Here is a 69,357-nt window from a genome sequence, read left to right on the forward strand (position 1 = left end):
CAACGTACGGCGTCAATGAAACCTTTCCCTCAATAAAAACATTTGCAAGGATGCTTTGAATGACTGAGAGCATAGGATACCTTTAACGTCACGCTGCTGACAAAATGTCCTTTTAGTGCAGCAACTCCTGTCACCAATACCTGTGAGTACAAGCAGCAAAGGGCGCTGGGTTGCTTTGAATGCAGTTTGAGCACGGATCTGAGGTCTCCATGGAAAGGCCTTGCAGAGCACATCATGTCCTGCACCAGGCAGAGCACCGTGCATCTCTCATCTCTCCAAGCTTCGGGGCTTTGAAGCTGCACAGTGTTTCTTGAGAGCTTGTCCCCCAGAACTCCAGGGCACAGTGAGCTGTTCCCCGGCAATGCAGAACTTGCAGAGTGTCAAACACAACAAAGAAAGAAGAAAAGAAGAGGCAAAGGTCGTGGTTATGCACAGAAGCGTACAGGCATGGTTCAGAAGAAGGACACCTGCACATGTCAACTAAACAAAGTATTTACATCTCACAGTTACAGGATTTGGGGGTCCTGATGGACGAGAGACTTAACATGAGCCAGCAGTGCGCTCTGGCAGCTCGAAAGGCAAATGGGATCCTGGGCTCCATCAGGAGAGGGGTGGCCAGCAGGGACAGGGAGGTGATTGTCCCTCTCTACTCGGCTCTTGTGAGGCCCCATCTGGAGTACTGTGTCCAGGTGTGGAGCCCTCAGTACAAGAAAGACATTGAGATTTTGGAAAGGGTCCAGAGGAGGGCGACTAAGATGATCAGGGGGCTGGAGCACCTCCCCTATGAGGACAGGCTGAGGGAGTTGGGCTTGTTCAGCCTGGAGAAGAGAAGGCTGCGGGATGACCTCATTGCAGCCTATCAATACCTGAAGGGAACCTACACCCAGGAGGGGAGTAAACTCTTCAAAAGGGCTGACAACAGCAGGACTAGGGGAAATGGATCCAAGTTGAAGGAGGGAAGATTTAGGTTGGATGTTAGGGGGAAGTTCTTTACTAGGAGAGTGGTTAGGCCCTGGAACGGGCTGCCCAGGGAGGTTGTGGATGCCCCGTCCTTGGACGTGTTTAAGGCCAGGTTGGACGGGGTCCTGGGCAACCTGATCTGAATGTGTATGTTTGGTGGCCCTGCTAGGCAGGGGGGTTGGAACTACATGATCCTTGGGGTCCCTTCCAACCCGGGTGATTCTGTGATTCTGTGATTTTGAACGCCAGAAGCAGACAGCACAGTATTTTGAAAGTCAAAATCAGCCTCCTTGCCCTGCTCTCACCTCTCAGCCAAACAGAGAAGTAGAACACACAACTCTGTTTCTTTGCTCGTGGCAGCCGTGAAGCTTGTGTTTTAGTGACACACAGAAGTGCATCTCCAGCTGTCGTGCGTCTCACTGACCACAAGCTCAGCTGTGAACTGTTCCTCAGCCTGACACCACAAGCAGAAAATAAATGTACATTAACTTATCCACATGTGCCAATCTGGGTGCGAGGAATAAAATCCTATCAGGCCATGGGCAAAGCAGGGAGGACAGAGGCAGGAAGCAGGAAGGAGTTCAACTCCAGCTCTCCCACACAAAAAACTGGGAGAGCTGAGTCAGCACCACGGGAGGAGTTACGACACAGCTTGGGAGCTTACAGAGAGACCTGAGATTGCCAAAGGACGGCGCCAGGTAACTCTCACCAGTCCTGTGCAGGGCTCTGACGGATGCTTGGGATGCTGACTTCCACTTCCTCTGTCATTTGTAGAAACAAAAAGGCTCATTTTGTCTGGGTAACGCTTCTGTGGTTCCATGGTTATGACTGAAAAAAAAAAAGCAGCATGCAACTCTATAACATTTACCTCTCTGCTGTTCTTGTCAGCACAACATCTAAGATGAGCATTGCAGGTCCCTGCACCTGATTGAAAAGTCATCCAAGCTGATGTTCCACACAGCTTCATCTCAGTGCCAAAAAGAAACACACAGTATCCCTTGCGCTGGTAATTCTCTCAGGGCAAGAGCCTCCACTCTCACAGCAACAGCCAAGAGCTGAAAGGCTGAAAAAGCCTCCAGTCCCTGTGCATGTGGCTGTCTGCAAAGACAACAGCTGCCTGCTCTTCAGGAGGGTGATGCTCACCCAGCAAATGCTCAGCAGCAGATGCTGCTTCCTTACGCTCAGAACTGTTACAAGTGTGTGCAGCCCTTGGCACTACCTTTCCAATCAAGGCTAACATGTATCTAAACCATTCCTTCTGTGTCAGTATCTGGATCCGCAGTTAGGGCTTGAGCTCTAGACGTCAGCACAGTGTGCACCTGGAAGACATGTCTCAAAGCTGAGAAGAGTCAACTCTTTGACTTGGGCACAACTCGCCAACCATGAGCCATGTCTTGCCAACTTGGCTCATCTGACCACGTGGGAGGTCAGTTCCAGTACACCATTCATGAGCACAGACACGAAGGAAACCAATAAGCTCCACATTAGAAGGCCTTAGGTAGGAAGAGACCCACAGCGAAAGCCCCCTGTGCCAGCCCTTAAATGGGCTTCATCCCTTCATCTTCTGGTGTCCAGGCTCCAACATTTCCTGCAGCTGCAGGTCAGGGCCCAGCATGGCACAGACCCCACTGATATGGATGTTGTGGTTGTATTCCCACATCAACCTGGGACCACACAACCTGAGATATGGGGCAAAGCCCATGGCTGCCCCATGGCCCTACTCACAATGGTGGCGTTGCCATCATGGGCCAAAGCCATGGCAGCAGTGCAGTTCTCTGTGGGTCAGCACAGTGCTGTTCTCCTGGCCAACCCCACCCAACCCCCTATTCCCACTCACCCCACAACTCCACCTCTGTGGGCTCCCTGCTCTCCACCTCACAGCCATACAACCGCTCCACATCTGGGGCCCCCACCACCATGCTGGGGGAACACACACATGTGGGGCTGACCCATAGCCCCAGGGATTCAGGATCACAAATGGGGCAGGAGATCTGTACAGTGCCTCCAGCAGTGCCAGCACCCATGCCCAAAGCTGTGGGTCCCACTGAGCTCCAGGACATGACGTGGGGTTGAATGAATGTTGAAGATCCCCATGGGGAGGACAACACTTGGGGGGTACAGTGGGGTCATCGTGGGGCAGTGACAGCCTTATAGCACCCCACAGTGCCCCACAGCACCTCATTCATCCCAAGAACTACTCCAGTGTCTCCATGTCTCCCCCACAACCTCCATGCTGCAACTCCCCTCACCCCCCTAGCACCGTGCCCATGAGGACCACTGTGACGAGGGCCACACCTTGGGGCCACCACTTCCTTCCACCCCACAGCAGAAGGGGATGTAGGGTGGGTGCTGTGGGGTGCTAAGGGGGCCACAAAAGTGGGGCACAGGGATCGGCGGGACTTGTCTGTAGGGAACCATGGGAGTCTGTGGGGACTGTGGGGGACCATTGTTGTGTCTGTATGAGACTTTGGGGTCTGTGGGGAACCTCAGTGAGCACAAAATGGCACAGGGACCATAGTGGAGCACGGGATCATAGGGGACATGGGAGTCAGTAGGGGAAATGAGGGACGTGGGGGTCTATAGAGGATTGTGGAGGACCATGGGGGTCCAAAAGGGGATGCAAGGTATGCAGGGCACCATGGAAGGTATTTGGGTTCACAGAGAATCTTGGGCCCCGTGGAGGGCTGTTGCGACCAAGCTGTGGGGTCTGTGGGGGGCACAGGGACCCAGGGGCCCATAGAGGGCACTGTCATGCACACCACTGCAACTGCAGTTGTGCAGCACATCACTCTGCTGTCTCTGCTCTGTGCCCCTCATTGCTATGGTAGAAGTCCTCCAGGCTTAAACATGCACACACTGGGGGTCTTGGAAGGGGTGACTCTTTTGCTACGTGTGGTCCTGATGGGCCCACAATGGTGGTTGGAGCTGAGTGTTTCTCACTGAGGGGCACTTGTGTGACTTTGAGTACAGGGGTTGACCCACAGATGCGCTGCAGAACCCAGGGGGGCTCCAGGTATCTGATGGGGTAGACTGGAATACACTGCAGGTTCCTAGGGGCCCAGGGGTATGTGTCAGTACTAAAATGTCTGCTTCCCTATCTGCTAGAAATGTCTTTGAGGGCAGACTGCGATCCACACACATGGGCCATCGCAGCTCATCCATTGATAAACCACCCTTGGCAGACATTCATTTCACTTTTTTTTTTTGCCTCACGGCTGTATGGGAGCTGTGAGGTCACGACCTGAAGCAGTGACTGAGCACCTGCCGAGGGCTGCAGCTCTACGGGCACAGCTGGGAGCAGCTTACTTGCACGTCTGCAGCGTGATGCCGCCAGCAGCGCTTGCGCAGTGCGGTGCCGAGTGTGGCGCGCGCGTAGAGCCGAGCCGATACCGGCACATGCGCAGTTCTGTGCCGGGACTGGCGCTGGAGTGAAGCAGTGCCCTGATTCGCGCATGAGTATTGCTTTCCTGAGACTTCTGGTCCCGGGTTGCTGTGGAGTCGGTGCTGCTGCACGCCAGTACCGCAACAGCGAATCCCCGAGCTGCTCACGTTTCGCTGTCGCTGCGAGGGCTTTTACGCAGCTGGGGGACGGTGCGGGGCTGGGGCTGGAAGGGGCGTTCGCTAATTCACCGGGGTGGCGAGCAAATTGCGTGGCACGAGGCGCTGTGGAGCAGCTGTGAGCCCAACCGCTCTGTTCCTTGGTGGGTTTGGGCATAAAACGGCGGAAATAAATGAGGGGCATCCTGGATTGGAAGGGGGAGAAGATTGCTGAGCCGGCGGTCCGAGAATCAGCTGCTTGCCCGTATCTGTAGTGGTGTTTCGAAAAAATTGCTATTGTTAAGTTGATGGGCGCATGTTCGCTATTAGCTGGAGGACTGATCACCATAGAGAGTGGCGGATTAGCTGGGCAGAGCGGTTAAAACGCCACTTCCGCATTTGTACGCACATGCGTTGTGCTGCTGGCAGGACTCGGCGGCAGACAGCGGCAGTTCCGCGCATTGGCCACGAGGTGGCAGCAGAGACCGCGGAAAGAACTTTTCCGACGGGACTGGGGGAGCGGCGGCGCAGTGCCTGGCGATCCGGTGTGTGTGCTGTGAGGACGGGAGAGGAACACGAAGTTCGAAGTGGAGGGGTTGTGGGGGGAAAGACGAAGAAGAAAGAGGGAAACTGCTCCAAACCCAGGAGAGCTGTGCCAAGTGCATATAAATAGCTGTAAAAAAGGAGTTGTTTTTTTTTTTCTTTTTTCTTTTTGCCAGCGTCTGTTGCATTGTTTCTAAATGTTCGAATACCAAAATGCAACTGCCCAGCAAATTTAATGATAACGGAATTAGAGCCCATTGGCAGAAAGCGCTGGGCCGTGTTAATGTTTGCTCAGCCTCTGTCTTGTTTATACTTCCACGTATTTTTCTTCAAAAGCCTTTCTTTCACTGCGGGTTTCATTTTTGGCTTTTTGTTCTTTTCATGCCATAAAATGGGAAGTTTTCGGTTCTAGCAAGTCTAAGCAGCCAGATCTAGCACAAAGCTGCAGCTTTGAGTTCTGTGTGGACCATGACAGTGTTCCTACAAAGATTAACAAAAACTGCAGTTCTCCCCCTAAGTTTACAGATGGAAAAAATTAATTCACCTGCCTACAAAGAATTGATGTGTCACAGCTGCCATTGGCAAGATGGCCTGAGAGTTGTGTGGGTGCATCTGGCTGTGAGAGGAATGTCTCTGTGGAAGGACAGCTTGTTCCCCCCTCTGATGGGGGCAGCTTCTCAGCTGCCCTACCCTGGTCTTCCTGCAGCTGGACAGATCGCCCTGAAGGGCACGGGGTACGCAGACCCTCCCCGGCCAGCTGCAGCAGTCGGTCCTGCCAGCACTCCCTTTCCCCCTGGCCATTCGCATTTTGCAGGCTGGAGCCCTGTGTGGCAGAGGAGGAGAGAGCTGCAGGCAGAAGGAAAACAGGGTGCTGGGATTCCTGCAGCTCGCTGCCAGCTGTCTTCTCTGACATTCTGGGGGTGGGCAGGAGACTGTGGGAGCACCCTCAAGGCTCTGGGCAGGAGGGAAGGAAGCAAAGATGCAGCTGCAGGCAGCGGGCTCTGAGCTGGAGCAGTGCAGCCGGGCACTGTACAGCTCCCAGTCTGGGCACACAGAGCAAATTTGTCCAGCTGAGGGCTGCAGGGCTGTCCTTATCAAACACTCCCCCATCCCACAGGTCTGCAGCGACTGCACCAGTTGCTCGAGCTCTTCCCACTGCAGGAGCTCAGAACTGACAAGAACCCTGACCCAAGCAGGTAATGGCAACATATGCACACAGATACACACCCGATACAGAATCTGGCACTTGACAGTCCTCCCAGAGCTTCTTGCTGCTTTTTAGGCTGCTCTACAGCTATTCTGTCCATTCCCCTTCATTCCCCTATGTCTTACCTCCTTTCTTTGCCCATTCCTTTTTCAGGATTTCTCCTTGCTTTCCTCACTTCCTTCCCCATGCCTTCTCCCTGCAATGGCCCCATGTTCTGCTGATCTTCTCAGCTGACGATCCTTAAACTACACTTTTCAAAGACATGGGATCAGACCACATACAATCACTGATTTTAAAACAGCCAAAGAAGTACAGTATGGATAACAAACTCCTACCTGCTGGAAGACCAATATCAGCTCCTCATCCTGGAGCATCACCATTGCCCCCAGGTTGGGCTGGTGCTGCTCATCTGCCCCGCAGTGCTGCTCAAATGGCACCGGCACCTCCTGGCACGGCCTGCCACCTCCCTGTGTCACATCTACATGTCACCTCATCTCACCTCTGTAGTTCTGACCCCACACATCAAATCCATGTTCCCCCATGTCCTCACACATCCCTGTGTCCCCACATGCCCTCTCATGTCCCCTCAAGTCCCCCCATGTCCTCTGCCCCACTTTGCTCCTTGCTGATGTCACTGTGGGGTTGAGGACGGGGACAGGGATGCCTGTGGGATGCGTGGAGTCCTGGGACGAGTTGATGGCCATGCGCAGTGGGGTGATGGTGCCCTCGGTGCACAGCTGTGACATTGTGGGGGGGGGGGAAATAGTGCCCTGCAAGTGGGGGTCATTGCCCCCAAAATGGGGCTCGTGCCCCACGCACGTGGGCAAGTTGTACGGGCAGTGCTTTCTGGAGATGATCTGTCTTTTCTCTCCATCTGCAGCGACTTCAGCAATCCCGCGTTGAGCCGCAGCAGCAATGGGGCACTGCAGCACGTCAGCGATCTCTGGCTCGAGGAGCGCAGGGCTGCACGAAGGATGCACTGCAGCCTCCCTGTTTCTGTGGGGTTTGTGTTGCTGTTGGAGCCCAAAGGCCACATGCTGCCATAAAGGCAGGTGCCAGGTTCACCCACTGAGGACACCAAACCCTCCAATAACGTCACAGTGGCCTTTAATTGCTGTGTGAGGAGATGACGCGCATTTCACCCTGGGGAGCCGTAAGCTGAGCCCGGCAGCTGGGCAGCCAGCACTCGCTCCATTGACGCCGCTCATCTCAGCCCTTGTGCTGCACGTGCAGCTTCTCAGCACCTCACTGTATCAGTATTGAAGCCTGTGCTCCCCTATCTATTAGAAATGTCACCAATGGCCATTGGGGACAGACTGGAATCAAAATACGTGGGCCATCCTAGCTTGCCCATCAGTAAAGCTCCCCTTGCCAGACAGGCAGACCCAATTGGCTGCTGGTGTTGGTTTTTTTTTCTTCATGCCTTTATGGGAACTTTGATATCACAGCCTGAAGCAGTGATGGAGCACCTGGCGAGGGGTGCAGCCCTGCAAGCACAGGTGGAAGCAATGCAGCTGTGGGAGAAGATGGGGCTGAGCCTGGCTCCAGCCCTCCCTCACCTCATCTGAAAGCTGGCAGCCCCACAGGCAGTGTCTCTTCCCAGTGACCCCCTCCCAGGGGTTGTTGGGGGGCTCTGGTTCTTGGAAGGAGGTAAGCAATTCGTTCTTTATTGTAGGGTTTTGATCTTTTCCTTTCTGCGGGGATCCTAAGCTGGTTTATAGCAGCTCTATCTGCTTTGCCTGTCTTTATGGTGCCCTTCAATTGTTTTCTGGGGGAAGTGAAGGGGGTATCTCCCTTTCTCTGAACTGGTAAGGCAGGGACTGATGTTTGTTCCTTTCTTTTGCTCTTATCTCATTTCTGGAAAGCACCAATCAGACCTGAGGTAACGCTGGTTGGCTGTGCATTGCAACTCTGGAAATGTCTGGAGCTGATGCTCTTTTCCATAAAGGGATTCTGTGTTCTCCAGATCTTCTTTGCAGCTCTTTTTGAACTCAGTATTTCTCAGGAAGTCTCTGTTCCCTCTTTGGTGATTCTTACTGCATAATCTCCAACCTGAGGCTCCAAACTTGGTTTGTCTGCTACCACATTGTCCCAACCCATTTAATGACATGTACCCTCTGTGTCCCCTTCCACTGTGTCCTTGCATCCACCTGTGTCTTTGTGTCCTCCCTGTGTCTTCTCCCCATGTCCCCTCTTGTCTCCTGTGCTACGTATTAATTCCACCCGTGCTGAGTGTTGTTTAAGGGCACGTATTTAAATTACATTTTGTGTCTCTTTGAATCTCGTTCTGTTTTGCAGCTCGATGGGATTTAAGGGTTTCTGGGGCTCCTCCAGTTAGTGGTTTAAGCTCTGTGAAATCTTTGGAGCAGGCAATGGAGCCCCTCATGAGCCCCCTGTTCATGCATCACTTGTATGCAGGTGGGTTTTGTGATGGCTGTTGGAAGCTCTCTTACAGATGGAGTGGGGGTCACAAGGGGCTCCCTGGGCTCTGTTCTTCCAGCGCAGTAAGCGATGTGACTGGTGATAGAGTGTGGTGCATCCATCAGGCTGGGACCTGAGCTTAAGAAAATCTCTGGGCCCCAGAGGCCCTTTTCTTCATCCTCACTTAGTGCAATGCAGGCTCCACTACTCGAGCACACTGAACACAAGTGTTCTGTTCCTGTTTTGTCTGCTTCTCTCCTCGATCTCCCTTATGAATTTGTAACAGATGCCAGGGCATGGAGCTCAGAGCATGCTGTGGCTGACCACCCTGGGGTCCTATGTTTTTTTCTGTTTCTTGCAGATCTTGCTTTGTATTTATAGGAAATGTATTTAGAGGAAAGATTTCCCTCTTCTGGACCACTTTGTCAGGATCAGCCCAGATCTCCATCCCAACTGTCAGGGTTAGGGTTAGGGTTAGGTCTTAGTTTCCTAATCTGTATGATACCCAGTGCCCCCCTTCCTTCCACCCCCTGACTCCCGTTAAATAGCTAGCTCTGCAGCTACAGGATCCAGCAGTGTGATGAAGCAAGGCCTCTGGTCTGCTGAATACTGGGACTGCCATGGACAGGCTCTGTGCTGATGTGGATCTTCCTGGTTGGACTGCTTGCTGAGTGTCTCCAGAGCTGTTGAGCACTCAGGCTTCCCTGCCTGCCCTGATTGCTCACCAGGCCATCGACGTCCTTTGTGTCGCCGTTCCTCATGGCATTGGCTGTCACACCATAGACTCCTTAGAGTCGGAAGGGACCATTTGTGATGATCTAGTCCGACTCCCCACAGGGAACAGGGATGTTCACAGCTAGATCGGAGCCCGATCCAACCTCACCTTGGAAGGGACAGGGCATCCAGCACATCTCTGGGCAACCTGTTCCACTGCCTCACCACCCTTACTATAGAAGATATTTTCCTCATATCTAACCTAATTTTTCCCTTGTTCTTTCCTTTTGCTCCCCTTTAGATATTGAAAGGCTGTTACCAGGTCGCCTTGGAGCCTTCACTTCTCCGGGCTGAACAGCCCCAGCTCTCAGCCTGTCCTTGGAGGAGAGCTGTTTGATCCCTTGGTTCTGTTTTTTTTTTTTTTTTTTTTTTTTTGTGGCCATCCTCTGATGTGATCCAACAGGTCCATGTCTCTTCTGCACTGAGGACTCTACATTCTGACACAATCTCTAGATGTGGGATTGTGCAGAATATGGACTCAGATAAGGGAAGCCTCTTTTCTTCACAGGTCCTACAGGAGCTGATGAGAACTTCAGAAATAAAGTGGGAGCTCCATACTCCATGGCACCCTCCTTCTTCAGGGAAAGTAGAATGAATCAATCAGATGCTGAAGAAGCACTTGTGAAAATTGGTTTCAGTGACCAAATTACCATGGACAAAGTGTTTACCTGTAGCCCTTGTCAGAACACGAACCACTCACAGAAAAGGCTTAGGAGTATCACCGTACGAAGTGCTGTTTGGGTGGCCGTACTTGGGAATGGTGAGATGCCCGCTCTTGAAACCAAGGATAAGTTTCTCCAGAACTGTGTACTCAGGTTGTCTGCTGCTCTGTTACCCCTTAAGGAATGTGGACTGTTGGCTCAAACTCCACCTCTGGAATTTCCAGTGCACTCATCCCGTGTTGGAGGCTGGTCCTAATATGCACCTGGAAGGAATCAAGGCTTCAGCCTGAGTGGGATGGAATGGACCATTTCAGGTACTGCAGTGGGTGTCGTCTACCTTGACTTCAGCAATGTTTTGTTACAGTCTCCTGTGACATCCTGGTAATGAAGCTGAGAAAGTGTGGGATAGATGAGTGGATGATGAGGTGGGCTGAGAACTGGTTTACTGGCTGAGCTCAGTGGTGGTGATGGGCAGCACAGAGTGCGGCTGGAGAGCTGTGAGCGGCGGTGCTCCCGGGGGTTGGTGCTGGGTCTGGTTGTGAAGGGGAGATTGTGTTGTTGCTGTAGAAGCTTTGAGTATTTTCTGTATGTAGTACTGGCTTTACTGAACTTACAGCCCTCTTGTGAAAGAGCCGTTTGCCTTCTACTAAGAAAGTTGCTGAGCAGAGTTAAAAAGTTAAAGATTCGGGGTGTTCTGATTGGGGTGGAATTGAGCCAGGCACAAAATAAGGCAAATATGCAGGGTGGAGAGAGAGAGGGAGCTCGGCACAGGACAGAACAAATGTGCTCACTCTTGGAAATATGGCCCTCGTATCTCCATGGAGAAGTACAAAACATACCAAAAAGAGCAGGTTGGTAATGGACCTTATATGGAACTACATCATAGCAACAGTGTCGGGGAGATTGTGAGCCTAGACGCTCAACCAGTGAGTGCCAGGAGAGTATTGCCTGCGTTGGGTTCAGAGTACAGAACAGGATGAATTTCTCTGATCGATGTGCAATTTTTCCCTTATTAACAGGGAGCATGTGCCTGTTACTGCAATAATGAATAAACTTTGCTGCTATCACTAAGATCCTTGCCTAAGCTGAAATTGGTGACTTTGAGTGTTTCTCACAAGGTCTTGTTCAATATCTTTGTCAATGACCTTGATGAGGGGATATGTTCACCCTTAGTAAGTGCACTGATGAGACAAAGCTGGGAGAGAAGTGGTTGGCACGCCAAAAGGCTGTGCTGCCATTCAGAAAGATCTGGACAGGATGGAGAGCTGGGCAGAAACATACCAGGTGAGGTGGAACAAAAGCAAGTGTAGAGTCTTGCACCTGGGAAGGAATAACTGCAAATATCAGTAAGCTTAGGATGTGACCGGCTGGAGAGGAGCTCTGCAGAGAAGGACCTGGGGATGCTGGTGGACAACAGATTGGCTGTGAGCCGGCAGTGTGTCCTGCTGGCCAAGAAGACCAATGGCATCCTGGGGTGCTTTAAAAGGAGCGTGGCCAGCAGAGCAAGGGAGGTGATCCCCCCCTCTCTGCTCTGCCCTGGTCAGGCCTCACCTGCAGTACTGCATCCAGTTCTGGGCTCCCTTCCTGGTACAGAAATAACAGGGATCTCCTGGAGAGAGTCCAACAGAAGGCCAGGAAGGTGATAAAGGGCCTGGAGCATCTCCTCAGTATGGAATGGCTGGGGAACCTGGGTCTGTTCAGCCTTGAGGAAAGAAGACTGAGAGCAGATCTGATTAATGCTTACGTATTTGTTAAGTGTGGGAGTCCAAAGGACATGGCCAACCTCTTGTCAGCGATCTGTGGGGACAGGAGAAGGGGAAATGGCCACAAACTGGAGCACAGGAAGTTCTGCATCAAAATGCAAAGGATCTTCTTCACGGCGAGGATGATGGAGCGCTGGAACAGGCTGCCCAGGGAGGCTGTGGCTTCTCCTTGTCTGGAGATATTCCAGAACCGCCTGGATGCCCACCAGCGCAGCCTGCTGTAGGGAGCCCGTTTTGCAGGGACTTGAGACTCAATGATCACTGGGGGTCCCCTGCAACCCCAATTCTGTGGTTCTGTAATTTTAATCTTTGCTTCTTGCAGCGATGCAGTGTTTCAGAAGGGAGAAAAGCACGGCAGGCGTAAACTGGATTTCTGTGGTTGGTAAAGCTGTGCTGAGAAGTGGGCTGACACTTGGACCTGGAAATGTGTCTGCAGACTCTGCACCCAGAAGAATGACTTTTCCCTGCAGGTTGGGATTGTCTAAGGTAGGTCACTGCTAGGTGAGCTTCTGCTTTAAACCATCAAGTTGTACAAATGAGGAAACTTCAAAAGCAAGATTGCCAATTCTTTTTTACATAGGTGATTTTTTCACGAGGAAAGATTTGAAATGCTGTTTGCTAATGGAAGATGGAGAGAGGAAAATCAAGTGAAAGGCATGCTGTGCATAGCCAGCACATACCATCTGCACCGCTCTCCCCCTGCGCAAAGGAGGAGCAGCTCAGCAAGCCTGGCCTGAGCCATGGAAGGGAGCACACAAACATCTGGACCAACCCCAATGGAGCTGCTTCTGCAGGTTGGTTGTCTTCCGCTGTGTGTCAGCAGCTGGCTGAGAGAACTGGGATTATTTAGCCTGGAGAAGAGGAGGCTCAGGGCAGACCTCATCCCTCTCTACAGTGAGCTGAAGAGAGATTATGTCGAGGTGGGGGTCGTCCTCTTCTCCCATGTAAGTAGCGATAGGACTGGGGGGAACGGCCTCAAGTTGCACAGGGGGAGATTGAGGCTGGATGTTAAGAAACGCTTCTCCAAGGAGTGCCCAGGGAGGTGATGGAGTTACTGTCCCTGCAGGTGTTCAAGAAACGTTAGATGTGGCAGTGAGGGACGTGGCTTAGTGGGGAATATTGGTGGTAGGTGGACGGTTGGACTGGATGATCTTGGAGATCTTTTGCAAGCTTGCTAATTCTATGATTCTGTGAAAGGCATCTGCTGGGCGAGTGCTTTGATGGGTGAGCATCCGGCTGCTGGACAGCAGGCAGCTGTTGTCTGTGCAGACAGCCACATCCATGGGGAGTGGAGGCTTTTTCACCTTAGCCTTGTCTTTCATGTCTCACGTGCAGTAAGTCCTGTTGTTACACACAGCATCTTGGGGGCAACCTTGATTTCTGCAGCCCCGAGCTTTGTGGCACGAGAGCTCTCGGCCATGCTTCTCCCTGTGATGTGTGACCGTACGGAAGGCCTCGCAGAAGCCTGGGTAGGTGATGGCAGTCGCTCCTCCTTTCCCCAGCGATGCTGGAAATAGCGTGGAACGGGACGCGGGGACATCCCAGCCGTGGGTTCCTCTCAGCAGGACTGAGCGGCTGTTCTGATCCTCGTGTTTGAACTTGAGGGAATCTGATGCTGAGTAGAGAAATGAGGGGCTTGTTCATAAAGAAGAAAAGACTGTGTCGCATCTTGTGGTGCAGGATGTTCTCCGAACTGCTGCTAACAGTGCCCAGGATGCTCCCTTTTTGATGGGGAGAGGTTTAGCAGGGATTTCTTAAATGAAAATAGTTTGTCGTGTAATTTCCTTTTCATCGACCTTTCATGCTACTTCTTGATAAGTTATCTTTGGATTATGAATCAATATTTATTATTGAAGAGAACTGAAGAGAATACGTACGCACCCTGCACCTTCATCTGCACCGAGAATCTTCTGAACATCTTTGCACTGTTTCTTCTTGGCCCTGAGATGAAGCTGTGTGCAATATGGGCTTGGATGCATTTTCAGTCCGGTGCAGGACACGTAACCCTCATCTGAGTTGTCGTGCTGACAAGAACAACAGAGTAGCAAATTTTTCAGGGTTGCGTGCTTTACTTTACTTTTTTTTTTTTTTTTTTTTTTTTTCCCCCTCCAGTCATAACCATGGAACCACAGAAGTGTTACCCAGGCAGAAGGAGCCTTTGTCACCTGGACTTCCTACCAACGACACAGGCAGTGGAAGTCAGCATCCCAAGCATCCATGAAACCCCTGCACAGGACTGGTGAGAGTTACCCTGGCGCCGTCCTTTGGCAATCTCAGGTCTCTCTGTAAGCTCCCAAGCTGTGTCGTAACTCCTCCCGTGGTGCTGACTCAGCTCTCCCAGTCTTTTGTGTGGGAGAGCTGGAGTTGAACTCCTTCCTGCTTCCTGCCTCTGTCCTCCCTGCTTTGCCCATGGCCCACTGAGCCTCCATCCTTGTTAGGTGTCTTGAATTACTGAGTTGCTTAAGGATTGGGTGGACCAATTGAATTCTTAGCGATGTCTCTAGGTCCAGGTGTGCACAAAAGCACACTCTGATGCAGTCAGTGTAATGATGAGCACATGCCTTGTTTCCTTTAGCCCGTATTTTTAGTTCAGGAGAACAGATTTCTGGAATGATGTTCAGCTTAGCACCACAATCCCCTTGCCGCCCCCCATTCCAGTCACTCACGAGGGCTTGAGATCCACAGGGAGGAAGTATTGCTGATAATTACAATCCATGGTTTTAAAACTGATTTAATCTATGGTGTATGATATGAATAGTCGTGGTGAATGATGTGGTAAGGCATCCCAGCAATTTTCAACAGGAATTCTTCAAGGCAGCTTTTCAAGGTTTCTTTGAGAACTCTCCAAGTCTCCAGGAATTTTAAGCGCCAAGGTTTCTTAGCCTTCCAAATGGCAGTGTTTCTATCTAAGCTGGCAGCCTTTAAGCCCAAACCCAAACCGAAGCTTGCTCATCTCAGTGGAGGTACCTTAGCTATATTCTAATGGTGTGTGCAAAATAAGTTTCATGTTCACGAGTCCTTTCTGACTCACTACGTGTTTGATTGCACAGGAAGAAAAGCTTGATGTCTGTGCCAAGGGAGACGTACACCGCACTTGCGCTGCCTGGACGATGTGGAAACTGGAAATTCTGGGGTGTGCTGAAGCATGCCCTCTCAGGTCAGTCTAAGCATATATAGAGTAGACCTGTCCAACAAAACAGGGAATAGACAGTTAAACCCATTCTGTTGGGAAATACTCTGTCCTTCTAAGTACCTTTAGAACGTGAGTTTCTTCAATTAATTACTCAACTCATTTGCTTTTCCTGAATGATCCTAAGTTCTTTTCTCAGGCTACATCTGCCCTCTGCTCAGTCCAAGGAGAATCCCTGCCTGCAGATGCAATGACACAGCATGGCTCACAACCTCATTTGTCATTGCTTACTCTTATGGTAGCTGCCATCCATGTCCACCCTGCGTATTCTTAGAGCTCTTCTGGAGTCCATGGGGCAGACTTATGGTTGAACTGAAGGGAATTTCTTCATATTGCTCTAGCTCCAGATGATTATCCCTAGTATCATTATATTAAAAAAAAAAAAAAAAAAAAAAAAAAAGGCGTTTTGAAGTAGTGTGATATATATTCTGTGCCTCAGAATGTGGCACGTGTGGCATGAGAGAGTTTTGAGGCCACGAGGACTGCTCAGACAGCATGAGAACTGTAAGGGCAGAGAGCTATAGGTGATGCAGCGCTGTTTGTGGCACCCGCAGGAAGCGGTAGCTGGAACAAAATATGGCCAGAAGAGTGATCAGATTGTGTTTGGTAAGGAACTATTTCATTAGTTGTAGAAGTTTGACAAAATGTATATTCAGGATGATGATCAGCGTGCCAGGTGCTGGGACCATGCCGAAAGAGAAATGGTGTGAAAACGTCGGTGCAATTTGCAATATATCCCCTTCCACAAAGCCCTCAGATCCATGCTGCAACTGCATCCAAAGCAACCCAGAGCCCTGTGCTTATTGTACCCGGAGCTATCGGTGCCAGGAGTTGCTGCTGTGTTTGCGAGGACGTTGTGTCAGCAGTGTGCCGTCAGTGGGGTTGTTTGATGACAATGAAACAGCTGAATGTTGTACCTCAAGACTAAGAAAAAAGATGGTAGTCGAGACTGTGTGTCTAGGTATAGATAGCTTGATAGAGATCTATAGGAGTCCAGTGTGGATTGTACATAGGCCCTGCGCTGCAAGGTACACTGTTGGGAAGCAATGTCCATCTGCCCAAGGGCAGGAAGGCCCTGCAGAGGGACGGCCTGAGGCCAGTCGTACCAGGCTGCACAGCTGAGGCCAGTCGTAGGAGGCAGCACAGGAGCAAGCGCTGGGTCCTGCGCTGTGGTCATGACAACCGCATGGCAGCTTCTGCAGGATTGGGCTGAGGTAGAATTCGAACCGCCCGCTGATTCTAGAATGTTGGGTGCTGTGTTGGAATCTTCTGGTCCTGTGACATGGTCTTGCCTCCCCACCCTGTTGTCATGGCGGAGCAGCCTGGTGGCCCTTAGTGATGTCACAAGCGGCTGGAATGAGGGGAGGAGCAGTGCGTGCTGCGTCCCTTCATTGGAGCGCTTGAGCTCTGCGTGAGTAGCTCGCTTGTTGCCCTTGTGCAGCGACTGAGTGCCTTCGTTTTCACCCCTTGTGTCTTGCGCAGCATCTTGTAGGTAAGCTGAGACAGGGCGTGGGATAGAGGGGTGGGCAGTGAGCTGTTGAGAACTGCTGGCTGGTGGAGCTCCTAGCAGCTCATACTGCTTACTCTTGTCCATCAGACGTAACTTTCAGCCAGTACCTGCATTCCCAAGCGATCCACAAAGATGGCATTTGTCCCATGGTTTTTCCCTTGTCATCTTTGCTCCATTGTGCAAGCTCACAGACCTGTTCCTTCTCTCTCCTCTACCCGCTCCCTTGGTGCAGCTTTTGCTCGTGGAAGAACAGAGCAAAGTGACAAGAAACAGCTGCGAGTTCAAGGAATTGTCTACCTTGTTCTGATCTCCTGCCAGGTACGTGCCACGCTTTGTCCCCCCACGTGGTTGACCAGCACTGTGTCGCACCATGTTTGGTAACACAGCCTCACCCAGCTTTGATGGGACACTGGTCCCGTGTGGGCTTTTTCCCTTCCCCTGCATCTCCGCCCTCAGAAGGATGCTGTGTGTGGTGCTGTGACCAGCTGGTCTGAAGGAAACCAATCCCTTAGGCAAAGAGTCCTAGGCCCAGTTTGTGCCGAGCTGCAGAGCGTGACCCAAGGTCACAAGCACGCACGCTTGGGCTGTGTGAGTGTGCGCGGCAGCTGTAGGGAGCACAGCAGAGATGCAATCAAGGAAATGTCCTTGATGTGCGGGGCTGCAGCAGGTGCCGGTGGTGAGGCTGCTGGGAGCCGTGGCCGGGGAGCAGATGCACCTGCAGCAATGATTCCTCTCACTGCCCTGCTGCTGCGCTGTCAGAGCGCCCTGGGTGAATGCATCTGCTGCTTTGTGCCAGTCCCCATCTGCTAGCAGAGGGACAGCTGCTTGGTCAATTGCTGCCTAATGGGCTGTCCCATTTGAACGGAGTGAACAGAGTGGTTGCTTCTAGAGCACCTGCCTGTGCCAGAGGATAGCCAAGGGTAGTTCTCCGGTAGTCTCTCAATACTGTGGTGTGTGAAGAGAGAAAATATGAGCGTGTTTCTCTTCAGTTCCAGCTTGTCGTGCCTGCTGTGATGGGCGTCGCGTGCAGCGAGATCAGCTGTGGGCCTGACATGACATGGATGGAGGTAGAGTACGGAGCTCTGATTGGTCTTTGTTCCCTGATTTGAGCCAGCAGAGTGAGCTGCAGATGTGCTCTCCTGCTTTTCAAGAGAGAGCGAATCCTTGCGGCTCTGCAGTTGTGCTGTCCTGCTTTTCAAGAGAGAGCGAATCCTTGCGGCTCTATCAGTGTCACTGAAAAGCTGCCTTAAAGGCTTTCTTTCCTTGCTGCGGGCATGTTCTTAGCCTTGCCGTTCCTTCTTGTGTGCCCATGATAAGGACCGAGTGCATTTCCTGCAGCTTTTTCTGCTGACGTGCTCCTCAGCCCTGAAATCCTCCTCGTTTGCCCTCAGCTCCTCACCATGGCCTGTGCTCTCTGTTTCAGGCTGAGAACAACGGGAAGCCCCTGCTGGTCCGTGAGGAGTCATCTCTTAATATCCCAGCTATTGCTGCTGCCCACGTTATTAAGAGATACGTTGCCCAGGCACCGGGTGAACTCTCCTTGGAGGTAAGCAGTTAAGGGTGTTCCTTGTTGTCCTGTACAGAAGAGTATAACATGTGAAGCTATCAGGAATATTCTCAGACAGCTTCAGAGTGTTTGGTGAGGTGAAGCCCAGCAGATGCGGTTCCAGATTAGACTTGCACTGGGTTGGATGCAGGGAGGAGTTCAGCCATCTCTAAACTATGGCTCTATTTGGCATTGGAATCTTGTGATCAAAGAGCTACTGCCCAGTGTGGTAGCCTGGTCTCTGAGCAATGGCAGAGCAGTGTATGGAGTGTGCAGACCTGTTCAGGATCTGTTCCGCTGACTTATGCCTGCGGTTTAATTGGAGCTCTCCCTTTGGCAAAGAGCCTGCTGCTTTTGAGAACCATTTCATACTGAACAGCTGAATTCTGTGTGTTGTGTATTGCAGTGACTCTTCTACCTCCACGTTCGGTTGTACGACTGCAAATGCCTGAAGAGCTGCACTGGTGCAATGGCTCTCAAGCTTGACGATATTGGGCAGTGCAGAAGAATGCAGTCATTTGAGCTGCGCTTTCCTCCCAGCCGTGCTGAAGCTGGGATTGACGTTGCAATCTCTTGCAGGTGGGAGACCTCGTGTGCGTCATCGATATGCCGCCTCAGGAGCTGAGCCCCCGCTGGAGAGGCAAGCACGGCTTTCAGGTAGGCACAAGCTTCAGACATGAGAGCGCAACTTGGGTCGAGGCAGGAATCTCAGCTTAGAGCTGCCCTGCCTGCACAGCATGGCTCCTCATGGAAAATGGTTTCCCAGTGTTGGTGTCAGAGGACTTTCGCTTTTGCTGTGGGCTTGGGCCAGAGCTGAAAGTTGGTCTTTGTAGGAAACTGCCTCCTCAATTAACTTAGAAAGAAGAGCCTTCACAGCATGCATCAGGTCACGGCCACTGAACCGCACCTTTGGAAATGCAGCAGCTAGGACACGTGTTTCAGTGTCTCTGAGCACTTGTGCTTGCACCGATGCAGAAGGTGAAGTCAGTGTCTTTTATGAAGTCGCTGCCTGTCAGCCGAGATGAGGCAGGGTAACAGAGCCTCTGTGTGCTTGCTGCTGCTGCTGGCTGCAGAAGGCTGGGTAGCTCAGAGCTGGAGATGGCAGCTGCATCTCAGTCAGCAAGCAGAAAGTTCATAGGCTGTGCTAACTCAGATCTAGCTGCATCCATCTATAATATATAGCTTCTGTATGAATTCTTTCCCTTCGGGCACACTTGATATTTAGGGGTGCAGAGCATACTTGTCCTTTCCCCGCTCCATACACAGTTTTATGGATATTTGCCTGCCAATTTGGAATAATTATTAATTTTAAGCAGGCCATTTTTTTGTTGGATTGTCTTACGGAGCATCCGGCAGGCACGTTATGAGGAAAATGTGATGTTTGAACAGTTCAGGCCTGAGAAACGCTGCCTTCAGTATCACACCTCTCTTCTTCTTCTTGTTACAGGTTGGATTTTTCCCTGGTGAGTGTGTGGAGCTCATTAATGGAAAAATCCCGGAGAGTCTCATCAATTCAGTGCCAAAGCCAGGTACGGATGATACCTTTGGTGGTGCAGGGAAGCAAAATGGAGTCTTTTTTGGGTGTGTTGCGTGTTTAATACCTCCCTTATCCTTCCCACGTTATCCTCTGTGCTGATGATCCTTCATGCATAGCACGGGGCGTATGGCTGGTGTTTGTAGGCAGTGAGAATGAGGGAAGGCAAGGGTAGTTCTCCTTCAAGTCAGTACGAGGCTGAGAACAGCCAGCGTCCCTGGTGGACAGATAGAGGTCTGGTTGTGCTAGTGCTTCTGTGCTTGATCAGAACGTGGCTTTTCAAGAGGGTCCTTAATGCCCAGGTTGAGCAAGCTAAGCAAGAGGAGTGCATTAAACTCCATCAGAACGTGCAGAGATTTGGCCCAGTCCTCCTGTGTTTATGACTGGAGCTGGGGAAATCCTAGAATCCTTGTAGAATGGCTTGGCATGGAAGGGAGCTCAAGGATCATCAAGCTCCAAGCCCCCTGCCTCAAGCTGGGCTGCCAACCAAGCTCCACATTTAATGTGGGACTGGACCAGGCTGCCCAGGGCCCCATCCAGTCTGGCCTTGGACTCCTCCAGGGTTGGGGAAAATCCATTTTGGTACGCACTTGCTCATCATGTTCTTCCCGTTTTGAGGTGCTCTGTAGAATGTGTTGTGCTCGGCCTCGTCCAACGGAGCCAAACCTGAGATGAACTGGTTTCTTCCTTTTGTTGTGCAGTGCCAAAGAAGCGCGGCAAGCTCCTCACCTTCCTTCGTTCCGTGGTGAAGGCCCGGCCAAAGCAACGGAAAGAGCGGGAGGTGGAGAAGGAGAGGGTGTTCGGCCGTGACCTGGGAGAGCATCTTCTCCACTCTGGTCGTGATGGTAAGGGACAGCCCATTCCTGAGAGCCTCCCTGTTTGGGAACCTAAAGCTGAAAGGGAGATGGTATCTAGCAAGGGGCAGGTTGATACCAATGGAGAAACGGGGAATGGGAGTTGACGACTGAAAGATCAACTGAGTAGGTGATGGCTGCAAGGGAAATGCTCCTAAGGGACAAGCACATTTGTATTTGCTTAAAGCAAAGCCTGTAAGCCAATCCCCTGGTAGCCTGAAAAGAAAGGAAGCCTTTTGGCCAAAGAGAGTGTCCTGCCTCAGTTTCCCAGCTCCTTCCGGGCGTGAGATTTTCCACCTCCATTCCCGTGGGAGCTGTGATGGGACTTGCAATGTCTGCGGCTTCCCCGGAATTACTTTCTCCAGGCTGATTCCTAGGTCCTGGCATTTCTGGAACGCAAGGAACACATCTCTGTCCAGTTTCCTCAGCAGCTCCTGCAGAGGTGTCTCTGACAGCTTTCCCCTTCAATGAAGAACACAGCAGTAGCCTGGCTGGGCTTAGTGGATGGGATGTGGCGGGAGCTTAGCCTGAGCCAGGACTTGAATGAGGAGCTCCAGTAACCGCCGGCACGTGTTCTTTAGTCCCCCAGGTCCTCCAGAGCTGCGCCGAGTTCATCGAGCAGCATGGCGTGGTGCAGGGGATATACCGCCTGTCCGGCGTGGCGTCCAACGTCCAGAGACTGCGGTAAGAGTGCTGCGACTGACAGACACAGCTGCCAGCAGGGGCACGTGCCCTGTTGCGGGCGTTCAGAGGCCTGTGGGCCATGCCTTAGCACCAAGAGAAGGTCTCCTTTGGGAACATCCCATCCAGCACGGCTGACGTGGTGCTGGTGGCCGAGTGGTTGTGTTCTCCTGTACATCAGGAAGCCCTTCCAACTCTTGATTGCATTGGGTGTGGCTTTTGACTTGCTTTCCTCTTTCTCAACCATTTTCGTGTCCTTCTCTGCAGCCAGGAATTTGAGTCTGAGCAGGTTCCTGAGCTAACGGTCCGCGACGTTCACAGCGCGAGCTCCCTCTGCAAAATGTACTTCAGGGAGCTCCCGACCCCCCTGCTGACCAACCAGCTGTACGACAAGTTCTCGGTAAGCACAAGGCAACGCCTTTCCTTTCCCTCTTCCCTGGGCCTCTTGGGAGATGGCTGCAGCAGTGCCCCAGCTCTGAGGCCCTTCTTCTGTTAGCGCCACGGGGTTTACTCGCATGTCTTTGCCACATCCTGCATCGTGCTGATGCCACTTCTGGTGGCCCCAGGAGGTGGTTATTTCCATATTCACAATGCTTAAGAGAATTCCTGTGTTGTTTGTTTGTTTGTTTGTTTTTTGCTATTCCCAACTATTTCTGGAACGGGAAGGGAATTAATAGCCAAGGGTACTTGGAGATGAATGCCCCCTGCGAGGAGCTGAGCTGCCCAACCAGGCTGTAAACCGGCCCGGTGCTTGGACTCCTTGGCCGTGGTGGCACCAGCTGCGTGCCGCTATGTTCGCCAGTTGCCTCTGGGGAAGCCTAAAATCTTTCTCAGTGCTGACCAGCAGCGCGCTGTGCCCATGGTTCCCAACCCTGCGGCAGGTATCTCGCCTAATTTGTGTCTCAATCCCTTTCTGCCCTTTTCCAGGATGCTGTTGGTGCCACTACGGAGGAGGAGCGGCTGGTCAGAATGCGGGACGTCATCCAGCAGCTGCCCGCTCCTCACTACAGGTCAGTGCTGCCCTCAGCCTGCAGAGCTCAGCCCTGCTGCACTTCAGAGGGCAAAGTGCAATTCCAGGCTTTGTCTCACGTGAGCAACGGGATGCCTGGGTGTGCTGAAACACTGCATGGGGTTAATTGATGGGGTCAGTTCCTGGGCACGGGGCACGCTTGGTGCAGCTGATGGCTGTGGCTGTGCTGTGCTGGTGCTGGGTTCTGCAGCGTGGCACTTGGTCAAGTTGGATCTACTTCATCTTCAGCATCAGTAGCACTAATAACAACTAGTGTGAATTGAGGTTTGCTTTGTGAGTCGCAGCACGGGATGCTGGCTGGTGCTGAACATTTGCCTCTCTTGTTTCCCAGGACCTTGGCGTATCTGATGAGACACTTGGCCTGTCTGGCTGGGCACTGCTCCACCACAAACATGCATGCGAAGAACTTAGCGATTGTGTGGGCTCCAAACCTCTTAAGGTAAACTTCTTTTTCCGTTTCAACAGAACGCTTACATCTGTTCTCCAGTAGAATAAAGCAGTCCTCCCTTCTTCTGCACCACATGTGCTCTTCTCCTGTAAAATCTGCAGTGAGTGGCTGACAGCAGAGCAGGAGCCTGGACTGTTCTCCAACCCCACGTGGGCACAATTTCTAGCTGAGCATTGCTGCTCTCTTGTTTAGATGGGACTGGTGTGTCCTTGATCAGCCAGGAGAACTTCTTCAGTGGCATCACTGATTGCCCACTGCGGAAGTCTCCAGAGAACAAATGTGACAGCTTTGGGCTGCAGTAATTCAGACCTGGGGAAGCGATCTTGGCTGAATGACTTCTAAAACCTGCCTTTTCTACAGATCACAGCAGAGCGAGTCTGCCTGCGCCAGTGGGAGAGCTGCCTGCACGGAACTGCAGACGCAGTCGGCAGTGGTGGAATTCATCATTGACCACACAGACGTCCTCTTCTGCTCCACATCTGGACCTGACATGGCAGGTGGAGCAGGTGAGTGTCTTCCTCCATTAGCTTTATCTTGGTCCTGTCACCGTCACTATGATGTCTTGGAAGCAGGTGAAGCTTGGTGCAAGTGTGGCAGCGAAGCTTTCTGAGTTCACCATACCTGCTTTCTAGGGTTTTTGTTTGCCTGTTTCGATACAGGGAGCTGCTCTTAATTATGACTGCATCCTTTGCCATAGACACACCTCTGAGCACATGGTTATTTTGAGCTGCTCTTCTTGCAGCGGCTTGGTTAAGCAAGTCTGAGGAAAACACAGCAGCTCCCCCGGACCTGTGATGGCTGTGCTGCCGCTTTCTGATCCTGGCTCTCACCTGTGGTTTTCCCTTCCAGGGCACAGTTCTCTCTCAGGGCCCCAGTCTGTGCAGGCGTCTTCTCCTGCTACAGAGCTGCTCAGCCTGGAGGAGGCGCAGGCACGGAGGCGAGGCCACAGCAGCTCTCCTGTGGTTGTGACTGAGAGCAGGGACATAGAGGTGGAAGAAGGCCCTGCAGCTGTACGGGGGAAATTCCACACAGTCATCGACTTTCCATCTGAAAGGTAAAGAGGACTTTGTTTTCCAGCAGCTATCATCACTGTTTGGGTGGCTTGTGTTTGTTTTGTCCCCACTATTTCTAGTGCCTAAACTTGTGGAAACTAGATTTAATGAATGGTGCTTGAAGTGTTGCAGTGAATCTCCACTCCACTTTGGACTGTGAGATTGAACTAACATTCAGTTGCCTGACGGGCTGAGTTTAGCCACACAAGGCTGCCGTTCCTTCCTTGCTGGGCAGGCAGTCACGAGATGCACAAAGCCACGCTGACGTCTACCCTGGACTGTGCTGGATGTACCTGGAAACGTTGGGGTTTTCCGGACTTCACGGCCACGTGCCTGAAACCAATTCCTGTTCTCCTGAAAGCAGAGCTGTTGGTCAGACCTGCTGGCACGAGAAACTAGACATGGCAGTGAGATGGGCCGATGAGCTGTCAGTGTCAGAGTCAGAGATGCTTTTGACGTTCCTTTATGGCTGTGCAATTCCTCAGCCAGCAGTTATGCCTGCCAACTCAGTCAAAGCCTTCCTTTAGGCGCTGTCCTGTACAGGTGTGTGGAGCCTGTGGACCTCACGTGCTCTGCATCTTGCTTGACACAGTTGAGGGGAATTTAGCCAGCAAGACTTCAGGGCTGAGCTGTAGGAATGGAACCATCCCTCCACTGCTTGAAATGGAGCGAGTTTCTAAGCTGTGTTTCAGCAGGAACCAGGCGGTGCTAGGAACAAGCAACTGTTGGCAAGAGCTCAGTGCAGCTCTTCCCTCACTCTGCTCCACGCACGGCTCACACCATTCCCTGTTTTCTCTCTCCAGACCAAGTCCGCCCACCAAGATAAAGGAATCACCAGCTGGCTGTTGGTGTTCCTGCTTCAGCCTGGGAAAACCATCTTCTGGGGCCAAACGCCAGCCACAGCGCCGTCCCAGGGAGCCCTCAGAAATAGAAATCGTAGTGCTGGCAGGTAAGGGTGCAAATCCAGCTTTCAACGCCTTGCTTTTCAGCAACATAGAATTCTTGCTGTCAGTGGGCTTGTATCTACTTCCAGCGTTCCAACCCATACCTGACACCTTTAGTTCACCTGTGATCAAGAACCACTTTTGTAATTCAGCTTGTGAAAGTTTGGCACTAACCCCTGTGTATCCTTCCTAGATGAACTGAGCCCTTGTCCACCCAGAAGAGCCGGAGCAAGTAGCGAAGCTGGGCTGTGTGCTTCCCCCAGTGGAGAGCTCTTGGGAAGCACAAATGGCTGCGGTTCACATGACAGCCTTCCATGTAACAACAGTGATGGAGAGAGGGAGCTCATCCAAGTTCAAGCCCTCATTTCTCCCGGCTCTGCTGAAGATGCTGACCTGAGCCTGCCAGAAACCACAGGCACCAGCCTGGACTGTGACCCAGTGCCTCTGCAGTGCAGCCCAGCCCAAGCAGAGCCTGAGTGTCCCGACAGCAGCACCTCCATGCTGGAGCAGGTCAGCACCAGTGAGGAGAAGCTGAGCCTCTTGGAGGAGGACTTAGATTCAGGCCTCCAGTCCCAGGCACTGGGCAGCAGCACTGAGAGCTCTGAGCCACTCTCTCCGTGACCTTTCCATCCAAGAGAGGACGATTCCCACCTTTACCTGGACCTCTCACACCCTTCTGTCCTTTCCTTTAATAATAAAAGCACACTCGTGCTCACTCAACACCTTGAATGCCTGTGGAGTCTTCATTCACGAGGACTGGGATGAATGCAACAAACAGCAAGGCACCTCAGCTTGCAACGCTGAGGCTGCAGGGTGCATGAAGCAGAGCTCCAGGTTTGTTCCCGTTCTGTCTGGCTTCGGGATGTCTGCAGCTCCCATTTGGTACGGTAGCAAATAATCTCTAGCATCCTGGATGCTGCTTGTGATAACCCCAAGCTTCCCGGCGGTGGCTTTGTGATGCCTTTCAGGGCTTTTTGATGCACTGTGATGCCTTGGCTGCTCCCTAACACCTTTCTCCTCCAGCCGCGTCCATTCCTGGCTCTCAATCTCCCAATCTGCAGTTGGCTGAGCCACCACACGTGGGAGCGGTCGTTGGGAGCCGGCTGTTGGAGGCGCGGCAGACCTCAGTGGCAGCCGTTGCTGTCCTGGCAGCAGTGAGGCGGAAGCTGAGGCACGACGGGAGCAAGTGCTGAGGGCAGCTCTGCCGGAGGTGTGCGGGAGAGCGGTCGCGGGACAGGGAGAGGAGCCCTGCGCGGCCCCAAGCAAGGGGAGATGGCCGAAAAGGGGAGCACGGGAAGTTCCGCCCGTGGGTGAGAAGGGAGGTCTTTATGGTGAGGATGGCGCAGCTCTGGAACAGGCTGCCCAGGGAGGCTGTGGCTTCTCCTTGTCTGGAGATATTCCACAACCGCCTGGACGCCCACCTGCGCAGCCTGCTGTAGGAGCCTGTTTTGCAGGGGTGTTGGACTCAGTGATCCGTGGAGGTCCTTCCAGGCCCAGTTCTGTGCTTCTGTGATGTTACTCCTTGCTTCTTGCAGCAGCACGGTGTTTCAGAAGAGAGAAAAGCACGGCGGGCATCAACTGGATTTCTGTGGCTGGTAAAGCTGTGCCGAGAACTGGGCTGACTGCTGCCCCTGGCAATGTGTGCAAAGTCTGCAGAGGCAGAGGAATGACTTTTCTCTCCAAAGTTGAGCTTGTCTAAGGTAGGTCACTGCTGGGAGAGCTTCTGCTTTAAAGCATCAAGTTGTATAAGTAAGGTAATTTAAAAAGCAAGCTTGCCAGTTCTTTTTTACCTAAGTGATTTTTTAGCACGGGAAGGTTGGAGAGGCTTTTTGCGAACCGAAGATGGAGGGAGGAAAAGCAAGTGAAAGGCACGCTGTGCACAGCCAGCACACAGCACCTGCACCATTGCCCTGCACAAAGGAGGAGCAGCTCAGCAAGCTTGGCCTGGGCCATGGAAGGGAGCGTGCAAACGTCTGGAGCAGCCCCAGATGGGCTGGTTCTGCAGGTTGCTGTCTGCTGCTGTTTTCTCACATCCTGTTGCTCGGGGGTGGATTTGTTCATGTTCAGAGCTAGCAGGAAGCTCGCAAAGCCCTTTGTTTCAGCTGTCCCAAGGCTTTGATCCCTGGCTGCTGGGATGGGGCGTTTGAGGAGTGATGCCTGTGCTGTTGTCCAGCCAAGCTTTGGGGGTGAGTCTCGTTACCAGGGCATGTCTGACAGGACTGAGGGTGGGGGACCGGGCCAGTGGCACTTTGCTCTCGGTCTCGGTGTTTGTCTTTGCTCAGAAGGGCAGGTGGTGAACCTCACGAGCCAAAGCCTGCAGATGGGGTTTGCGGAGAAAGAGGTCCTGCAGGCCTTGTGTGGCAGCCACGGAGCTGGAGCGAGGCTGCGTCAGTGTAAAAGCCCAGCAATGCACAGAGGTGTGAAGGTGAGCTGTGGGCTCGAGTATCACAAGAGGGGGTGTGCATGGTCAGGGCTTGGATGCTTCTGTGTGTTTGAAGTGACTGTGGGGTAGTTAGCACTGCTGGGTGAGCTTGAGTGTCTGGAACAAGTGTGACGTGTCTTCCAGTTGCACGCTGTGTTCTTCCTGTTGTGTTGAGCTCTTGAGCTCCAGCCCTAAGTGAGGATGCAAGCGCTACTGCAGAAGGAACGGGTTGAGATTGGAAATGCAGTGCAAAGGGCTGGAGCCAGCAGGAGCTGGGATGTGATCATCCCCCTGTACTCAGCTCTGGTGAGTCCTCACCTTGAGTGCTGTGTTCAGTTCTGGGTCCCTGACTACAAGAAGGACACTGAATCCCCGAGATATTGCCAGAGAAGAGCAGTGAAGCTGTGAAGAGTGTAGAGCACCAGTCTCATGGGGAGCGGCTGGCTGAGAGAACTGGGATTATTTAGCCTGGAGAAGAGGAGGCTCAGGGCAGACCTTATCCCTCTCTACAATGAGCTGAAGAGAGATTATGTCGAGGTGGGGGTCGTCTTATTCTCCCGTGTCAGTAGCGATAGGACTGGGGGGAACGGCCTCAAGTTGCACGGGGGGAGATTGAGGCTGGACGTTAAGAAACGCTTCTCCACAGGAGTGCCCAGGGAGGTGATGGAGTTACTGTCCCTGCAGGTGTTCAAGAAACGTTAGATGTGGCAGTGAGGGACGTGGCTTAGTGGGGAATATTGGTGGTAGGTGGACGGTTGGACTGGATGATCTTGGAGATCTTTTGCAAGCTTGCTAATTCTATGATTCTGTGAAAGGCATCTGCTGGGCGAGTGCTTTGATGGGTGAGCATCCGGCTGCTGGACAGCAGGCAGCTGTTGTCTGTGCAGACAGCCACATCCATGGGGAGTGGAGGCTTTTTCACCTTAGCCTTGTCTTTCATGTCTCACGTGCAGTAAGTCCTGTTGTTACACACAGCATCTTGGGGGCAACCTTGATTTCTGCAGCCCCGAGCTTTGTGGCACGAGAGCTCTCGGCCATGCTTCTCCCTGTGATGTGTGACCGTACGGAAGGCCTCGCAGAAGCCTGGGTAGGTGATGGCAGTCGCTCCTCCTTTCCCCAGCGATGCTGGAAATAGCGTGGAACGGGACGCGGGGACATCCCAGCCGTGGGTTCCTCTCAGCAGGACTGAGCGGCTGTTCTGATCCTCGTGTTTGAACTTGAGGGAATCTGATGCTGAGTAGAGAAATGAGGGGCTTGTTCATAAAGAAGAAAAGACTGTGTCGCATCTTGTGGTGCAGGATGTTCTCCGAACTGCTGCTAACAGTGCCCAGGATGCTCCCTTTTTGAAGGGGAGAGGTTTAGCAGGGATTTCTTAAATGAAAATAGTTTGTCGTGTAATTTCCTTTTCATCGACCTTTCATGCTACTTCTTGATAAGTTATCTTTGGATTATGAATCAATATTTATTATTGAAGAGAACTGAAGAGAATACGTACGCACCCTGCACCTTCATCTGCACCGAGAATCTTCTGAACATCTTTGCACTGTTTCTTCTTGGCCCTGAGATGAAGCTGTGTGCAATATGGGCTTGGATGCATTTTCAGTCCGGTGCAGGACACGTAACCCTCATCTGAGTTGTCGTGCTGACAAGAACAACAGAGTAGCAAATTTTACAGGGTTGCGTGCTTTACTTTACTTTTTTTTTTTTTTTTTTTTTTTTCCCCCTCCAGTCATAACCATGGAACCACAGAAGCGTTACCCAGGCAGAAGGAGCCTTTGTCACCTGGACTTCCTACCAACGACACAGGCAGTGGAAGTCAGCATCCCAAGCATCCATGAAACCCCTGCACAGGACTGGTGAGAGTTACCCTGGCGCCGTCCTTTGGCAATCTCAGGTCTCTCTGTAAGCTCCCAAGCTGTGTCGTAACTCCTCCCGTGGTGCTGACTCAGCTCTCCCAGTCTTTTGTGTGGGAGAGCTGGAGTTGAACTCCTTCCTGCTTCCTGCCTCTGTCCTCCCTGCTTTGCCCATGGCCCACTGAGCCTCCATCCTTGTTAGGTGTCTTGAATTACTGAGTTGCTTAAGGATTGGGTGGACCAATTAAATTCTTAGCGATGTCTCTAGGTCCACGTGTGCACAAAAGCACACTCTGATGCAGTCAGTGTAATGATGAGCACATGCCTTGTTTCCTCTAGCCCGTATTTTTAGTTCAGGAGAACAGATTTCTGGAATGATGTTCAGCTTAGCACCACAATCCCCTTGCCGCCCCCCATTCCAGTCACTCACGAGGGCTTGAGATCCACAGGGAGGAAGTATTGCTGATAATTACAATCCATGGTTTTAAAACTGATTTAATCTATGGTGTATGATATGAATAGTCGTGGTGAATGACGTGGTAAGGCATCCCAGCAATTTTCAACAGGAATACTTCAAGGCAGCTTTTCAAGATTTCTTTGAGAACTCTCCAAGTCTCCAGGAATTTTAAGCGCCAAGGTTTCTTAGCCTTCCAAATGGCAGTGTTTCTATCTAAGCTGGCAGCCTTTAAGCCCAAACCCAAACTGAAGCTTGCTCATCTCAGTGGAGGTACCTTAGCTATATTCTAATGGTGTGTGCAAAATAAGTTTCATGTTCACGAGTCCTTTCTGACTCACTACGTGTTTGATTGCACAGGAAGAAAAGCTTGATGTCTGTGCCAAGGGAGACGTACACCGCACTTGCGCTGCCTGGACGATGTGGAAACTGGAAATTCTGGGGTGTGCTGAAGCATGCCCTCTCAGGTCAGTCTAAGCATACATAGAGTAGACCTGTCCAACAAAACAGGGAATAGACAGTTAAACCCATTCTGTTGGGAAATACTCTGTCCTTCTAAGTACCTTTAGAACGTGAGTTTCTTCAATTAATTACTCAACTCATTTGCTTTTCCTGAATGATCCTAAGTTCTTTTCTCAGGCTACATCTGCACTCTGCTCAGTCCAAGGAGAATCCCTGCCTGCAGATGCAATGACACAGCATGGTTCACAACCGCATTTTTCATTGCTTACTCTTATGGTAGCTGCCATCCATGTCCACCCTGCGTATTCTTAGAGCTCTTCTGGAGTCCATGGGGCAGACTTATGGTTGAACTGAAGGGAATTTTTTCATATTGCTCTAGCTCCAGATGATTATCCCTAGTATCATTATATTATAAAAAAAAAAGGTGTTTTGAAGTAGTGTGATATATATTCTGTGCCTCAGAATGTGGCACGTGTGGCATGAGAGAGTTTTGAGGCCACGAGGACTGCCCAGACAGCGTGAGAACTGTAAGGGCAGAGAGCTATAGGTGATGCAGCGCTGTTTGTGGCACCCGCAGGAAGCGGTAGCTGGAACAAAATATGGCCAGAAGAGTGATCAGATTGTGTTTGGTAAGGAACTATTTCATTAGTTGTAGAAGTTTGACAAAATGTATATTCAGGATGATGATCAGCGTGCCAGGTGCTGGGACCATGCCGAAAGAGAAATGGTGTGAAAACGTCGGTGCAATTTGCAATATATCCCCTTCCACAAAGCCCTCAGATCCATGCTGCAACTGCATCCAAAGCAACCCAGAGCCCTGTGCTTGTTGTACCCGGAGCTATTGGTGCCAGGAGTTGCTGCTGTGTTTGCGAGGACGTTGTGTCAGCAGTGTGCCGTCAGTGGGGTTGTTTGATGACAATGAAACAGCTGAATGGTGTACCTCAAGACTCAGAAAAAAGATGGTAGTGGTGACTGTGTGTCTAGGTATAGATAGCTTGATAGAGATCTATAGGAGTCCAGTGTGGATTGTACATAGGCCCTGCGCTGCAAGGTACACTGTTGGGAAGCAATGTCCATCTGCCCGAGGGCAGGAAGGCCCTGCAGAGGGACGGCCTGAGGCCAGTCGTACCAGGCTGCACAGCTGAGGCCAGTCGTAGGAGGCTGCACAGGAGCAAGCGCTGGGTCCTGCGCTGTGGTCATGACAACCGCATGGCAGCTTCTGCAGGATTGGGCTGAGGTAGAATTCCAACCGCCCGCTGATTCTAGAATGTTGGGTGCTGTGTTGGAATCTTCTGGTCCTGTGACGTGGTCTTGCGTCCCCACCCTGTCGTCATGGTGGAGCAGCCTGGTGGCCCTTAGTGATGTCACAAGCGGCTGGAATGAGGGGAGGAGCAGTGCGTGCTGCGTCCCTTCATTGGAGCGCTTGAGCTCTGCGTGAGTAGCTCGCTTGTTGCCCTTGTGCAGCGACTGAGTGCCTTCGTTTTCACCCCTTGTGTCTTGCGCAGCATCTTGTAGGTAAGCTGAGACAGGGCGTGAGATACAGGGGTGGGCAGTGAGCTGTTGAGAACTGCTGGCTGGTGGAGCTCCTAGCAGCTCATACTGCTTACTCTTGTCCATCAGACGTAACTTTCAGCCAGTACCTGCATTCCCAAGCGATCCACAAAGATGGCATTTGTCCCATGGTTTTTCCCTTGTCATCTTTGCTCCATTGTGCAAGCTCACAGACCTGTTCCTTCTCTCTCCTCTACCCGCTCCCTTGGTGCAGCTTTTGCTCGTGGAAGAACAGAGCAAAGTGACAAGAAACAGCTGCGAGTTCAAGGAATTGTCTACCTTGTTCTGATCTCCTGCCAGGTACGTGCCACGCTTTGTCCCCCCACGTGGTTGACCAGCACTGTGTCGCACCATGTTTGGTAACACAGCCTCACCCAGCTTTGATGGGACACTGGTCCCGTGTGGGCTTTTTCCCTTCCCCTGCAGCTCCGCCCTCAGAAGGATGCTGTGTGTGGTGCTGTGACCAGCTGGTCTGAAGGAAACCAAACCCTTAGGCAAAGAGTCCTAGGCCCAGTTTGTGCCGAGCTGCAGAGCGTGACCCAAGGTCACAAGCACGCACGCTTGGGCTGTGTGAGTGTGCGCGGCAGCTGTAGGGAGCACAGCAGAGATGCAATCAAGGAAATGTCCTTGATGTGCGGGGCTGCAGCAGGTGCCGGTGGTGAGGCTGCTGGGAGCCGTGGCCGGGGAGCAGATGCACCTGCAGCAATGATTCCTCTCACTGCCCTGCTGCTGCGCTGTCAGAGCGCCCTGGGTGAATGCATCTGCTGCTTTGTGCCAGTCCCCATCTGCTAGCAGAGGGACAGCTGCTTGGTCAAATGCTGCCTAATGGGCTGTCCCATTTGAACAGAGTGAACAGAGTGGTTGCTTCTAGAGCACCTGCCTGTGCCAGAGGATAGCCAAGGGTAGTTCTCCGGTAGTCTCTCAATACTGTGGTGTGTGAAGAGAGAAAATATGAGCGTGTTTCTCTTCAGTTCCAGCTTGTCGTGCCTGCTGTGATGGGCGTCGCATGCAGCGAGATCAGCTGTGGGCCTGACATGACACGGATGGAGGTAGAGTACGGAGCTCTGATTGGTCTTCGTTCCCTGATTTGAGCCAGCAGAGTGAGCTGCAGATGTGCTCTCCTGCTTTTCAAGAGAGAGCGAATCCTTGCGGCTCTATCAGTGTCACTGAAAAGCTGCCTTAAAGGCTTTTTTGCCTTGCTGCGGGCATGTTCTTAGCCTTGCCGTTCCTTCTTGTGTGCCCATGATAAGGACCGAGTGCATTTCCTGCAGCTTTCTCTGCTGACGTGCTCCTCAGCCTGAAATCCTCCTCGTTTGCCCTCAGCTCCTCACCATGGCCTGTGCTCTCTGTTTCAGGCTGAGAACAACGGGAAGCCCCTGCTGGTCCGTGAGGAGTCATCTCTTAATATCCCAGCTATTGCTGCTGCCCACGTTATTAAGAGATACGTTGCCCAGGCACCGGGTGAACTCTCCTTGGAGGTAAGCAGTTAAGGGTGTTCCTTGTTGTCCTGTACAGAAGAGTATAACATGTGAAGCTATCAGGAATATTCTCAGACAGCTTCAGAGTGTTTGGTGAGGTGAAGCCCAGCAGGTGCGGTTCCAGATTAGACTTGCACTGGGTTGGATGCAGGGAGGAGTTCAGCCATCTCTAAACTATGGCTCTATTTGGCATTGGAATCTTGTGATCAAAGAGCTACTGCCCAGTGTGGTAGCCTGGTCTCTGAGCAATGGCAGAGCAGTGTATGGAGTGTGCAGACCTGTTCAGGATCAGTTCCGCTGACTTATGCCTGCGGTTTAATTGGAGCTCTCCCTTTGGCAAAGAGCCTGCTGCTTTTGAGAACCATTTCATACTGAACAGCTGAATTCTGTGTGTTGTGTATTGCAGTGACTCTTCTACCTCCACGTTCGGTTGTACGACTGCAAATGCCTGAAGAGCTGCACTGGTGCAATGGCTCTCAAGCTTGACGATATTGGGCAGTGCAGAAGAATGCAGTCATTTGAGCTGCGCTTTCCTCCCAGCCGTGCTGAAGCTGGGATTGACGTTGCAATCTCTTGCAGGTGGGAGACCTCGTGTGCGTCATCGATATGCCGCCTCAGGAGCTGAGCCCCCGCTGGAGAGGCAAGCACGGCTTTCAGGTAGGCACAAGCTTCAGACGTGAGAGCGCAACTTGGGTCGAGGCAGGAATCTCAGCTTAGAGCTGCCCTGCCTGCACAGCATGGCTCCACATGGAAAATGGTTTCCCTGTGTTGGTGTCAGGGGACTTTCCCTTTTGCTGTGGGCTTAGGCCAGAGCTGAAAGTTGGTCTTTGTAGGAAACTGCCTCCTCAATTAACTTAGAAAGAAGAGCCCTCACAGCATGCATCAGGTCACGGCCACTGAACCGCACCTTTGGAAATGCAGCAGCTAGGACACGTGTTTCAGTGTCTCTGAGCTCTTGTGCTCGCACCCATGCGGAAGGTGAAGTCAGTGTCTTTTAGGAAGTCGCTGCAGGTCAGCCGAGATGAGGCAGGGTAACAGAGCCTCTGTGTGCTTGCTGCTGCTGCTGGCTGCAGAAGGCTGGGTAGCTCAGAGCTGGAGATGGCAGCTGCATCTCAGTCAGCAAGCAGAAAGTTCATAGGCTGTGCTAACTCAGATCTAGCTGCATCCATCTATCATAATATATAGCTTCTGTATGAAGTCTTTCCCTTCGGGCACACTTGATATTTAGGGGTGCATAGCATACTTGTCCTTTCCCCGCTCCATACACAGTTTTATGGATATTTGCCTGCCAATTTGGAATAATTATTAATTTTAAGCAGGCCATTTTTTTGTTGGATTGTCTTACGGAGCATCCGGCAGGCACGTTATGAGGAAAATGTGATGTTTGAACAGTTCAGGCCTGAGAAACGCTGCCTTCAGTATCACACCTCTCTTCTTCTTCTTGTTACAGGTTGGATTTTTCCCTGGTGAGTGCGTGAAGCTCATTAACGGAAAAATCCCGGAGTCTCTCATCAATTCAGTGCCAAAGCCAGGTATGGATGATCCATTTGATGGTGCAGGGAAGCAAAATGGAGTCTTTTTTGGGTGTGTTCCATGTTTAATACCTCCCTTATCCTTCCCACGTTATCCTGTGTGCTGATGATCCTTCATGCATAGCACAGGGCGTATGGCTGGTGTTTGTAGGCAGTGAGAATGAGGGAAGGCAAAGGTAGTTCTCCTGCAAGTCAGTACGAGGCTGAGAACAGCCAGCGTCCCTGGTGGACAGATAGAGGTCTGGTTGTGCTAGTGCTTCTGTGCTTGATCAGAACGTGGCTTTTCAAGAGGGTCCTTAATGCGCAGGTTGAGCAAGCTAAGCAAGAGGAGTGCATTAAACTCCATCAGAACGTGCAGAGATTTGGCCCAGTCCTCCTGTGTTTATGACTGGAGCTGGGGAAATCCTAGAATCCTTGTAGAATGGCTTGGCATGGAAGGGAGCTCAAGGATCATCAAGCTCCAAGCCCCCTGCCTCAAGCTGGGCTGCCAACCAAGCTCCACATTTAATGTGGGACTGGACCAGGCTGCCCAGGGCCCCATCCAGTCTGGCCTTGGACTCCTCCAGGGTTGGGGAAAATCCATTTTGGTACGCACTTGCTCATCATGTTCTTCCCGTTTTGAGGTGCTCTGTAGAATGTGTTGTGCTCGGCCTCGTCCAACGGAGCCAAACCTGAGATGAACTGGTTTCTTCCTTTTGTTGTGCAGTGCCAAAGAAGCGCGGCAAGTTCCTCACCTTCCTTCGTTCCGTGGTGAAGGCCCGGCCAAAGCAACGGAAAGAGCGGGAGGTGGAGAAGGAGAGGGTGTTCGGCCGTGACCTGGGAGAGCATCTTCTCCACTCTGGTCGTGATGGTAAGGGACAGCCCATTCCTGAGAGCCTCCCTGTTTGGGAACCTAAAGCTGAAAGGGAGATGGTATCTAGCAAGGGGCAGGTTGATACCAATGGAGAAACGGGGAATGGGAGTTGACGACTGAAAGATCAACTGAGTAGGTGATGGCTGCAAGGGAAATGCTCCTAAGGGACAAGCACATTTGTATTTGCTTAAAGCAAAGCCTGTAAGCCAATCCCCTGGTAGCCTGAAAAGAAAGGAAGCCTTTTGGCCAAAGAGAGTGTCCTGCCTCAGTTTCCCAGCTCCTTCCGGGCGTGAGATTTTCCACCTCCATTCCCGTGGGAGCTGTGATGGGACTTGCAATGTCTGCGGCTTCCCCGGAATTACTTTCTCCAGGCTGATTCCTAGGTCCTGGCATTTCTGGAACGCAAGGAACACATCTCTGTCCAGTTTCCTCAGCAGCTCCTGCAGAGGTGTCTCTGACAGCTGTCCCCTTCAAGGAAGAACACAGCAGTAGCCTGGCTGGGCTTAGTGGATGGGATGTGGCGGGAGCGCAGCCTGAGCCAGGACTTGAATGAGGAGCTCCAGTAACCGCCGGCACGTGTTCTTTAGTCCCCCAGGTCCTCCAGAGCTGCGCCGAGTTCATCGAGCAGCATGGCGTGGTGCAGGGGATATACCGCCTGTCTGGCGTGGCGTCCAACGTCCAGAGACTGCGGTAAGAGTGCTGCGACTGACAGACACAGCTGCCAGCAGGGGCACGTGCCCTGTTGCGGGCGTTCAGAGGCCTGCGGGCCATGCCTTAGCACCAAGAGAAGGTCTCCTTTGGGAACATCCCATCCAGCGCGGCTGACGTGGTGCTGGTGGCCGAGTGGTTGTGTTCTCCTGTACATCAGGAAGCCCTTCCAACTCTTGATTGCATTGGGTGTGGCTTTTGACTTGCTTTCCTCTTTCTCAACCGTTTTTGTGTCCTTCTCTGCAGCCAGGAATTTGAGTCTGAGCAGGTTCCTGAGCTAACCGTCCGCGACGTTCACAGCGCGAGCTCCCTCTGCAAAATGTACTTCAGGGAGCTCCCGACCCCCCTGCTGACCGACCAGCTGTACGACAAGTTCTCGGTAAGCACAAGGCAACGCCTTTCCTTTCCCTCTTCCCTGGGCCTCTTGGGAGATGGCTGCAGCAGTGCCCCAGCTCTGAGGCCCTTCTTCTGTTAGCGCCACGGGGTTTACTCGCATGTCTTTGCCACATCCTGCATCGTGCTGATGCCACTTCTGGTGGTCCCCGGAGATGGTTATTTCCATATTCACAATGCTTAAGAGAATTCCTGTGTTGTTTGTTTGTTTGTTTGTTTTTTGCTATTCCCAACTATTTCTGGAACGGGAAGGGAATTAATAGCCAAGGGTACTTGGAGATGAATGCCCCCTGCGAGGAGCTGAGCTGCCCAACCAGGCTGTAAACCGGCCCGGTGCTTGGACTCCTTGGCCGTGGTGGCACCAGCTGCGTGCCGCTATGTTCGCCAGTTGCCTCTGGGGAGGCCTAAAATCTTTCTCAGTGCTGACCAGCAGGGCGCTGTGCCCATGGTTCCCGACCCTGCGGCAGGTATCTCGCCTGATTTGTGTCTCAATCCCTTTCTGCCCTTTCCCAGGATGCTGTTGGTGCCACTACGGAGGAGGAGCGGCTGGTCAGAATGCGGGACGTCATCCAGCAGCTGCCCGCTCCTCACTACAGGTCAGTGCTGCCCTCAGCCTGCAGAGCTCAGCCCTGCTGCACTTCAGAGGGCATTGGAGCGATTCCAGGCTTTGTCTCACGTGAGCAACACGATGCCTGGGTATGTTGAAGCGGTTGAAGGACACACGGGTTTAATTTACAGGGTTAATTTATTGGGTCAGTTCCTGAGCACGGGGGCACGCTTGGTGCAGCTGATGGCTGTGGCTGTGCTGTGCTGGTGCTGGGTTCTGCAGCGTGGCACTTGGTCAAGTTGGATCTACTTCATCTTCAGCATCAGTAGCACTAATAACAACTAGTGTGAATTGAGGTTTGCTTTGTGAGTCGCAGCACGGGATGCTGGCTGGTGCTGAACATTTGCCTCTCTTGTTTCCCAGGACCCTGGCGTATCTGATGAGACACTTGGCCTGTCTGTCTGCAAACAGCTCTGTCACCAACATGCACGCTAAGAACTTAGCCATTGTGTGGGCTCCAAACCTCTTAAGGTAAACTTCTTTTTCCGTTTCAACAGAACGCTTACATCTGTTCTCCAGTAGAATAAAGCAGTCCTCCCTTCTTCTGCACCACATGTGCTCTTCTCCTGTAAAATGTGCAGTGAGTGGCTGAGAGCAGAGCAGGAGCCTGGACTGTTCTCCAACCCCACGTGGGCACAATTTCTAGCTGAGCATTGCTGCTCTCTTGTGTAGATGGGACTGGTGTGTCCTTGATCAGCCAGGAGAACTTCTTCAGTGGCATCACTGCCCACTGCGGAAGTCTCCAGAGAACAAATGTGACAGCTTTGGGCTGCAGTAATTCAGACCTGGGGAAGCGATCTTGGCTGAATGACTTCTAAAACCTGCCTTTTCTACAGATCACAGCAGAGCGAGTCTGCCTGCGCCAGTGGGAGAGCTGCCTGCACGGAACTGCAGACACAGTCGTCTGTGGTGGAATTCATCATCGACCACACAGACGTCCTCTTCTGCTCCACATCTGGACCTGACCTCGCAGGTGGAGCAGGTGAGTGTCTTCCTCCATTAGCTTTATCTTGATCAGACACCTGGATCAAATGCAGACCTTCTCCAAGTCCTTTGAAATACACTTTTCCTGTCGAGGGGACAGCAGACTTCTAACCTAACTTGGGCTTAGGTTAGAATCTGGCACCCTGTTGCTGGATGCTGAGAATGTGCAAGCCCAAACTTGACAAGGAGAAAACTGTCACCGTCATTATGATGTTTTGCAAGCAGGTGAAGCTTGGTGAAAGTTTGGCGGCGAAGCTTTCTCAGTTCTCTGCCCCCCTTTTCTAGGGTTTTTGTTTGCCTGTTTCCACACAGTGAGCTGCTCTTAATTATGACTTCATCCTTTGCCATAGACACACCTCTGAGCACATGGTTATTTTGAGCTGCTCTTCTTGCAGCGGCTTGGTTAAGCAAGTCTGAGGAAAACACAGCAGCTCCCCCGGACCTGTGATGGCTGTGCTGCCGCTTTCTGATCCTGGCTCTCACCTGTGGTTTTCCCTTCCAGGGCACAGTTCTCTCTCAGGGCCCCAGTCTGTGCAGGCGTCTTCTCCTGCTACAGAGCTGCTCAGCCTGGAGGAGGCGCAGGCACGGAGGCGAGGCCACAGCAGCTCTCCTGTGGTTGTGACTGAGAGCAGGGACATAGAGGTGGAAGAAGGCCCCGCAGCTGTACGGGGGAAATTCCACACAGTCATCGACTTTCCATCTGAAAGGTAAAGAGGACTTCCTTTTCCAGTACCTTATCATCTTTTTTTGGTGGGTTTTTGTAGTTTCTTTTCGTGTTGTTTTTCTCTCTCCTCCCCCCCCATTATTTCTAGTGCTAAAGCTTGCTGATACTCAGTTAAACTGATGGTGCCTGAAGTGTTGCAGTGAATCTCCACTCCCTTTGCACTGTGAGACTGAACTCACATTCAGTTGCCCGCCAAGCTGAGTTTAGCCACACAGGGCTGGCATTCCCTCCTTGCTGGGCAGGCAGTCTCAAGCTGCATAAAGCCATGCTGACGTCTATCCCGGCCTGTGCTGGCTGTACCTGGAAACATTGGGGTTTTCCAGATTTCAGGGCCACGTGCCTGAATCCAATTCCAGTTCTCCTCGAAGCAGAGCTGTTGGTCAGACCTGCTGGCACAAGAAACTAGACATGGCAGTGAGACGGCCCGATGAGCTGTCAGAGTCAGAGATGCTATTGGAGTTTCACGCACAACTCGCACCATTCCCTGTTTTCTCTCTCCAGACCAAGTCCACCCAGCAAGATAAAGGAATCACCAGCTGGCTGTTGGTGTTCCTGCTTCAGCCTCAGAAAAGCATCCTCTGTGGCCAAACGCCAACCGCAGCACCGTCCCAGGGAGCCCACAGAGACAGACGTTGTAGTGCTGGCAGGTAAGGGTGCAAATCCTGCTTCCAAAACTCTGCTTCTCTGCAACATAGAATTCTTGCTGTCTGTGGGCTTGTTATTTCCTTCTAGCGTTCCAGCCCATACCTGACACCTTCAGATCTCCCCTGATCAAGAACCACTTTCATAATTCAGCTTGTGAGAGTTTGACACCAACCCCTGTTCATTCTTTTATAGGTGATTCGAGCTCTTGTCAACCCAGATGTGCCAGAGCAAGTAGTGATGCTGGGCTGTGTGGTTCCATGAATGGAGGGCTGTTAGGAAGCACAAGTGGCTGTGGATCAGCTGACCGCCTGCCGCATAACAACAGTGGCGGGCACAAGGAGCTCATCCAAGTTCAAGCCCTCATTTCTCCCGGCTCTGCTGAAGATGCTGACCTGAGCCTGCCAGAAACCACAGGCACCAGCCTGGACTGTGACCCAGTGCCTCTGCAGTGCAGCCCAGCCCAAGCAGAGCCCGAGTGTCCCGACAGCAGCACCTCCATGCTGGAGCAGGTCAGCACCAGCGAGGAGAAGCTGAGCCTCTTGGAGGAGGACTTAGATTCAGGCCTCCAGTCCCAGGCACTGGGCAGCAGCACTGAGAGCTCTGAGCCACTCTCTCCGTGACCTTTCCATCCAAGAGAGGACGATTCCCACCTTTACCTGGACCTCTCACACCCTTCTGTCCTTTCCTTTAATAATAAAAGCACACTCGTGCTCACTCAACACCTTGAATGCCTGTGGAGTCTTCATTCACGAGGACTGGGATGAATGCAACAAACAGCAAGGCACCTCAGCTTGCAATGCTGAGGCTGCAGGGTGCATGAAGCAGAGCTCCAGGTTTGTTCCCGTTTTGTCTGGCTTCGGGATGTCTGCAGCTCCCATTTGGTACGGTAGCAAATAATCTCTAGCATCCTGGATGCTGCTTGTGATAACCCCAAGCTTCCTGGTGGTGGCTTTGTGACGCCTTTCAGGGCTTTTGGATGCACTGTGATGCCTTGGCTGCTCCCTAACACCTCTCTCCTCCGGCTGCGTCCATTCCTGGCTCCCAACCTCCAAGCTGCCTGCACAGATCATCTGCAGCCCTGTTATCATCATGCTGCGGCAGGACGAGCTCACTCAGACCCAGCCTCTCATTGGTCAGCGGCAACGCTGTCCCACCCCCGCCTGCCTCTTATTCATCAGCGGCAGTGCTGTCCCGCCCCCACCAGTCTCTCATTGGTCAGCGGTAGCGCTGCCCCCTCTCCCGGGGGTTCCTTGATCTGCGGTAGCTCCGCCGGCTGTGATTGGCTGAGCCGCCGTGCCGGGGAGCGGTCATTGGGGGCCGGCTGTTGGAGGCGTGGAAGACCTCAGTGGCAGCCGTTGCTGTCCGGGCAGCAGCGAGGCGGAAGCCGCAGAGCGACGGGAGCGAGTGCTGAGGGCATTTCCGCCGGAGGTGTGCGGGACAGGGAGAGGAGCCCTGCGCGGCCCCAAGCAAGGGGAAATAGCCGTAAAGTGGAGCATGGGAAGTTCCGCCCGTGGACGAGAAGGGAGTTCTTCACGGTGAGGATGGCGCAGCTCTGGAACAGGCTGCCCAGGGAGGCTGTGGCTTCTCCCTGTCTGGAGATATTGCACAACCGCCTGGATGCCCAGGGAATTTTTTTCCGCGCTCTCTTCTGCCCTCGTGTGGCTTCTATGCGGAACTGCAACGAAGTTTTTTCCGTGGTCTCTACTGCCCTCGTGTGGCCAATCTGCGGAAGTGTAACGAAGTTTTTTCCGCTCTCTGTGCTGCCCTCGTGTGGCTTCTATGCGGAACTGCAAAGAAGTTTTTTTGCGCAGTTCTTGCTGCCCCCGTGTGGCCAACATGCGGAATTGCATCCGACTTTTTTTCCGCTGTCTCTGGTGTCCCTGCGTAACCAATCGGTGCCCAACAACGAGCATGTAAAAGCAGATGTGCATGCGGGCTACACACAGTAACCGACGCATGCGCAGTGCTGTGCCAAGAAGCCGCATACCCTGTTCAGTGCTGAGCTGGCGCATGCGTATTACCGTGCCGCGGCTGGTGTATGTGCCTTGCATTGCAGAAACCGGCACGTATATATAGCGCGTTACAGAGCCCGGATTTGCTCAAATGTATTGCTTTCCCGAGACATGCTTGTGTCGGTGCTGCTGCACACCGGTAACGCGATCGAGAATCTCCGAGCCCCTCCGAGCAGCTCCGAGACCCTCCGAGCCGCTGCGAGCACCTCCGAGCCGCTGCGAGTCGCTCCAAGCAGCTTTCGCGCCGCTGCGAGCTGCTCCGAGTCGTTCCGAGCAGCTCCGAGTCCCTCTGAGCCGCTGCGCGTCGTTCCGAGCCCCTCCGAGTTGCTCCGAGCAGCGTTGCACTGCTGCTGCGGGGGCTTTTAAACGGCTGGGGGACGGTGCAGGGCTAGGGTTGGAAGGGGACGTTTGCTGGTTTACCGGGAGGCGAGCGAGTTGGATGCCACGAGGCGCTGAGGGGCAGCTGTGAGCCGAACCGGTCCGTTTCCGTTCCTGGGTGGGCTCGGGCATCAAACGGCGGAAATAGACGAGGGGCACCCCGGATTAGCGGGGGAGAATATATCGCTGAGCCGGCGGTCCGGAATCGGCTGCTTGCCCGTAGCCGTAGTGGTTTTTCGAGACAGTTGCTGTTTTGAAGGTGACAGGGGGGCGTATATTCGCTGTTAGCCGGAGGACTAATCACCATAGAGAGCGGCGGATGAGCTGCGCAGAGCGGTTAGATCGGCACTTCCGCATTTCTGGGCGCATGTGTTTTGCTGCCGGCGGGACTCGGCAACAGACAGCTGCAATTCCGCGCGTTGTCCACGCGGTGGCAGCAGAGACCACGGCAAGAACTTTCCTGCCGGATCGATGCCAGGATTCGGTGGTAGGCGGTGGCAGTTCCGCGTATTGGGGGCTGCCCGTGGGGCGCGTGGAGTGCTGGGAGGAGTTGATGGCCGTGCGCAGTGGGGTGATGGTGCCCTCGGCACACGGCTGTGACAGCGGGGTGGGGGTCGGTGCCCCCAAAATGGGGTGGTGGGCGAGTTGTATGGGGAGTGCATGTGAAGCAGTGCTGGAGCAGCTGGTGAAGAGTGCAGCCCAGTGAGCACAGGTGGAAGCAAGGCAGCCGTGGGAGCAGATGTGGGACCTGTGGGTCACTTATGCGTTGCTTGTGGGGCGCTGATGTGTCACTTTTGGGGCCCAGGCTGCTGTCAGTCATTTGTGGGTCCCTGCTGCCCCACTTGTGGGGGTACTTATGGGTCAATTCCTGGTCCCTTTGCCAGTTAACGGTCCCAGGCTGCTGTGGGGCACTTCTGGGGCCGTGTGTCTCACTTGTGGGTCCATGCTGTGCCACTTGTGGGGCACTGGGGGGCACTTGTTGGTGACAGGACACTCGTGGGGCACTTATGGGACGCTGATGGGTCAATTATGGGGGACTTATGGGGCACTTGTGGTTCAGTTGTTTGTCCCTTGTGGGGCACTTGTGGGTCCCTGTGGGTCACTTGTGGGTCACAGGCTGCTGTGGGTCATTTGTGGGTCCCTGCAGTGCCACCTGTGGGGCATTTGTGGCTCCCAGGTCACTGAGGGGCTTTCTGGGTCCCTCTCTGTTTCTGTGGGGTTTGGATTGCTGTTGGAGCCAAAAGGCCACATGCTGCCATACAGGCAGGTGCCAGGTTCACCCCCTGAGGACACCAAACCCTCCAATAATGTCACAGCGGCCTTTAATTGCTGTGTGAGGAGATGACGCGCGTTTCTCCCTGGGGGCCGTAACCTGAGCATGGCAGCTGGGCAGCCAGCACTCGCTCCATTGACACTGCTCATCTCAGCTCTTGTGCTGCATGTGCAGCTTCTCAGCACCTCGCTGTATCAGCACTGAAATCTGTGCTCCCCTATTCATTACAAATGTTACCAATTGCCATTGAGGACAGACTGGAAGCAAAGTACGTGGACCGTCCTAGCTCGTCCATGGACCATAAACCTCCCCTTGCCAGACAGGCAGACCCAATTGGCCGCCGGTCATTACTTTTTTTTTTTACTTTATTTTTTCCTTCCTGCTTTTAGGGGAACTTTGAGATCACAGCCTGAAGCAGTGATGGAGCACCTGGTGAGGGGTGCAGCCCTGCCTGCACAGGTGGAAGCAATGCAGCCGTGGGGCAGATGGGGCTGAGCCTGGCTCCAGCCCTCCCTCGCCTCATTGAAGGGCTGGCAGCCCCACAGGCAGGGTTTCTTCCTGGAGATGCCTCCTGGGGATTGCTGGGTGAGCTCTGGTTCGTGGGAAGAGGTCAGCGATTCTTTCTTGATGGCTGTTGGGGTTTTGGTCTCTGCCTTTCTGTGGGGATTGTAAGCTGGTTTACAGTAGCTCTGTCAGCTCTGCCTCTGCTTCTGATGCCTTCCACTTGTTCTCTGAGGGCAGTCAAGGGGTTCTCTGCCTTTCTCTGAACTGGTAACGGAGGGACTGATGGACGTTCCTTTCTTTTGCTCTCATCTGTTTCGGGAATGCTTCAGTCAGCCTCAAGGTGACGCTGGTTGGGTGACTGAGCGTTGCGACTCCAGAAATGCCTGGAGCTGATGCACTGTTCTGTAAAGGGATTCTGTGTTCTACAGAATTCCTCTGCAACTCTTTCTAAGCTCAACACCTTCTTGTGACGTCTCTGTTCCCTTTTTCGTGATTCTCATTGTGGGATCTCCAACCTGGGCCTCCAAACTCACTCCGTCTGCTCCCACGTTGCTGCAGCCCATTTTATGACACGTTCCCTCTGTGTCCTCACGTCCTCCCTGCATCCTCTGCCCGTGTCCCCTCTGCGTCTCCTGTGCCACGCATTCATTCCACCCATGCTGAGTGTTGTTTGAGGGCACGCATTTCAATTCCGTTCCGCGTCTCGTTGGATCTCCTTCTGTTTTGTGGCTCAATGGGGTCGAAGGGTTTCTGGGGCTCCTCTGGTTAGTGGTTCCAGCGCTGTGCAATCTGTGGGGCGGACGCTGGAACGGCAGGAACCCCTTGTTCATGCGTTGCTTGTATGCGGGTGGCTTTTGGGCCAGCTGTGGGCAGCTCCCTTGGAGATGCAATGGGGGTTGGTCCCCAGAGCTTGCCCTGCTCCCTGCCCTTTGTCCTTGCAGCCCCATGAGCTCCGTGGCTGGCGATAGAGCAAGGTGTGTGAATGTGGCTGGGAGCTGAGCTGCAGGAAAGCCCTGGGCCCCAGCAGCCGTTTGCTTCATCCTCACCCAGCGCCGTCCGCTCTGCACTGCTCGAGCGCACTGAGCACAAGGATTCAGTTCCTGTTTGGCCTGGTTCTCTCCCAGATCTCCCTTAGGAATTGGTCGGCAGCAACAGGTGTCAGGGCACGGCTCTGCGAGCGCCTTGTGGCTGACCCCCCCAGACTCTCAGGGCTCTTTCTGTCGTGCTGGCAGATGTGGCTTTGTATTGATAGGAATCAAAGGGCCGTCCTCTGCTGGAGCGCTGTGTCTGGATCACCGCAGATATCTCCATCCCGGCCATCAGGGGATGCTGTCGGTTTCCCAGTCTGGATGCCACCCAACCTCCCCAGCCCTCTTCCTTCCATCCCTGCCCCCCATTCCATAGCAGCCCTGCAGCCGTGGCACCCAGCAGTGCAATGCAACAATACCTCTGGTGCGCTGAATGCTGGGGCCGGCACAGAGAGGCTCTGTGGCCGACGTGGATCTTCCTGGTTGGGCTGCTTGTGAGTTTCCTGGAGCTGTTGAGCACACGGGGTTCCCCGCCTGCCCTGATTGCTTACGAGGCCATCAATGTCCTTTGTGTCATCGTGCCTCACGGCTTCGGGTATCGTGCCATAGACTCCTTAGAGTTGGAAGGGACCGTTTGTGATGATCTAGTGCAACTCCCCCACAAGGAACAGGGACATCCACAGCTCGATCGGGCTGCCCAGGGCCTGATCCCGCCTCACCTTGGAAGGGACAGGGCATCCACCGCCTCTCTGTGAGCCTGCTGTAGGAGCCCGTTTTGCAGGGGGTTGGACTCAGTGATCCCTGGAGGTCCTTCCAGGCCCAGTTCTGTGCTTCTGTGATTTTACTCCTTGCTTCTTGCAGCAGCACGGTGTTTCAGAAGAGAGAAAAGCACAGCAGGCATCAACTGGGTTTCTGTGGCTGCTAAAGCTGTGCTGAGAACTGGGCTGACTGCTGCCCCTGGAAATGTGTGCAAAGTCTGCAGAGGCAGAGGAATGACTTTTCTCTCAAAAGTTGAGCTTGTCTAAGGTAGGTCACTGCTGGGAGAGCTTCTGCTTTAAAGCATCAAGTTGTATAGTAAGGAAATTTTTAAAGCGAGCTTGCCAGTTCTTTTTCACCTAAGTGATTTTTTAGCAAGGAAAGATTGGAGATGCTGCTTGCTAATGGAAGATGGAGAGAGGAAAAGCAAGTGAAAGGCACGCTGTGCATAGCTGCTGCATACCATCTGCACTGCTCTCCCCCTTGTGAGAGGTAGGTTGTGTTTTTGCAGTGGAAGTTTCCAGTAGTTCTGTATGTAGCACAGGATAATTTGCCTTTCACAAAGAAAGCTGCTGAACAGCTCTAGGATTGCAGTTGAAAACTTGTGAAACAGGTATAAAGGTGTCAATGAATCTATTAATAACTGCTAATGAAAAAGAAATAAATCCAAAGGTGCGAGCAGGGGAAGGAAACTGGGTGGACTCGGAATTACTTCCTTAACAATAACTGTCCAAGGAGGGAGTGAAGCTGCAAAACAGGGACAGTTATCCCCCCATGCCTTTAGAAAGGATAATGGGTCTAAAGGCTGTAATACAAACATTGGTTAAGATGGTCTTCTGGGACTCTATGTCACCCTATAACACTCCAGTTTTGCCATTACAGAAGGCAAATAGCACCTATCGACTGGTACAAGATCCAAGAGAAATGAATGAAATAGTTCTCAAGTGACCCCCCTGCTTCCTAACCCCTATACTTTAATGAGTCAAATCCCACACAGGCACAAATGGTTCAGTGTAACAGACCTCAAAGATGCTTTCGGGACCTGTATTTTAGACTCAGAGAGTCAAGATCTTTTTGCCCTTGAATGAGAGGATCCAAAAATGCAACAAAAATAGCAAGAGAGATGGATTGCTTTACCCCAAGGGTACATAGAATCGCCTAATTTATTTTTATTATATTTTATGTATTATATTATTATAGATATTATATATTGTATTATTATGTATTATTTTATATACATTATATATTTTATATTTTATTTTTGTTTTAACTAATTCAGTGCTGGAGAAAGTTTTGAAAAAGTTTCAGGTTGAAGAGGAGGTGAAGCTGTTTCAGTATGTAGATGATTTGCTGAGTTGTGGAAAAGAGGAGTCTAAAGTAAGAGACTAAGTAAAACTCCGAATTTCTTGGGAATATGGGCTAGGGCTGTTTGAACTGTAGTATGTGGAAAAAGAAGTCAGATACCTTGGGCATGTGATTTCTGAAGGGAAATGGAGAGTTCTGAAGGAATTCAGGGCACTGTGCAGCTTCATTTGCCCAGGACAAAGAGGGAGCGGCAAAAGTTTCTAGGTTTGATTGCATTCTGTATTTTGTGAATAGAAGAATATGTACAAGAAACAAAGATTGTATCTCCAACTATCACAGGGAGAACCCAACATATTAAAATGGACAAAAGAGGGAAAAGAATTAGTAGAAGTATTGAAACAGGACTTAATCACAGCACCTGTGTTAGAGCTGCCTGCCTTAAAGGAACCATTTCACCTTTTGATAACTGTCAGTGAAAGAGCTGTTTTAGGCATTCTAACACAAAAATAGGGAGACAAAAGAAAACCTATTCATAGTTGTTCAAGGTATTAGACCCTGTATCTCAGGGTTGGCCTGAACATGTGGCTGTGTCCAGGTGGTATCAGCAACTGCCTTACTGGTAGAAGAGTGTGCGTGTACACTTTGGGAGTGTAAGGAGCAAGTTGTTGACGGTACATGTTCCGCCCCCTACCCTTCCATCACAGAATCACAGAATCACCCGGGTTGGAAGGAACCCCAAGGATCATGTAGTTCCAACCCCCCTGCCTAGCAGGGCCACCAAACATACACATTCAGATCAGGTTGCCCAGGACCCCGTCCAACCTGGCCTTAAACACGTCCAAGGACGGGGCATCCACAACCTCCCTGGGCAGCCCGTTCCAGGGCCTAACCACTTTCCTAGTAAAGAACTTCCCCCTAACATCCAACCTAAATCTTCCCTCCTTCAACTTAAAACCATTTCCCCTAGTCCTGCTGTTGTCAGCCCTTTTGAAGAGTTTACTCCCCTCCTGGGTGTAGGTTCCCTTCAGGTATTGATAGGCTGCAATGAGGTCACCCCGCAGCCTTCTCTTCTCCAGGCTGAACAAGCCCAACTCCCTCAGCCTGTCCTCATAGGGGAGGTGCTCCAGCCCCCTGATCATCTTAGTCGCCCTCCTCTGGACCCTTTCCAAAATCTCAATGTCTTTCTTGTACTGAGGGCTCCACACCTGGACACAGTACTCCAGATGGGGCCTCACAAGAGCCGAGTAGAGAGGGACAATCACCTCCCTGTCCCTGCTGGCCACCCCTCTCCTGATGGAGCCCAGGATCCCATTTGCCTTTCGAGCTGCCAGAGCGCACTGCTGGCTCATGTTAAGTCTCTCGTCCATCAGGACCCCCAGGTCCTTCTTTGCCGAGCTGCTTTCAAGGACCACTCCTCCCAGCCTGTACAGGTGCCTGGGGTTCTTCTGGCCCAAATGCAAAACCTTGCACTTTGCCGTGTTGAACCTCATCAGGTTCACCTGAGCCCAGCCCTCCAGCCTGTCGAGGTCCCTCTGAATGGCATCCCTTCCTTCCACCGTATCAACCGCACCACTCAGCTTGGTGTCGTCAGCAAACTTGCTGAGGGTGCACTCAATTCCCTCATCGATGTCATTAATAAAGATGTTAAAGAGCACCGGTCCCAAGACAGACCCTTGGGGGACACCACTTGTTACCGGCCTCCACCTGGACATAGAGCCATTGACCACCACCCTCTGTCTGCGGCCTTTCAACCAATTGCTTATCCATCGGGTCGTCCACCCATCAAATCCACTTCCCTCCAATTTGGAGATGAGGATGTGGTGGGGGACCATGTCACAGGCCTTGCTCAGGTCCAGGTAAATGACATCGGTCGCCTTCCCTTCGTCCACCAATGCCGTCACTCCATCATAGAAGGCCACAAGATTAGTTAGGCATGACCTTCCTTTGGTGAAGCCGTGCTGGCTGTCTCGGATCACATGCTCATTCTTTATGTGACCGAGCATGTTGTCCAGGAGGATCTGTTCCATGAAGAGATTGCTCCACATTTTGAGGCATGATGGTTACAAAAAAAAAAAAAAAAATAGAGCAGGAATCTGCTCCTCAGTCTTTTAAAAAAGCATAGTGCCAAACTCTCCCCTGTGGAGATGAAATGGGCATGGAATAATTGGTCCAACTTCGAGGGAGTCATGGGTCATATTAAATTCCCTCCACAAGCAAATTTGTATGGGGGAGGAAAAGGGAATATCAATCATTTGTGCAGTTCCAGGAGCTGCTCTTAGTGCTGCCATAGAGATCCGCAATGAACAGCACATGGTAGAAACCCAAATTATAAAGTCCTTTCAGGAATTGGTGACATACCTGCAGTACCAAGTAGAAGATCTTAGGGGACAGAAAAAGAAGAACATTCAAAAGGCCTCCCTCAGCAAGCCCTTAGAGAACAGTTGGTAAATGACAGGGACATAGATGCTAGTTCCCCAGGTAGTGACTTTCCTCCAAGAGAAAATCTTGAGGATGTGAGAGCCCAAAAAGACAAGTTGGGAAACCTGTGATCCTTCCCTGCCTTTAGATAGAAACTGGGCGTGCATGGGAAGAGACTGGCAGTGGGTATTCTGATGTTCGTACTGACAAAGTTCCCTGTTTGCTACAGAGCCGGCCAAAGTAAGGAAGGATTTTGGTGACACCCTTAGGAAATCAGTATGTGTGGAAAGTGCCATTAACAGAGGGAGGTAAGATCTTGCTGACTGAAAAGGAATCAGAGGGTTATTGGGGACCTGGAATATTTTTCACCATGGGCAACCACTGCCAGTGGTCCCTTACTCCAAGAGCTGCTTATTGGGATGATTACTCCCCAGGACAACTGCTGTTGATTGATTTGCCCCACTGTGGTCCTGTCCCTTTAACCCTCAGGGAGACAACTATGCTGTCATGGAGCAACGTGCTCCTCAAACGTAGTCATTTTGTGAGGTTACACAGTGTTTGTGTACTTATGTAGGAATGGAATGTTGTTTCTGCATTAGAACTAAAACGTGAGTATTTTACGTCATTGTCTCTGCTCCAGTCTTGTGTTGTTTGTTTACTACTAATTACTACTTAGTACTACTAAGTACTAACAGCTCTTTTTGGGAGTGTTTTTATTTCATCAGGAGTCTCTGAGGGTCTTCTTCACTTGCCTGTTAGATGAATTTTCCACATTGGTGCTTGCTCAGTAGGTAGATGGAGTAATGAACGTATGGGTACAAGGACTGCTGCTGTTATCTGTCCAGCCATCTGGAATACCTCTGAGCCTTGAGTTCCAGACAACATAGACATTGCGCTCCTAAACATTACGATAATGCCTTTAGAAATCCAAAACCCTTGACAATGATATCAGTAGGCTCATTATGTTGCAAGACTACTGATTTTTGATGCTGGTCAGACAGGACCTCAGTGATGATAGAAAATTTAAGGAGGAGAATGTAAGCCATTAGCAATAGATAAACATTTAGCTAGCAACAGTTTCTATTTAGCCAGTATGCCCATGTACAGTTAAGCATCAGGAAGGTCTGTGAACCTGAAATACTCAGGCGATGAGGAATCAGGGGAAAAAGTGAGCATCAAGGTAATAGGGCATGTTCTTTGCTTTGTAATAGGGTTTTGTTTGCTTTTCATTCAGTATCATTTCTTACCATTACGCAGTGTTTGTCTTGTCTTGTTTTTCATGTTGCCAATCAACATTTAGTTGGAGCTTGGGTGACCCGAATGCATACAACTAAGTGTTGACCAAGTGTGATGTGAAATGAAGAGGTAGGCTCCAAAACAGGCTTCTAGTGAGTGCTGTGTACGACATGGAGTATCGAGAACTACCTCTGTTTCTCCCTGCCCCATGTTGTTCAGTACCAGACGTGAAGGTGTCTTCTTTCCTTCTAGGGTTGGAGACTCCACTATCAGATGGCATTGGCCTTTCAAGCCTCCCCGGGTTGTAGCGCTGGTTGTGCCCTGATCCTTGGAAAGGGGAACTGATTCCTTCATCATTACCTGATGGTGACGTCTACTTATCTTGTGTCCAGTGAGCGGTGGTGGAAAAACTGCGGCTCTCACAAGTGGTGCAAGGACTCTACTGAGGCTCATTGTGTTTATAGTAGAAAACTACAGCCATAGATGGATGCCAATATCCACTCCTTACTCTGTCTGGCAAGCTGTGTTGATCTCTGAAGTTGCTCCCACACTTGTAGAAGTTCTTTGGGCTCAGCATCAGTTGTCTCTTGCACTCACATGGCTTTCACCAGGTATTCTTTCTTTTCCCCCATCTTTAGGGCTCGCAAGTACTGATGTGATGTCTCTGCCTTCTGTCGCTCCCACCAAACACGGGTTTGTTCTTTTTAGGTTCAATATCATTTCTTGACGTTATGCAATGTTTCTCATTTTTCTTGTGTTTCATGTTGCCAATCTACGCCTAGTTGGAGCTACAGTGAGCCCAAATGGTGACTGCTCTGCTTTGACCAAGTGAGATGCAAAAAGAAGAGGTAGGTTGCAAAACAGGCTTCTAGTGCGTGCCATGTAAGACTTGGGGTATCCAGAGTTAACTTCTTGTCTTTCTCCTTTTCCAGTTCCCTTTGATTTTTCCCCCCTTTTTATAATTTATTTTCATTTCCTAATCCACTTTCTAATTCTACTGCTTTTCTTTTTTCCAATTCCTTTTCCAATTCCTTTTCCCAATAGTTTTCTGCTTCGTTTTTTTATTTTTACCTTTTTCTTTTCTCTCCTTGTTCTTTTATTTCCTTTTCTTTCTCTTTCTAATTTGTTTTCTTAAGACTTTTTCAAATTCTTTTTTGTTTTGAATTTTTTCTATTTCTTTCTAATTCTTTTTCTTTTGATAATTCTGTTTCCAATTCTGTTTGTTTCCAATTGTTTTTCTTTTTCTTCATGTTCCTTTTCTTAGTCATATTCCTTTCCGTATTTTATTTTCTTCAACATATTACAATTCCCATTCCAATTCTTTTTCCTTTATTAATTATTTTTCCATTCCCTTTTCTAAATCTTTCTCTCTTTCTAAATCTGTTTCTTCTTTCCTGTTTCTAATTGTGAGAATCCTTTGTTTTTTGGCTCAAAGCTTGCTTCCTGAGGTTTTTCTTGTGATAAGACTCTCAGTGATTTGTTAAGGAGGCAAGTGATGGGTGCTAACCGTGTGACAATCGGTATCACTTTGGGAACATTTGAAAGCCCCTTCCTCCAGAGCTGCTTGCCTCCGGAATAGAGTGCTCAGGAGTGTTCACTGGCAGAAGATCTGGCCTGTGACTAAACAGCTCCAGCTTGGTATGGGAAAATTGGGGAATTATACCATCGTGTTCTGTGAAAAACAAGATGCAGATGGGCATCCCTGTTCCCTCTTGTCTGCTGGCAAGGCCCAGAAGATGGGAACAAAGGAGTTTCTGCTGAGATCCCAGAGCCAGAAGCTGCCACTCCAAGGAGAGCTGACTCAACCACATTGGATTTGAGCTGTCACTCCAAAGACAGCTGACTCGACCACTTTGAAACTATTGAAAAGGGGCCGTCATCACCATGGTCATGGCCGTCGTTCTCATCATTTTCCTTGTCGTCAACAGAACAATGCCTGACGACCCACCACTACTGAAGATCAAAGACTGAACTACAAACCACGCTAGATCCATGGTGGTGACTGTCTCCCTCTTGCTTCCTATAAAGACTCCTTGCTTCTTCTTCTCTATCTTTTCTATCTTTCCTATCGCCCTCCTTCCCTTCCCCATTACCCTAATTCGTAATAGCCTCCGTCCTCCCCTTCCCCATTTCCCTAATTACGATTTGTAATAAATTGGTCGGACCAACATTTGAACTGTTGTTTCTTAATCTCACACCGGGTAAATAGATAATAAAAGAACCTCCTCTCCCTCCTATAAATTGGAGCAAGACAGTAATCTGCTTTGTTTTTCTAATTTTTTTTCCTAATTCTTTTCCTATTTCTTTTTCCTGTTGCAAGTTTTTCTTTTCATTGCAAGTCTTTTTCCTTTTTCTATTTCTTTTTTTTTTTCTTTTTTGAATCCCAATTCTTTTTCAAATTGTAGTTCTTGTGTTCTCTTTCTGGATCATTTTCTATTTTTTTTTTCCTAATTCTTTGTCTAATTCAAACTATTTGTCTAATTCTTTTTCTATTTTTTTCTTTTTCTCATTCTTTTTCTTTTTCCAATTCCTCTTTATTTCCTTTTTCCATTTCTCAATCTAATTTTAATTCTTCTTCTTTTAAAAAAAAAAAAATATTTTGGTCTTTCTAATACTTTTTGTGTTCTAATTTTCTTTTTCCTTTTCTAATGATTTCTCTAATTCTTTTTCTAATTCGTTTCCTGCTCGTTGTTTTTTCTTTTTCTAATTCTAATTCTTTTTCCAAGCCTTTTTTTGTGGTCCTTTTCCCAGTCTAAGTCTTTCTTTTTTCTATTTCAATTTTTTTCTAACTCCAACTCTTTTTCTAATTGTGGTACTTTTTCTTTTCCCTGTTCCACATCTTTTCCCTGTTCCATGTCTTTTTCATTTTTCTGTTTCAGTTTTTTCTTTTACATTTTCCAATTTTTTCTAATTTTTTAAATTAATTTTCTAATTCATTTTCTATTTTTTTTCTGTTCTTTTTGATTGTTTCTTTTTTTTCAGATTCTAAATATTTTTCTACTTTTCATTGTGAATCTTGTTATCTTTCTATTTTTTCTTTATATTTTTCCTTTTTCTAATTCATTTTATTTTTCTCAATCTTTTTCCAGCTCTTTTTCTGTTTCCAGGTTTTTCTTTTTGCAGTTTTTTCCTTTTCCAATTATCGTTCTAATTCTTCTCGTTTTTCTTTATCCATTGGTTTTCTTTTTCTAATTCCTTTTCTTTTCATATTCTTTCTCTTGCTCTAGTGCTTTTGTTTCCTTTCTCTTCTTTTTCATTTTCCAATTCTTTTTCCAGGTCTGTTTCCATTTCCAGTTCTCTTTCCAATTTTTCATCTATTTTTTTCCATTTTTTCTTTTCTCAATTCCTTTTTATACAATTCCTTTTCTTTTTCCAATTCCTTTTCTTTTCATCTTCTTTTCCATATTCTTGTTTTTCTGTCTCTAATTCTTTTTCTAGTTCTTCTTCTATTTTTTCTAATTATTCTCTTTTTTCTTATTATTTTTCATTGTTCTATTTCTAGTTCTTTTTCTAGACTTTTTTCTCACTTTTCCATTTTCCTTTATTTTTTCCCTCTTTTTTTGTCTTTCTACTTTTAGCTCCTTTTCCAATTCCTTTTCTAATGTTTTTTTCTAATTCTTTCTCATTTCCCATTTTTTTCCAGTTCCTTATCTTTTTCCAGTTCTCATTCTAATCCTAATTTGTCCTCGTTTTTTCGTTTTCTAATTGTTTTTCATTTTCTAATTTAATTATTTTCTTTCTTTTCTATTTCAAATTATTTTTATAATATTTTCTTCACCTTTTTCTTCTCCCCTTTTCTTGTTTTTCTGTTTCTTACTCTTTTTCTAATTCTTTTTGTCTTATTTCCTAATTCTTTTTCTAATTCTTTCGCTTTTTCTAATTCTTGATTTTTTTCCTTTTCTAATATTTTTTCCCTAATTGGTTTTCTTTTTCCTTTTTATTTTTGTAATTCTTTTTCTAATTCCAGTTCTTTTTCCTCTGCCTTTTCCAATTCTTCTTCTAGTTCTATTTCCAATTCGTTTTCTATTTATTTTCCTAATTCCAATTATTTTGTCTTTTTCCTCGCCTTTTTCCTGTCCTCATTGTATTTCAAATTCTTTTTTCTTTTTCTAATAATATTCCTTTTAATAATTCTAGTTATTTCTCTTTCTTTCTTTTTCTACATCATTCTTTTCTCCTTTCCTTTTCTCTTTTTTCATTTTTATTCCCCTTTTTTCGTTTCTGTTTTCCTTTTCCTTTTTTCTTTTCATTTTCATCTTCTGTGAACCTGAAGTGCTCAGGCAATGAGAAACCAGGGGAGGAGAAGGTAAGAGTTGGATAATAGATCATGGACGATGTCCCACTGATTCAGATTTCAGTGTTCCTGAAGAAAATACTACCAGTCTACAAGAGCCTTATCCAGCTGGGCTGCATTGCCAGATAACAAACCTGAATAAAGCAAAGGACGCACGATGTTGTGGGTTTTCACTTGGGTTCCTTGTACTGTCCATGCGGATTCACGGTATTTTTGTACAGGCTTGTGGATCTTCACTGGGCTTTGCAGAAGTCTGCCCTGGTTCACTGAAGACTTTGCAGGATCACTGGTCTTCACTGAGATTCCATGAAGTTCACGTGGTTTTGTAAGATTTTGCACAGCTTTGCTTCTGTTCACACTGGTTTCCCATATCTCCGCTTTGGTTCAGTCAAGTTTGCACAATTTTGCTGGCCTTTGCTGCCTTAAAGATTCACTCCTTTACTTAGCCCCTGACAGTTTGCAGGTGGAATCTCAAATTCTCAGTCATCTAGTGCTGCTGCCACTTCCCCCACCTTTCCAGAGTATGAGCTTGCAATTAAATATCATCTACACATGGATACACATCCTAAGGCAGTGAAACTCTGTCAAAGTTCACTGAGGTGGCTTGAGCAATAGTAGGAGAATATGTACACCCCTGTGGGAATCAGCTAAAGGTATATCATATCCCCTCCTGTGTGAAAGCAGACTTTTCTTTATTCTCTTCCTGCAAGGAAACTGTAAAGAGCATTTTTTACGCTGAAAACTGCCATCCAAATAAGCTCCAAAGCCCATTTCACGTCATATTCCAGACACAAACCATCAATATTTCACACCAAACTCCAGGTTCACGTCCTTGCTAATTCACCCCAAATTGAGTTCCCAAAACCTCATTATTTCATTCCAAATATCAGCGCCAACACTCCCTGATGTCACCCCCCAGGGATGCTCCAGCATCAATCCCCCAGCATTACTCCTTCACATCACCCCCCTTTCATCCCAACATCACCCACCAGTACCAACCCAACAATGTCACCCTGGAGTCACTTCCTAATGTCACCCCTCACCGTCACCACAATATCCACCCTCAGCATTACTCCAACATTGTCATTCCCCAGTGTCACCCCAACGCTCTCACCCCAGAACCAGTCATTCACGTTAAATCCCTGTGGTACTCCAACATCACTCCCAATGATGTCACCCTATCATGCTACTCCCTAACATTTATCTTATTGATACCCCAACATCACTCCAACATAACCACCGTGTCACTCCCTCTAGGTGTTACTCTAAAATTTTAGATGATTCCATTAAGTGGGAAGCAGAATCTCCCTAAGCAAGTATGCTATTACTATCTGACCCTTGAGAGATGGCAAGCCACAGAAAAGGAGAGAGAAGGAACATGCCAGCAGTGGATTTGATCAACATCACTAGCAGGGCATCCCCTGCTTCAAAGCACACTTCCACTCTTTCTCCCACTTTCATTCTCCCCAGGGTCTGTAGGGTTTGATCCACTTGCATGCTGTACCCGTTCAGCCAGTACATGATACAGAGCTTTACAATCTAAGAATTTTAGGATGCTATAATCACAAAATAAACAACACAGTTAGGCAAAGCAGACTATGACAACAAAAGAGAATAAATAGAAGGCTTACCCCTATCCTGGGCTCACTCACAAAACTCTAGCAGAGCAGATCTCCAGCAGAGACCCTTCCCCCCTGGCAGCCAGCTCTTAAATAGCTCTAGGAGGGGGCAGCCTGGCTTCACCCCTTCTGGCAGCACAGGTGAATTGAATTGCCTTCACCTGTGCTCCTCTGGCTGCCTCATGGCTCGCCTCAGGTGATCAATCAGAGGTTCAGGCCATGACTCAGCAGTTCCCATACAAGAGCCCAGCTGGAACACCGGCTTGCAAAACAAGTCTTCGCAAGAACAAGACCAAATACCAGGGACAGCTCTCTCTACAAAACATTTGCAGCCACAGCCACAAATATCAACTCCCTTAAAACTGCCAAAATGCCTTATTCAATTCCAGGATCATTCTTCAGTCAGGGGCCGTTAGGTCCCCAATATAACACCCCAACAACGTCACCACCCAGTGTTCACTCCCTGATGTCACCCACCCTTCCTCCCCAAAAAGCCCCAACATAACCCATGCCACTACAATGACACTTCAGAATCACTCTCCAGTGTCACCCCAATGTCACTCCCAGAGTCGTGCCAGCAATGTCACCCCCCAACATCACACTAAGTCACCCCAGTGTCTCCATCGAGTATCTCTCTCTCTCTGATTTCCCCCCCCCCCCACCCGCAATACCCCAGCATCACCCCCCAGCGTCACTCTCCAGGCTCAGTCCACAACTTCACCCCAGTGTCATCCCAGCATCACTCCATGGCATCACCCCAACTTGCTTGCCAAGTAAGCAAGGTTTGGGACAGCAGCTCCTAGCGGGGCTGTATAAGCTTTCAGACACCGATAATCGATTATTAATCACCACCTTCCATCTGGTTTCCAAACCAGATGACAACGAGTTATGTGGGGAGTCTGTTCTGGAAACGATTTGTCTTTTTTCCAAACCTGCTATGAGTTCAGAAATCCCACATCATGCTGCAGCAGAAATGGGGTACAGTGGTATGTTAGCGACCCCTGCTTCAGGGAGCACAGGGGCTGCGTAAAGTGCACACGCTGCAGCCTGCCTATTTCTTTGGAGTCTGGGATTGAAACTTGACCCAAAAGGCCACACACTGCCATACAGGCAGGTGCCAGGTTCACCCACTGAGGATGTCAAATCCTGAATTGTTTTCACGATGGTCTTTAGTTGCAAAGAAAGTAGGCGACACGTTTCTCACTGGAGAGCCATAAGCTGTCCCCACTAGTTTGGCAAATAGCGCTCGCTCCGATCACACCGGTAATCTCAACTTTGCTATCCAGGCTGCACACACAGCTTTTCAGCATCTTGCTGTATCAGTATTGAAATCTGTGCGCTGTATCAGTACTGAAATTTGTGCTCCCCTATCTATTAGAAATTTTACTGAATGCTTTTGAGGACAGACTTCAATCAAAATATGCGTGCCATTGTTTCTCATCCTTTGATAAAACTCCCCTTGCCGGACAGGCAGATCCAATCACCTGCTTGTAATTAGTCTTTTTTTTTGTCGTTGTTTACAGTCTGAAGCAGTGATTGAGCACCTGGTGAGGGGTGTGGCCAGCCCTGCCAGCACAGGTGGAAGCAATTTTCCTGTGGGACCGGATAGGGCTGAGCTTGGCTCCACCCTCCCCCTCCCTGCCCATATTTAAGGGCTGGGAACAGCAAGGGCAGCATTCTGCTTGGGAGCTGCCTCCTTGGGACCATTGGGAGTGAGTTCTGCCCTTTGGAATGGGGTGAGTGACTGCTGCTTTATTGCGGGGCTCTGGTCTTTCCCTTTTGGGGGATCCTGACTACTTTTAAGGGCTGGAAGCTGTGAGGGCAGCGTCTCTGTATGGAGGCTCCTTCCTTTGGGATGTGGGCTGTTTGTTTTTGGAATGGGGTCATTGATTTCTTCTTTACTGCTGGATTGTAATTTCACTTTCTGGGGGCTCCTGACCACATTTAAGGTCTGTCAGCAGAAGGAGCAGCAACTGCACCTGGAGATTGCTTCCTTTAGAGCGTGGGGTGAACCCTTGAAACTGGGTGAGTGATTCTTTATTCCAGGGTTGCAATATCTTGTTGTTGGGGGGATCCTGACCCCACTTAAGGGCTGGCAGCCTTTAAGGTGGTATCTGTCTTTAGAGACCGTCTCCTTGGGAGTGTGGGATGAGCTCTGGTTCTTGAGAAAGGGTGAGTCATTCCTTCTTGTTTTAGGACTGTGACCTTTCCTGTTTTTGGGGCATCCTGACCACATTGAAGTGCTGGCAGATGTAAGGGCAGCATTGATCTCTGGAGACTGTCTCCTGTGGAGCAGGGGTGAGTTCTGGCCTTTGAGAAGGGTGTAAGTGGTTTTTTTGTTTTTTCTTTATTTCAGGGCTGCATTCTCCCCCTTTTTTTTTTTTTTTTTTTTTTTTTTTTTTTTTTTAAGTCCTGACCACTTTTAAGGGGTGGAAGCCGTAAGGGCAGCATCTCTACCTGGAGACTGCTTCCTTGGCAGTGTGGGCTGAGTGTTCATCTTTGGAATGGGGTAACTTATTCTTCCTTTATTTCAGGGCTGTTATGCACTGCTTCCAACCATGCAGAGTTGTTTAAGGGCGTTCTGTGCACCCTTAGGTGTAATAAATCTTCGTCTTTATAGAAAGCCAAGGATTGTCCTCTTCTGGACTGCTGTACTCAGTATCACCCCAGTGTGATGAAGTGAAGCCCCTGCTCTGCTGAATACTGGGACTGGCCCAGAGAGGCTCTGATGGATGTGGATTATCCTAGCCAGAGTACTTGGTACCATTGGTGGTGATCTCGTCCAACTGCCACACAATGAACAGGAACATCCACAGCCAGATCTGGCTGCCCAGAGGCTGACCCAGCCTCACCTTGGAAGGGATGGGGCATCCATCACATGTCTGGGTAACCTGTTCTGCTGTGTCACCACCATCACTGTACCAGATTTTCTTTATATCTAGGCTAAATCTTCCCTTGTTCTTCCCTTCAGGTGTTGAAAGGCTGTTACCAGATCACCTTGGAGCCTTCACTTCTGCAGGCTGAACAGCTCCAGCTCTCTCTCTTTATAGGAAAGGCGTTCCATCCCTCAGTTCATATTTGTGGCTGTTCTCTGGATGTTCTCCAACAGCTCCACGTCTGTCCTGCGCTGCGGACATCCACATCCAGACACAGCACCTCCAGGTGAGGCCTCACAGCGCAGAGCAGAGGGGCAGGACCAGCTCCCTTCGCCTGCTGACCACACATCTTTGGATGGAGCCCAGCGTACAGTTGGCTTTCTGGGCTGGAAGGTACATCGCTGAGTGCCACTACTCAGCCTGTTGAGGTCCCTCTGGATGGCGTGGTCCCTCTGCTGTGTCACTGCACCCCACAGCTCAGTGTCATTAGGGTGCACTCAACCCCACTGTCAATGTCACTGATGAAGGGGCAATCCCAGGTGTTTGTACAAACTCAGCAAAGAACACCTTGAGAGCAGCCCCACAGAGAAGGACTTGTGGATCGCGGTGGATGAGCTGGGATCCATGAGTGGACATCAGCCAGCAGAGTGCACCTGCAGCCTGGAAGGCCAGCTGTGTTCTGGGCTGCATTAAAGAAGAGCGGCCAGCAGGGAGAGGGAGGTGATCGTCCCCATCTGCTCGGCTCTTGTGAGGCCCCATCTGCAGTGCTGCATCCAGGCCTGGGGCCCCCAGCACAGGAAGGACGTGGAGCTCATGGAGCAGGTCCAGAGGAGGCACTGAGATGAGCAGACGGTTGGAGCAGCTCTCCTACAAGGAAAGGTTGAGGGAAGTGGGGTTGTTCAGCCTGGAGAAGAGAAGGCTTGGTGGGACCTCATTGCAGCCTCACAGTACTTGAAGGGGGAACAGCAGGAAGGGGAACGGCTGTTTACGAGGGTGGATCATGATAGGACAAGGGGGAATGGTTTTAAACTGAGACAGGGGAGGTTTAGGTTGGTTATTAGGAGGAAGCTTTTCACACAGAGGTTGGTGACGCACTGGAACGTGTGCTTCAGAGTCACTTCCAGGAGGATCTGCTCCTCGATTTTTTGCAGCACAGAGGTGAGACTGATACGTTGGTGGTTCCCAGGGTCACACTTTATATCTGCAGTAACAGCTGTGCTGTTGCCTTTTTTCTGCTCACCAGGGACTTCACCTGACTGCCTCGACTTCTCAAATACCACTGAGAGTGGCTCGGTGACTGCAGCGGTGAATTCCCTCAGGGCTCTGGGACTCGTCTCATCAGGACCCAAAGACTCCTGGATGTCAGGTTCTCAGGTGGTCCAGATCCTGATCTCCCATCACAGTGTGGGATAGGGAGGGGTCTGTGGGACCGGCATTGCTTCCTGAATCCCCACCTACCAAACCGAAGGTGAGAGCAGTGTATAATGAGCAGTTATCAGAGAAGATGGAAGATGGATATTGTTGGGTACCTGAGCCTTCTCCTTGTCTGTTGTTCCCAGCTGCAGTGCTGCTGGTAAGCAGCATCATGCACAGAGTGCAGCCACATTGATCAGGGAAAGGAGTGCAGGTTTGTGAAAGAGGCACATCTGTAGGGCAGTGCCTTCATTACTGTTTTGTGTCCCACAGGTGGCTGCGGAGTTGCAGCGCTCCCAAGTGCCGTAACGACTGCATGGAGATGCGTGGCTCTTCATGGGAACAGCAAGAAACCGGAATCTGCATTTCCTGGAATGCCCCAGAGCCTCGCTTTGCTGGCTGGTAATTGTCTGCCCAGCAGGTAAGGGCAATGCTCACCCATCAGTGTTTACCCACTCCATAGCACGGCACAACACGGTGCTCCCAGAGCTCTTCATTGCACTTTATGGTGCCCTGGATGTTGCCTGTCCTTTTCTTTCTGTGTTCTCTTTGTCTCTGGCCTTTCACTGCAGTGTTTTCCTTCCCTTTGCCCTTGCTGTTCCCTACTGCATTGTCTTGCCCTCCTGTTTTTGTGTTCCATGCCACGTTCATTTGGCCGTTGCCCTTGGCTTTCTTTGCTGGATTCACTTCAGCGTTCAGTTTTGGCGTTCTGTACTGCGTTCTCTCGCCCTCCTGTTTTGGTATTTCCTTCCATGTTCTCTTAGCCGTTGCCATTGGCTGGGCATTCTCTTGCCCTCCTGTTTTTGTGTTCCATGCTGGGTTCTCTTGGCCATTGCCCTTGGCTTTCTTTGCCACATTCACTTCGGCATTCAGTTTTGGTGTTCCCTGCTGCGTTCTCCTGCCCTCCTGTTTTGGCGTTTCTTGCCGTGTTCTCTTGGCCATCATCCTGGGCATTTCCTTCCACGTTCTCTTGGCCCTTGCCCTCCTGTTTTTGTGTTCTATGCCACATCTCTTGGCCATTGCCCTTGGCTTTCTGTTGCCACATCCTCTTCAGCATTCAGTTTTGGCGTTCCCGGCAGCATTCTCTTTGGCCTCCTGTTTTGGCATTTCCTGCCACATTGTCTTGGCCCTTGCCTGGGCATTCCCTGCAGTGTTCTCTTTGACCTCCTAACTTGCTGTTCCAGCCACATTCTGCATTGGCCTTCTTTGCCGCGTTCTTTTTGGCCTCCTATTTTGGCTTTTCCTGCCATGTTTTCTTAGCCCTTGCCTGGGCATTCCATGTTGTGTTCCCTTGTCCTTTTGTTTTGGCATTTTGTGCTGCATTCTCTTGGCCTTTGCCCTTGGCCTTTCCTGCTGTGTTCTCTTTGGCTGTATTCTGACCTTTCCTGTTGCGTTCTCCTTGCCCTCACCTTGGCTTTCCATTGGTGCTCTCTTTGCTTTTGCCCTTGCCTTAGCTTGGCTGTTTTCTTTGCATTTACCTTGGTTTTCCATGAGAGTTCTCCTTCCCTTTGCCTGCCCTGGGAGTTCTGCTTGCCTTCGGCACTCTGGGATTAGCTGGGAGGCAACATTAAAGTTAACCTTGACCTGAACCCGTAGCTGAATGGGAGTTCTAACGATAATTGTGTTAACCTGCAGCGTATCTGTAAACCAAACCCTTAACGCAGTGTTGAAAATGTCTCTTAACCTGAATGCTGCCTTAAAAATAATGCCTCATGTTTTTTGTCAAATAACCTTAATTGTGATTGTAGTGCAGAATACTGATGTTAGACCAACTGTAACTTCAACCCTATGAATAACATTAATTATATCCCTAATGTTAATTATAATTATAATTAATTACAACCCTTGTGTCATCATTACAGCAACGTGCTCAGGGTGCAGCCCCACACATGCGGGGCAGCGCCTTCATTACTGCGTTGTGTCCCACAGGTGGCAGCAGAGCTGCGTTGCTCCTGAGCACTTTAAGGACAGCACAGAGATGCGCGGCTCTTCACGGCAGCAGCAGAAACTGAAATCTGCATTTCCTGGAACGCCCCGGAACCTTGCTTTGCTGGCCGGTAATTGTCTGCCCAGCAGGTAAGGGCAGTGCTCACCCACCAATGTTTACTCATTACTTACTGAGACACAAGGTAGGGTTCCCAGAGCTCATTTCTGCACTTCATGGTGTCCTGAATGCTGCCTGTCCTTTTCTTTCCGTGTTCTCCTCACCTCCAGCCTTTCCCTACTGCGTTCTCTTGCCCTCCTGTTTTGGCGTTCCCTGTGGCATTCTCTTGGCCATTTGCCCTTGGCCACCTTCGCTGTGTTCTCTTTGGCCTTTGGTTCTGGCCATCTGTGCCACATTCCCTTGGCCTTTGTCCTTGGCCTTCTTTGCCGCGTTCCCTTTGCCTTCTGTTCTGGCATTCCCTACAACATTCTCTTTGGCCTTCAGTTTTGGCGCTCCTGGCTGCGTTCTCTTCGGCCATTGCCCTCAGCCTTCATTGCCACATTCCCTTTGGCCTCTTGTTTTGGCATCCCTTACGGCGTTCTCTTTGGCCTTTGGTTTTGGCGTTCCCTTCCATGTTCTCTTTGGCCATTGCCCTTGGCCTTCTGCGTTGGCCTTCCATGCAGCGTTCTCATGGACCTTGCCCTCCATTTTGGCCTTCCCTGATTTGTTTTCTTTTGTCTCTGTTTTGGCGTTCTCTGCAGCCTTCTCCTCAGGCCTGGCCTGTGACAAGGCTTTCTCTTCAGTGCTCTCCCTGCCTTTGCCTTCCCTTTGCCTTTGGCGTTGCCTTCCCTTGGGTGTCGTCCATGCCTTTGCCCTCCGTTTTGGCATTCCCTCAGCTGTTCTCCTTGCCTTTTGCTCTTACCTTTGCCTTGGCCTTCCCTATCGCTCACTCTGAGCACGATCCTAATAACCCTAACCTCAATACTTTCTCCCCAACCCTAAGCTCTGAACCCCAAATGAAGTGTGAATTGCAGCCATGACTGTATAGATACCTGTGCAAATTAACCCTGCACCTTCCATAGTGCTTTCAATTGAGCACTGAACCCATCTGTAACCTTCTGTGTAATACTAACAAAAACCCCACAGCTTCCCTGTTAAATACTCCTAACCTTACTCTGAAGCCATTTCTTGGAGCCGTGTTTGGCTTCCATGTTTTGTGGGTGGGCTGACTGGGCATCGTTTGTGTCTCAGCGTTCCTCCTTCTAAAGCGTGTCTCTGTATTACAGGTGAAGATGCCTTTGATGCTTCCAGTTGATGGCTTCCCCCCTGCAATGCCATCATCTTTCCAGTCCTCCCACACTCACCGCCAGCTCGGTTCAGTCCAGCTTTTACCTGAATCCCTGCTCTGTTCCCTTTCCTGAGCGCTGTAAGGACAGCATGGAGATGCGCGGCTCTTCATGGCAGCAGCAGGAACCGGAATCTGCATTTCCTGGAACGCCCCGGAACCCCACTTTGCTGCCTGGTAATTGTCTGCCCAGCAGGTAAGGGCAATGCTCACCCACCAGTGTTTACTCATTACTTACTGAGACACAAGGTAGGGTTCCCAGAGCTCATTTCTGCACTTCATGGTGTCCTGAATGCTGCCTGTCCTTTTCTTTCCGTGTTCTCCTCACCTCCAGCCTTTCCCTGCAGCATTCTCCTTGCCCTTGGCTTTTCCCGCTGCGTTCTCTTGCCCTCCTGTTTTGGTGTTCCCTGTGGCATTCTCTTGGCCATTTGCCCTTGGCCACCTTCGCTGTGTTCTCTTTGGCCTTTGGTTCTGGCCATCTGTGCCACATTCCCTTGGCCTTTGTCCTTGGCCTTCTATGCCATGTTCCCTTTGCCTCCTGTTCTGGCGTTCCCTGCGGCATTCTCTTTGGCCTTTGGTTTTGGCGTCCCCTTCCATGTTCTCTTTGGCCATTGCTCCCGGCCTTCATTGCCACTTTCCCTTTGGCCTCTTGTTTTGGCATCTCCTACAGCATTCTCTTTGCCTTTGGTTTTGGCCATTTGTGCTGCATTCTCTTTGGCCATTGCCCTTGCACCTTCTGCATCGGCCTTCCCTGCAGCGTTCTCACGGACCTCGCTCTCCATTTTGGCCTTCTGCGTTGATCTCTTTGGTCTCTGTTCTGGTGTTCTCTGTGGCCTTCTCCTTGGGCCTGACCTCTGATGCGACTTTTGGCATTCTCCAAGCCTTTCCCATCCCTTTGCCTTTGCCCTCTGTTTTGGCGTTCCCTCGGCTGTTCTCCTTGCCTTTTGCTCCTGCCTTTGCCTTGGCCTTCCCTAACGGTCACTCTAACCCTAATCCTGATGTACCTAACCCTAACACCTTTCCTGTTAAGCACTCCTAACCTTACTCTGAAGCCATTTCTTGAAGTGGTGTTTGGCTTCCACGTTTTGTGGGGGTGGGCTGACGGTGAGCACAGTTTGGGTCTCAGCGTTCCTCCTTCTAAAGCATGTCTCTGTATTACAGGTGAAGATGCCTTCGATGCTTCCAGTCGATGACTTCCCCCCTGCGATGCCATTGGCTTTCCTGGCCTCCCACAGTCACCGCCAGCTGAGTTCAGTTGAGCCGTTACCCGAATCCCCACTCCGTTCCCTTTCCATGATCTTCCTGTCACTCTGCCACAAGCCCCCACCAAGGTCATCGCAGGCAACGTATGGGATGCAGCACTCGGTCTCATTATAGTTCATCCCATCAGCTTCAGCCCAGCGATCCAACCCACCCGCACCCTTCCTGAGGGCCCTTCTGCTCCCAGGCCAATCAACGCTTCCTTCTGATGCCATCTGCGTTCCTTCCTGGCCACTTTCAGACTCGTGCCCCTTTGTGGCCATTTTGAGAGTTGCGCTGATTTCAGCGTCTGCATTCAATTGACTTCAACCGAATTGGCTTTAGCTTTACATTCACTTAATGTAAACCGAATTGGCTTTAGCTTTACATTCACTTAATGTAAACCAAATTGGCTTTAGCTTTACATTCACTTAATGTAAACCAAATTGGCTTTAAGTTTGCCTTGCTTACGGGGTTGGGTTAGCTTTGCTTTGTTTGTTCTAGCGCAGGGCTAACCCAACCCCGTAACCAAGGGCCGGCGGAGGCGATTTTGTTCCTTCCCGGCCAGTCTGAGACTCGCGCCCCCTTGTGGCCATTTGAAGAGTTGCGCTGATTTCAGCGTCTGCATTCAATTGATCTCAACCAAATTGGCTTTCGCTTTGCATTCAACTTATTTCAACCAAATTGGCTTTAGTTTTACATTCACTTGACTTCAATCAAATTGGCTTTAGCTTTACATTCACTTAATGTAAACCAAATTGGCTTTAGTTTTACATCCAATTAAATGTAAACCAAATTGGCTTTAGTTTGACATCCAAATTATGTAAACCAAATTGGCTTTAAGTTTGCCTTGCTTACGGGGTTGGGTTAGCTTTGCTTTGTTTGTTCTAGCGCAGGGCTAACCCAACCCCGTAACCAAGGGCCAGCGGAGGCGATTTTGTTCCTTCCCGGCCAGTCTGAGACTCGCGCCCCCTTGTGGCCATTTGAAGAGTTGCGCTGATTTCAGCGTCTGCATTCAATTGATCTCAACCAAATTGGCTTTCGCTTTGCATTCAACTTATTTCAACCAAATTGGCTTTAGTTTTACATTCACTTGACTTCAATCAAATTGGCTTTAGCTTTACACTCAATTATTGTAAACCGAATTGACTTTAGTTTGACATCCAAATTATGTAAACCAAATTGGCTTTAAGTTTGCCTTGCTTACGGGGTTGGGTTAGCTTTGCTTTGTTTGTTCTAGCGCAGGGCTAACCCAACCCCGTAACCAAGGGCCGGCGGAGGCGATTTTGTTCCTTCCCGGCCAGTCTGAGACTTGCGCCCCCTTGTGGCCATTTGATGATCTGTGCTGATTTCAGCGTCTGCATTCAATTAATCTCAACCAACTTGGCTTTAGCCTTGCAGTCATTTTGCATCAGTCAAATTGGCTTTGGCTTTGCATTCAATTGACTTCAATCAAATTGGCTTTAGTTTTACATCCAATTAATGTAAACCAAATTGGCTTTAAGTTTGCCTTGCTTACGGGGTTGGGTTAGCTTTGCTTTGTTTGTTCTAGCGCAGGGCTAACCCAACCCCGTAACCAAGGGCCGGTGGAGGCGATTTTGTTCCTCCCGGCCAGTCTGAGACTTGCGCCCCTTTGTGGCCGTTCTGAGAATTGCAATGGCTTTGGATGGGCTGAGATCTGCACTGCTTTTGAGGTGGGTTGCAGTACACAACATTCTCACAAATGCGGGGTCACTAATGGGGTGTGGAGGCTTTGTACTCTTTCTCTGGTTGGTCTGATGTCTATGCGAACCATGTGTTACAGCTGTACTGCATATGTGTGTGCTGCGCCTGTAAATTGCGTCGTGCCGTGTACGCAATATGTGTTATGTTGCGCCTGTGAACTGTGCTATGCCATGTACAGAATTTGTGGAGGCCATGCCTATAAACTGTCTTGGAATCAGAGACCCATATTCATTACATGTTCTGCTTCTCAATGCGTAGTTGCTGGTATAGTGTGTACGTATATGATTGTATGAGTCCTGCCTTGTGGAAACAGTGCTGTAATAAACAAATAGTTAAACAATGCACGTATGTGGTGTGTCTTGCTTTGTCACGGCAAGGACTTGAAGGACACGGGAAGGTAGGTGAGAAAGGTAAGTGCAGAGGGTGGTAGACTTAGAGATGGGGTTAGACTTAGACTTAGAGATGGGGTTAGGGTTAGACTTAGACGGGGGTTAGGGTTAGACTTAGACGGGGGTTAGGGTTAGACTTAGAGATGGGGTTAGGGTTAGACTTAGAGATGGGGTTAGGGTTAGACTTAGAGATGGGGTTAGGGTTAGACTTAGAGATGGGGTTAGGGTTAGACTTAGAGATGGGGTTAGACTTAGAGATGGGGTTAGGGTTAGACTTAGAGATGGGGTTAGGGTTAGACTTAGACTTAGACGGGGGTTAGACTTAGACTTAGACGGGGGTTAGACTTAGAGATGGGGTTAGGGTTAGACTTAGACGGGGGTTAGACTTAGACTTAGACGGGGGTTAGACTTAGACTTAGACGGGGGTTAGACTTAGACTTAGACGGGGGTTAGACTTAGAGATGGGGTTAGGGTTAGACTTAGACGGGGGTTAGACTTAGAGATGGGGTTAGGGTTAGACTTAGACGGGGGTTAGGGTTAGACTTAGACGGGGGTTAGACTTAGACTTAGAGATAGGGGTTAGGGTTGGACTTAGAGATGGGGTTAGGGTTAGACTTAGACGGGGGTTAGACTTAGACGGGGGTTAGACTTAGAGATGGGGTTAGGGTTAGACTTAGAGATGGGGTTAGGGTTAGACTTAGACGGGGGTTAGACTTAGAGATGGGGTTAGGGTTAGACTTAGAGATGGGGTTAGGGTTAGACTTAGACGGGGGTTAGACTTAGAGATGGGGTTAGGGTTAGACTTAGAGATGGGGTTAGGGTTAGACTTAGACGGGGGTTAGGGTTAGAGATGGGGTTAGGGTTAGACTTAGAGATGGGGTTAGGGTTAGACTTAGACGGGGGTTAGACTTAGAGATGGGGTTAGGGTTAGACTTAGAGATGGGGTTAGGGTTAGACTTAGACGGGGGTTAGACTTAGAGATGGGGTTAGGGTTAGACTTAGAGATGGGGTTAGGGTTAGACTTAGACGGGGGTTAGGGTTAGAGATGGGGTTAGGGTTAGACTTAGAGATGGGGTTAGGGTTAGACTTAGACGGGGGTTAGACTTAGAGATGGGGTTAGGGTTAGACTTAGAGATGGGGTTAGGGTTAGACTTAGAGATGGGGTTAGGGTTAGACTTAGAGATGGGGTTAGGGTTAGACTTAGAGATGGGGTTAGGGTTAGACTTAGAGATGGGGTTAGGGTTAGACTTAGAGATGGGGTTAGGGTTAGACTTAGACGGGGGTTAGGGTTAGACTTAGACGGGGGTTAGACTTAGAGATGGGGTTAGGGTTAGACTTAGAGATGGGGTTAGGGTTAGACTTAGACGGGGGTTAGGGTTAGGGTTAGACGGGGGTTAGACTTAGAGATGGGGTTAGGGTTAGACTTAGAGATGGGGTTAGGGTTAGACTTAGACGGGGGTTAGACTTAGAGATGGGGTTAGGGTTAGACTTAGAGATGGGGTTAGGGTTAGACTTAGACGGGGGTTAGGGTTAGACTTAGACGGGGGTTAGACTTAGACTTAGAGATGGGGTTAGGGTTAGACTTAGAGATGGGGTTAGGGTTAGACTTAGACGGGGGTTAGGGTTAGGGTTAGACGGGGGTTAGACTTAGAGATGGGGTTAGGGTTAGACTTAGAGATGGGGTTAGGGTTAGACTTAGACGGGGGGGTTAGACTTAGAGATGGGGTTAGGGTTAGACTTAGAGATGGGGTTAGGGTTAGACTTAGACGGGGGTTAGGGTTAGACTTAGACGGGGGTTAGACTTAGAGATGGGGTTAGGGTTAGACTTAGAGATGGGGTTAGGGTTAGACTTAGACGGGGGTTTAGACTTAGAGATGGGGTTAGGTTAGACTTAGAGATGGGGTTAGGGTTAGGGTTAGACGGGGGTTAGGGTTAGGGTTAGACGGGGGTTTAGACTTAGAGATGGGGTTAGGGTTAGACTTAGAGATGGGGTAGGGTTAGACTTAGACGGGGGTTAGACTTAGAGATGGGGTTAGGGTTAGACTTAGAGATGGGGTTAGGGTTAGGGTTAGACGGGGGTTAGGGTTAGGGTTAGACGGGGGTTAGACTTGAGAGATGGGGTTAGGGTTAGACTTAGAGATGGGGTTAGGGTTAGACTTAGACGGGGGTTAGGGTTAGGGTTAGACGGGGGTTAGACTTAGAGATGGGGTTAGGGTTAGACTTAGAGATGGGGTTAGGGTTAGACTTAGACGGGGGTTTAGACTTAGAGATGGGGTTAGGGTTAGACTTAGAGATGGGGTT

General features: G+C 50.4%; 1 protein-coding gene and 4 long non-coding RNA genes across 5 annotated transcripts; all 5 read left to right on the plus strand.

The window, feature by feature from the left end:
• The first annotated feature begins 9,877 nt into the window (after window positions 1-9,877).
• LOC125687270 (uncharacterized) lies at window positions 9,878-12,536 on the plus strand. Its single transcript, XR_007374040.1, has 3 exons — window positions 9,878-10,418; window positions 12,190-12,353; window positions 12,448-12,536. It is a non-coding gene; the product is annotated as an uncharacterized LOC125687270 (long non-coding RNA).
• A 2,265-nt stretch (window positions 12,537-14,801) lies between these two features.
• On the plus strand, window positions 14,802-39,942 carry LOC125687418 (rho GTPase-activating protein 32-like). The gene is made up of 16 exons (XM_048932542.1): window positions 14,802-14,830; window positions 14,918-15,024; window positions 31,613-31,698; window positions 32,370-32,447; window positions 32,754-32,876; window positions 33,456-33,533; window positions 34,327-34,408; window positions 35,115-35,258; window positions 35,849-35,951; window positions 36,216-36,348; window positions 36,876-36,958; window positions 37,333-37,440; window positions 37,806-37,951; window positions 38,456-38,660; window positions 39,179-39,324; window positions 39,515-39,942. The coding sequence occupies exons 2-16, from the start codon at window positions 14,931-14,933 to the stop codon at window positions 39,940-39,942; spliced, it is 2,037 nt and encodes a 678-aa protein (XP_048788499.1). The 5' UTR covers window positions 14,802-14,830; window positions 14,918-14,930.
• Window positions 23,659-25,110, plus strand: LOC125687271 (uncharacterized). The gene is made up of 3 exons (XR_007374041.1): window positions 23,659-23,714; window positions 24,516-24,661; window positions 24,850-25,110. It is a non-coding gene; the product is annotated as an uncharacterized LOC125687271 (long non-coding RNA).
• LOC125687268 (uncharacterized) lies at window positions 26,201-28,115 on the plus strand. The gene is made up of 3 exons (XR_007374038.1): window positions 26,201-26,356; window positions 26,463-26,842; window positions 26,939-28,115. It is a non-coding gene; the product is annotated as an uncharacterized LOC125687268 (long non-coding RNA).
• Window positions 39,943-57,814: 17,872 nt separating the features above from the next.
• Window positions 57,815-65,796, plus strand: LOC125686779 (uncharacterized). Its single transcript, XR_007373895.1, has 9 exons — window positions 57,815-57,881; window positions 58,095-58,170; window positions 58,342-58,443; window positions 58,680-59,031; window positions 60,265-60,395; window positions 60,708-60,855; window positions 62,364-62,510; window positions 63,645-63,899; window positions 64,865-65,796. It is a non-coding gene; the product is annotated as an uncharacterized LOC125686779 (long non-coding RNA).
• The last annotated feature ends 3,561 nt before the right edge of the window (window positions 65,797-69,357 follow it).

Source organism: Lagopus muta, chromosome Z, assembly GCF_023343835.1.
Source record: "Lagopus muta isolate bLagMut1 chromosome Z, bLagMut1 primary, whole genome shotgun sequence".
In the NCBI taxonomy this organism is placed as follows: Eukaryota; Metazoa; Chordata; class Aves; order Galliformes; family Phasianidae; genus Lagopus; species Lagopus muta.

What these genes read in the sequence shown, in the direction of transcription:
- LOC125687418 (XM_048932542.1), top strand. Translation starts at nt 14,931, where the DNA reads ATGTCTGTGCCAAGGGAGACGTACACCGCACTTGCGCTGCCTGGACGA. An exon ending in CTGACATGACACGGATGGAG is followed by an intron (nt 32,448 to 32,753) that starts GTAGAGTACGGA and finishes TCTCTGTTTCAG; the next exon opens with GCTGAGAACAACGGGAAGCC. An exon ending in TGACCTCGCAGGTGGAGCAG is followed by an intron (nt 37,952 to 38,455) that starts GTGAGTGTCTTC and finishes TTTCCCTTCCAG; the next exon opens with GGCACAGTTCTCTCTCAGGG.